Raw genomic sequence first — 72089 nt, 5'->3', positions numbered from 1 at the left:
CTCGCGAGCTTTTTTTTCCTCGCGGGTAGAACATATGATGCGCGGAGCGATGTTATCGACTTTATACGGAACATCCAGAGTGCGGAACCTATCAAGAATGTCCATATTATGCTATAGCAAATAAAAATAACAAAAACCGCGAAAGCGGCCTCGATTTTTTCCTAGAGAGCTCCATCGTCTCCGCTGTAAAGAGTTCATTCGTTGGGGGAATCAAATAATCCGGCGTCCTTTCCGTTGGTTTCGTTCTCACCTTCACTACCCTTCTTAGATGCGATATTTCCTCGGCACCTTTGTCAGCACTAAGTATCAGGATTTCGCGCTTGTCGGCTACACGCGTTTTCTGCGTTTGCGCAGTCGGAAACGGACAAGATAGAAATTATTTGGTCGCGCACAATACTCATGCGAGGCACGGAAGAACGGGTGGGGGACTGCATGGCCAAGAAGGGTAGGAGAATGTTCACAACTGATATCCCTCGTATATGAACTCATCGATTACGTCATTGATTACGTCACGTGAGTCACCATTCTGGCGTGACGAAGTGCACCAAAAGAAGAGAAACGTGAAGGGAGAAGAATACGCTCGTGTATTTGTTGTCGTTTTTTGTATTTTCAGAGGCTGTTTTGAGGCCCATTAAAAGGACAGGGCGCGCAATCACGGACACTGAAATTCAGTGCAGAGCGCATTTCAGTTGTGCGAACATATTCCGTGACTTCATCTAATGCCTGCCAGGTCATTTTGATCGCTTAAAGATTTTAAGTACTGCCGCACTTTTTGCAGCTCAGTTTTACCGTGGCCTCCGCGATCAGCTCCGCCAACGGCGCGCTAACGAAGCCAATCGCCGAGGTCACACTTTTAAGTTAACAACGGCGCTTCATCACGTCGAACAGTGGGCCGCCATCCTGGATGCACAAGTGCAGCAAAAGATTACTGCATGCGTCACAAGATGCTCAATAAGCATAAATGCCCATGCAAATCAGTAGCAGGATAATAAGTTCATCTCAGCACCTGATACGTCATCTCGCTCAGGGGTCTCGAACATGCGGGCCGCAGACCTTTCTCTAGCGGCCCATACATGACCCTCTTCGTCCCATATTGTTTTTTTTAATATCCTTAGTAAGTATGTTCATAAGCGAGACAGACGTGACTAGTCAAGCATTTTTTTCGAGAGGCACCCCATGCATAAAGGCACGATGTGCTAAAACATAAGCATCGAACTAACACTCTATATTCCAGAATGGGCGTCCAGATATCGATCATTCTGTAAATCTTCATAGATATCTCTATCGAATGCTGTACAAAATGTCCGATGTATGACATATGAAAAAGTCTTTATTCTTTCAAATGGGAACATTGGCTGGCAGTTTGTTCAGACTGCCCCCCCGGCGCAGCGATGTATATTATGTACAGATTCCCCGTTCGGGTTAAATGAAACGCCTAACGGCGGCGCGCTGTAATAATTGCGTGGCGGCGGCGGAGCGAGCGGCGTGAGCAAAAACAGGCGGCGGAGGCGGCGCACAGGTATAGTTTTACCGTTTGCTCTCCATTTCACAGACCACAAAGCAGTAATGATGAAGTGAAAACGGAATCCAGAATTCAAGACGATATACAAATTACAACAAGAGGATTAAAGTAGAAAAGCATGAAAGGAACGAAATAAATACACTTGTATATATATAGACTTTATGATACTCAATTTACATTCGCAGTGGCAACGCGCGGATAACGTTCGGTGACATTCCGGTACGATACTCAGTGCATCGCCACTCGTCATAATTGACATTGGTGGAGGTGCGGTGATTTGTGTTCCACGGTCATGTTTTAACACACGCTGACCGCATGGGATGCCTCACGAAAAAAAAATACTTGAGACCTCTCACGTCTGTGTATCTCACGAACATACTTATTAGGCGAAATATATGGACAATATGGGAAGAAGGCGGTCATGTGCGGGCCGTGCCCCAAACGGTAGGTACGCGGGCCGCGTGCTTGAGACCCTGGTCTTGTTGGTCGTGCATAACTGGCTGAGACATATTAATGCAAGAACGACGAACACGAGCAAGATGGCGAAGACAAGCGCTACTCACAACGAGTTGTCAGTAGCACACATTTTCGTCTTCTTTCTTTGTCGTTCGTTTTTTTTTTCGCTAATATGTCTCGGCGTGTATATATGCACATGCAAAATTGAAAATTTTCGAGGGGGGGGGGGGAGTAATTTCGACCCCGCAACCCCCTCCACACAGATTGAGCGTCATGTGTTGTCTTTTTTTTTTCCTGTCATTGCCATTTCAGCGTCATTTGTGATTGCTCCTGGAATACTCCAATATAAGGCTAATTGCGGTATAATAAAAGCACACACACACACATACAGCCATCCAGAGCTGCAATGAGTTACTCAACGGTAATTATCCCGCGACTAAAAGGCTTATCAGCATTGTATGTCTCCAGTGATTTTTTTTATTCTTTGGTGTTTTTGTTGGCCAAACAGTGTCAGTGATATGTGCTAAGTAGACCTCATATCAGCTAGAATGCTCTTGCCGCTTTCAGAGAGCCTTGGCACTCGTCTCTCTTTCTCTTACTCTCTCTCTCTTAGGTCATGTGCGTGTGTGTGACATGTGTTTGTGCGCCTTTGTGCAAACTTTTCAGCGCCTGTTGTATTCGGTGCTTCTTAATATGTGAAAAACTTTTGAAAAGTAATGGGAATGGTATATTGGCTCGCTGCCTTCGCAATTCTCTTTTCTTTAGCGGTAAAATTCTTATGATTAGATACTATACTACATAAATAATATAATATAATATAATAATAATAATAATAATAATATAATAATAATAATATAATAATAATAATAATATAATAATAATAATAATAATATAATAATAATAAAAAATATAATTATAATAATAATAATAATAATAATAATAATAATCATCAATCATTTATTTAACGTGCCCAGGAACAACCGTGAGGTCTTTGTGCAGGCACACGCAAAAATAAAATCAATAAAAGTAAACAATACAATACAGACAGTCTTCAGAAATAAAAAGAGCAAAAACACGTAGACAAAGAAAATGAACACTAAAGGGGAGGAGTAAAATAAGACAATATGAGAAATATTGAAGGGGAATAAAAAATTAGATTGCACATATACACCTATGCGGAAAGACGGAGAAGGGAAGACTTTGTACACTGTGCCATACTATGTCAAAACAGTGCAAAGCTCGGATAAAAACAGTGATTGTGGACTATGAAAAACGTCAAGATCAAGAAAATTTATATAAGACTTTGTATTCTGTGAACGGTAGAGTGTTGGAAGAAGCAGGCGGGTACATGAAAAGGTCTGTTCTCTGGTTAACTTACGCGGAATTCGAAAATTAACACAATTGAGAAGTACAGGGCAGGATATGAAACCGGGACTAGCTTGTAGAGAAATAAGAGATCAGAACGATTTCGTCGGCAGTGAAGTGAGGCAGTGATAATGACTCAGCAGTATTTGAACGAGATCCAGAGCATTTTTAGCAAAGCGATGATAATGCTGAGGAATTTTTCTGGACTCGTTCAATGGTGTTACCGCTGGTGAGCAATGCCTCCATATCACGGACGCATATCAAGTGCGAGACTATGCCGTGTACAATTTGTAGGGCCATGGGAGACTGAATTCTCGAGATTCTACAAAAACATCCGAGAACGAACGCCCGCCATAGCAGCCCGCTTAACGTGAGAAAAAGTTTAACGCGCTGTCAACAACACCAAGCACTGTTTCATAAACCTTGCATAACGGCACAGAATTGACAAAGTATTGAAATGACCGCGATGGTTTTGCGCGTGATAGACATGAATTTGTCTTGAGGCATTTAGAGAAAGGTTATTGCCGTTGCACCATTCGGAAAAAGAACACAAATCTGACTGCAACAAGCAGTCGTAACTGAATGAATTCCAAATATTGATGTCATCGGGCATACAAGAGGAAAGAAGAATTACGAATGGCAAAAGAAACATCAGTAACGTAAATTAAAAATAGGAGTGGGCCTAATACCGACCCTTGAGGGACCCCACTAGTCATTGTATACAAAGAAGAGGTTGGCCATGTACGGCAAATAACAAGATCTATTGAGCAGAGAGCTGTGCAAGAGATTCACAATCGAAAGTCAACGTCAAAGTCGCAAGTTTAACCATAATCAGTGTGGCGACTACGTCAAAGCCTTGCTCAGGTCACAGTAGATTACGTCAACTGTCCTCTCTGAGAAATAGGTGTGGGAGATCTGCGTCATGAAACTAGCAAGATTTGTGGTAGTTGAGCGGCCAGCAGAAAAACCATGTTGATTTGGAATCAGTGAGTTTTTCACATAAAAAGACAATATTTTGTGAAGAGCCAGTTCGAAGATCTTTGATGTGGACATAGTAGAGAAATCGGGCGATAATAGAAAATCTGTCTTAGAGCCCGAATTAAATACTGGAAAACACGAGCAGTTTTCACATGCTAGGAATGTGGAAGTGTTCCAGGCAGTTATAAATATCGTAGTACTGGGACAATATAGTACCATATGCTTTTAGTATGGCGGAGGGGATGCCATCTGGGCCACATGATAAGGATGGTTTTAAGCGCTTAATGCATTCGCTGATAAGATTTTCATCCAGCGACAAAGCACTGGATAAGCTAACTGCCTTGGCTGTTGTCTGATATCAGTGCGGAGTCTGAGGCCTTATAAACGGATGAGAAATGTGTCGCAAAACAGTCAGCGGGCATGCACACTTCTACCCCATTTGAGTCTAGTAGTCTGAAGGACTCTCCGCTTTGCGAGACGTTTACGTACATACTTCCAAAACTCAGCCGGCCTGTCAGAGGCGCTTTTTTAAGAATGAATGTAGGACTATGATCCCGTTATTATAGGCGTTTAGAATAAATAATAATAATAATAAGAATAAAAATAATAATAATAATAAATAATACTAATAATAATAATTATATTATATATTATTATATTATTATAATTATTTATTATTTATTTATTTTATTATTATTATTATTATATTATTATTATAAATACAATAATAATAACAATAAAGTTACCTATATCCGTCAGTGATGGAGGCGGCTATGGGTAAAAGTAGCTTGACGCACAAGCAAATTGACAGAGGCCTCTGCGACCCCTCTACAATGCAGGCAGCGATAGCGCACTATTTAGAAATACAAAATAAATCATACGCAACGCATGTTCAGAATACAAAATATTCAAGATTAACGTGCTGTCGTGTAAAACAATGACACAAGTAGCAGAAAATTTTAAAAGCAAGATAACACTCTTATTTAACATGTGAGCATGGATTGATTAAATGTTTGCGTAGTGCTTGTGCGGAAGTTATTCGCAACCCATGTCTAATTTATGAAATTGTTTTAAGAGGCTTCGCATTGCCTATGAAAGTGTGTTCATAGAATGATTTGCTGGCACAGTGACCACCTTCCACTGTGTCTGTAACGAGTGGCATATGAATGTGTGTTTTTATAAAAATTAACTCAAAAAATTTTAAATCGCATTTAACTCCCTTTTAAACGCCAGACTTTACTTACAAAGGTTAGACACCGGATTATATTTGCTTGCAAATATTAATCTGAAATATGAGAATTATCTGGTACATTAAAAAGTGCTCGTACAAATTTTACAAAAACGTACAAAAGGGCAGCAACGCTTTCGTTTGGGCTAGTTAGTGTATACTTGGAACATAATGCGTGGCTGCGCTAAAAAACACGGACAAGAAAGAAATGTACACAAGACGGGCGCAAGCTTGCAACTTTATTACGGAATGCCATAGCGAGCCTATATCTACGTAAATCACATCATCACGTGATCTCGTCACGCCCCCATCGTGGCCTGTTACAGGTTTTTTATTAATAAAATAAACCTCAACAACTTCCACTTGCACCTCGTTGTTCGATTTGGACAAGAAGACCGTGTCTTCAAAGCTCCTGCAGTGAAAGTCTAGGGGTGCACCTAGACTTTCACTGCAGGAGTTGCGGATGCAAGCCGAGGTTTAAAAATTACAAACCGGGATACTGAATGTGTTCACACAAAGCCGTCTAAAAAATGGACCTGTTTTGGAAGCAGAGTCAAAGAACGCATGCTTACACATTTGTCAGCTTTTCTAATAATAAAATAAATTTCAACAGCTTCCATTTGCACCTGTTGTTTCATTTGGACAAGAAGACTGTGTCTTCAAACCTCGGCGTGCATCCGCACCTCCTGCAGTGAAAGTCTAGGTGCACCTTTAGACTTTCAGTGCAGGAGTTTTGAAGACACGGTCTTCTTGTCCAAATCGAACAACAAGGTGAAAGTGGAAGTTGTTGAGGTTTATTTTATTAATAGAAAATCTCTAACAAATGCGTAAGCATGCCTTCTTGCGTTATGATCAAAGTACAAAAGTGCTCGTACACATCTACACTACATTTAATTCTCAATCAGGCGGCCCAATACAACCTTGACATCGATCACCAGAAGTACTTGAGTTCCCACATACTATTCCTGAAAAAGTCATAAATTAACTTAAAGAATGTTAGAGAATTGGGTACCGCGTCACAGTGTTCCAGTTATAATATTTTCCGCACACAATATTTGAGCACGAAAACCTGCCTCAAAACAGTTATTTGCCGCCTTACTTAAGCGGCACTTGCCTGAAAGGCAGCCATAATGCGAAAGCGCGATATCCGCCCACTCCAACGCTCATTTGACACCTGTCGTGTTAATATTACCGACAACAACGCTCTTTTTTTCAACCTCAATTGAACTGTTTGTTCATCCTTCAGTGCACTGTCTTTTCAGTACATTCCTCTGGGCGCATGTAGTCATCCTCATAAATTAATGAAAAATATGTCCTCCCAGTCCGTTTTACATTTTATAAGCAAATCTATTGCAACAACGCATCGCTGTAACAAACTGCGTATTGCGCCGACGTCGTTATAAATGTCCCTACACTGCACCATATGAATGGCGTCGTTGCTTAGTGGTTACGGGGCTCGGCTTAACCGAAAGACGTGGGTTCTATCCCGGCGGTATATGGCAGTTGCATTCAGATGGAGGCGAAGTGCTAGAGGCCCGCATTTCGCAATGACAGTGCGTGCTAGAGAACACCAGATGGTCGAAATTTCAGGAACCCTCTACCAGGGCGTGCATCGTAATCATAACGTGGTTTTCGCACATAAAACCTACAAGTTATTGTTATTATTATTCTTAATAAATCATTATAGCCCAAAGAATAACGGACAAAGTAGAGAGTAGGGTAGCAGGCGTCCCGTCTCATCTGTCGGCATTCCTTCGTGCTGCAATGACATCTGTAAGTATACTGCGTGTGTTCTACAATGTTGACGCACCGTCATTACCGAGCAAGGTCGGTCATCTCGGGGCTTAATGGCGTCACATGAGTGTCGCTCAAAAGTCTTTGTCATTGTTCTGCGAGCAGCGCATTATCGCGCGTGTCTTCATGACCTCCGCCCCATTGCCCTCATTTAAAGCTGCTGTAGCGAACAGCCTCCCGTAAATGCCTTGGCGCAGAAACGTTATCTGCTGCACATTTACATATACAAAGCCGGACCACGCTCGATGCTTTCGCCAATGTGTTTCTTTTACTGCCATAGAGTCCTCTTGCAGATTACTGCCAACAAGATACATTTACCCTGGCGAAGAAGTATGTGATATTGTTGCGAGAGAAACGTCTGAAAATATTTAAGTTTGTGAACGTAAATTTGCCTGCTTCGGACAGCTCTGCTCTCACGCATTCAATGGACCCCGCTAAGATGCGCTCTGCAAATAAGAAGCCGCTGGACACAATCTTCATCGATGCTCGTGAAGATGATTGGTTGATTGGTGCATTCTGTCGACGCGTGCAGCCATTCTCGAGGAGTAAAATAAGTTTCAAACGATAAAAGCGCTGTTAGCTTCCTGGTAATCATATTGTACGAGAGCAAGAGGCATAGTCAAATAAACCTTGCAGTCGCACGTTTTCTTGGCATAGAGTTTCCTAAAATTAACTAGAGGGGACTCTGGCGCTGCGATCGTTCAGCTACCATGGGAATGATGGGTAGTACACAAATTTGCCTAGTCTTCGTGCTTACAGCTTCAAACGTACTTGTGGCTTTGTTTATTGCTATGTTTTGGTTTTTTTCGGCTAAAATAATGGAACTTTGTGAACTTCGTGACCAGATTTGAATCGCTAAGCCTAAAGAAGCTAAAGTGGCGAAGTGAAACTGCTGACTTTTACTGAAATTCGTTTTGCGACAAAGCGGATGCAGCCGACGCAGAGCCAACGGAGCCGAAAGTACGAAGTTTAGACAAATTTGTGTACTACCCATCATCCCATGCTGGCTGAAACGTCATGCGTTGTAGCTCCCATAGACACTAGCGCCAGAGTTCCCTCTATTAAGTATTGTAAGAATCTCTATGGCTCTTGGTAAAAGGAACTTGTTAGCCGGTCCATTATACGACGCAAGTGGCATTTAGATGGAGGCGAACCCTCAAAAAAACACGACCAATATGCGCAAAGTCAAACCATCGCGCTCTTGGTACCCGCGTCATCAGTTAGAAGCGCAGTGGCTCAAATATTCTGCGTCCCATATGAAGCATGTTTAACTTGTCCGACGAAAATATTTCGAGGCGAGCTTATGTTTCACTTAGGTGTCTCGTGTGGCGCGAGCAAGAAATGCGGGCATGAGCCACACAAAGATTATTTACTTATGTATGGTTTATTCTTTCTTTTTGTTATTTATTAGTTACTTTATTCTTGCGCCGGTTGTTGTTATTTTTTCATTCTTTCCACATGTGGTTCACAATGGCACTCAGCTATGAGAGCTCGGTTTTTAACGCGATAGCTTTAAAGAGCTCGTTTCCAGACATCCGGTGTCGGCATCGGCGTAGGTGACGGCGTCTTGGTTCTGAGCAAAATATCATCATCTTACAAATCGAGAACCGTCCCGGAACGCAATAAACCGTCTGTACCAACAGTACATTTCACGGCTTCCTGCGTCGACCCATTGGCCACCGTACTTAAACTACCCGCCCTGGTTGCTAGAGCTACCAACTATTGAGACGTTAAAAGAAGGACTTCGCAGTAAACATGACGTACCAGCTGTTGCCGCCTGCAGTTGGCCTCACATCACCTGTTTGACAGGTACCAAGGCTACACTCACGTGTACACGATGGCTCCGTCAAAAAAGAGACTGCGACATCAGCATTCATCATTCCGGAGTTACATGAAGAATATGCATGTCGGCTGGGTCATCTTTTCTTCAACAACATCGGAGCTTGTAGCCATTTTGTAGCCGTCAGCTTTATTAAAATGTCAATGGCACCCAGAAGGTGATCGTATTCACTGCCCTGGCGGCTCTTGCGTGTGTGGAAAAATTCCACTTCAAGAAAAATAAATATACATAGTATACGTGATCTTAAAAGAGCTTCAGAAGCTACGAAATCGGGTTATCACGTGGCATTTCAGGGGTTTTCAGTCATGCGGAATAAAGGGAAATGAAATGGCAGGAGTTGGCGAAAGCCGCTCATCCTTACAAACAAAACCGCCTCATTCCTATATCCCAATGCGACATACACCAAATTTACGAAGAGCAAAAACGTGAATTATGCATATACATGGTTCTCAACAGCACAAAGGAATCAATCTTGTACGCCGTTGACCCCAACTTGAGTGCAATTAGACCCCCAGCTTTCAAGACGTGTCGACACAGTCATTTATCGCACTAAGACTCGGAACTGCTTCACAAAGCATTTTATTCCGGATTCAGCGTGCATCATCGTCAAGCTGTTCGATGAGGCCACGACGACGAAGATGTTGTTCTTCATGTTGTGAGTGTGTGCTTTTTGCGCTTGTAAGAACAGACATGCCGTTTTCCTCACCTGGACTAGGGGCTTTCCTGTGGTCCGCTTCTCTCCGCCGCAGGAGATACCAGTGGCCCTGTTCTTGCGTAATGGCATCTCTTCTGTTCCTGTGGCCCTCGTCCCAACCATGATGGTACAATACGGATGAAGAATCCGAAAGTAATACAACCGGAGCTCCGAGCCACCACAGCACACTTTCAGGCCATTTCAGAGGTCCGCCAGTTCGGCAGGGGAGGTATCCTCTGCTTTTCGTCTGACCAGCTATGTGTTCAGGACCTACTGAAGTGTTCTATGTTCGCTTCCAATCCGGTGAGCGCATTCATCCCACCTCACTTAGCATGGGTGAAAGGCTTGTGCGTGGGGTTGACGTCAACATGACTCCGTCGGAGGTAGTAGAGATGTTTGCAGAGGCTGGTGCAATTTCAGTGTTTAGGTGTGGCCGTGTTATTGATAAGGCTAAAGTCCCTACCGAGTCGTGATTGTAACTTTTGCTGGGTCGAATCGACCAACGGAAATTAAGGCGTGGCCTCTTATCTACCGCGTTGAAGCGCTTTCGCCTCGACCTCTGCAGTGTGTAAAATGCTGGCGCTATGGCCACACGCTGAAAGGGTGCAGATCTGCTCTGAGATGCCGTAGGTGCGGCGAGCCTCACAGCGCAAGTGATGCCAAAGCAAAGAAGAAAAATGTTGTCTCTGTGATGAATCGCACAGTGCGGACAATCCCAAGTGCTCTGCAAAGGCAAGAGAAATCCGCATTCTTGAAATTGTAGATCGTAGACGCTGCCCCGAAAAGAGGCCTTAGCTTAAATTCAGAAGAGAGTCAGGGCTATGCCGGCGTAGCAGCCCGTAATACAGCAATGGAAGCGGCTTTTTCCCAATCCATAGCGGACGCGGTTGAAAGAGCAATAAAAAAGGCTATGGAGCGCCTTGCTGCAAACATTTGTGAGTCTCTGTCACAAATTTTAGCCAACCAGATGTCTCGTACATTGGGAACGCCGGTGGATGATGGGATAACTTCGCAAACTGCAGAGCTTCCACGATCACTGAATGAACAGAACCTACAATCACGCCGTCGTATGCTGACCATGCGCGGCCCTCTCTAGTTGGCAACCAGTGCCAAAATAATGATAATAATGAGGAAACCCAGGAGCCTCACGACATGGACTTGGACCCTATATCGCTAAAACGTTCTAGATCCCCTCTATCGAAGAAAACAGACTCACCGAAACATTAAAAAAACAAAAAATACCTGAAGGACAAGGAAAGCATTTCTAAGGTAATTTCTTAAAAGAATCCATTTTAGACAAGGCGGTCTCGGAATCAATTCTTTCGAAAAATAGGGTCACTCAAAATTCTCCACTGGAACTGTCGATCTATTCACTCATCAATAACAGATCTAATATATTTGTCTTCTAAATTCACACAGATATAATTGCATTGCAGGAGACATGGCTATCCATACATAATTTTTTCATTTAAACAGTTACCGATCTTTTAGACTAGACCGTCCATCGAGAGGTGGAGGTTTAGCATTTTTTATCTCAAACAGAATTAGTATAAAGGCGAAAATCTCCTGCAAGTATATGTCTATGATTGTGAAATGTTCGCAATAGACATTACATTACCAGGTTGCCAACCTTCTCCTTAGTTAATGTGTACTTTCCTGGGGTGTCCAAGACAAAGACGGCTAGATATTGCAATCAGATCTTGGTGCAAGGAAAAAATTTTAGTCGGGGATTTTAATTCCCATCGTACGTGCTGGGGTTTTAAAACTGATCAGTGTGGCAAACGATTGTGGGAGTGGTCAACAGACAACTATCTTCGTGCCTAAATGCGAGAACTCCCACTTTTATTCGCAATCGGTGCCGATCGGCCTTCGATCTAAGTTTCGTAAGTTCGGCTATTTCTAGATCGTCCTGGACAGCGCTGGACTGTGCCACAAACAGTGATCATTTTCTATAACTTTCGAGATTTCTTGCCCGATAACCCCACCTTGTTCTCAAGTTCGAGTCTTTGTGAATTATAATAAGTTTAAAAATAACCTGAAATCAGCGTTATCTTCTCACTCTCAAGAGAGTAACGATTCCAAAGCGATGAAATTAAACGCGGTTAATAAAAGAGCCTATAAAAGAGCTGAATTTACTTTGAATCTGCCAAGAGAGCACCTTCTAATCCTTGGTGGAATGCAGAATGCACACGAGATCACCGTCGACGCAAGGCAGCTTGGAAGCAGCTCATTCATAACCAATCCCCTAAAAATTGGTCTGATTATAAATTCATAGCGGCTAGTTTCAAACGCACCGCTGCCCAAGCAAAAGAGGACTACGATCGCAGACACTACGAGTTCCTTCGAACCCTAAAAATAAAAAAGCACTGTTTAGATACATGAGAACAAGGAAAATACGTCTCCAGGTGATTCGGATTACGAACTCCTATCGTCAGCGGAAGTGACTATGCTCTTGAGTTAATTGCTAAAGGACTGAAGAGTAGATTCACATCGGCTATACCAAATAATTGGCAAAATTGTGCAATCACAACAGATTTTGATAAAGTTACCACGTCCGAACTATCCTACGTGATTAAGCAGTTACCCTTTTCAGCTCCCGGCCCCGATGGATTACAGTGCAAATGATCCAAATTTTATTCAAGTTATCTCCTAGTGAAATTCTTAATGTTAAAAATTTTTAAATTATGCCTGGATCCCTTATGATTGGAAACGAGCGAAGATAATTCCGATACCTAAGAAACAGGGATCAGGTTTAAACATAAAATATTAGACCAATATCATTGACTTCAAACATGGTCAAACTCATAGAGAGGGTCCTGCATGGCAGAAAACTATTTGATGGAAAATAAGTCAATATTAAAACCACAGCAAATTGGCTTTTATCCGATTGTTCAATCTGGTGTGCACATGCAGACTTAGAGAGCCGTATCACTTGCTAGAAAAAGAAGACAATACCCGCACTAGTGACACTCGACATTGCTAAAGCATACGACAGCGTTGAGCATTCCATTTCACTTAACAGACTACAGATCTTAAATTTCCATAATATGACGGCGTGGGTAGGAGAATTTTTAAAATCAAGGGAATTTTATTGTCAAGAATGGGTGTTCTTCATCTAAATGCAAATAGAGCGCGGAGTTCCCCAAGGAGCGGTTCTATCTCCACTTTTATTTAATATACTAATGAGTTCAATTCCAACCTGTCAGAATATCTATGTGTATGCAGACGATACAGCATTTTTTGCAGCCGACAGTGATATTATGTTCTCCAGCAAAAATTACAAATCTACATGAATATGTTGGAAATATGGCTTCGGTCGATATCAATGGCATTAAATGTAAACAAGAGTGCTCTCCTGGGTTTCCTATAGCAGGTTCGATTTCACTCTGTATTGCATATAAACAGGAACCTATTCCGCAAGTACACTCTCTAAAATATTTGGGTGTTTTATACAATGAAAAACTTAACTGGAGTCCACGTATCGAGTACATTGCAGCTAAGGCGCAACGGGCTTTGGGCCTTATTGCGCAGAATGAGCAATCGCAAATTTGGTGTACGTAGGGACACAATGATAATGGTATATAAGATGTATATGCGTCCAATATTAGAATTTGGATGTGTGTTGTTCTCGGGCGGACCAGCTTACAAAATTAAGCCGTTGATTATCTTGGAGCGGGAAGCTCTGCGCTTGTGTATGGGGCTCCCTAGGTTTGCAGCAGTTACTGTATGTATCAGGAAGCGCGTCGCCTTCATTGCTCTGTCGATTCCGTGTTTAACAGTACAGACATTTCTAAAATTTTATAGCTTGCCGGTAAGAAGAGCGGAATATGTTTTTATCAGTGACCCAGTTCCTTCTTTCTCGCTCATTGGCCACGATATCACACACCACAGATAATCTTCGTACAAAAGAAACTGGAAATTATAAATGTCAACATCAGAGAGATAATTGTAGCCAATAGCTCAAATCAGTTCTATGATAGATTACGAAGAGATTTTTCCTCCAAAATCTAAATTTCAATCCCACAAAATTCTTAGAGAACAGGTTAGAGGATTTTCTGATACATGCACAAACACGAAACATAATAGCCACTGATGCTTCCGTGAACGAAGAACGGGCAGGCGTAGGAATTGTCTCCCAGTCGCTGGGCTGGTCATTAGCTGTGAGGTTACCCGATTTTACTCCGGTTTTGAAGCTGAACTCATGGCCGTCATCATGGCACTGCGAAAACTCCCGACAGACGAGATCAGGGCGATCATAATAACTGATTCGCTCTCCGTATGCACAGCTCTTACAGCTTCACATAACTCTCGTGCCCTAAAGGCATTTCGATCTTAGTTCCGCTCAGCTGAAGCACCTAAAATAGTGTGGGTCCAGGTCACTGTGGCTTAAAATTAAGTGAAATGGCTGATGCTTTAGCGCGCGCATCGCTAGATCTCCCAATAATCCAGGTTCTTCCAGTGGTAGAATATTTCACCGCAATCAGATACAGAAAATTGGCAATTCATACTGATAGGATGGAAACAATAACAACGTGGACGGAATGCAAACATCTAAACTTCCCATGGAAGTCTCATTGGAGCCAATCTAGACAATCTGAAGTTACGATCACCAGATTTCGATGCCGTGTCCCCCATTAAATCTAACTTACACAGAGCTGGTCTGACGATATCGCCCCTATGTCAATTCTGCGGAGAATTAGAAAATATTGCACATTTCTTTTTGTCATGCCGCAGATATTCAATTATTAGATCACGACTGCTCATTACTCCGCTGTTAAAAATAGGCTTAAACTTAACTGAAGAAATGTACTAAGCTTCGGAGCCTCAGGGTTGGGATACTGCCATAGGGATGCCTTCAATGCCGTGTGTAATTTCATGCAAACCACTAAACGTGTACCATTTTAATCTTCCTTCAAAAACGCTCTTTATTAAAATGCGGTTCAATATATCTAATTTCACCAAATTGTTCTGATCAGGTTAATACGGCTGTCTGAAATACGAGCTCAATAGCATAATTTTTGAAGTCTTAAGTTGATGTCTTATTTATTATTACCATTTCTACTCTTAATTTTTTTTACCATTTCACATTCTTCGAATAAGATTTTAAACTTCAACTACATATTCTTGGCCCATCCCCAGAGTGGGTACGTGCCATAGAACAGAAGGCAAAACAACAAACATGTTGCTCATCATCTGTTGCTCGACTGTCCCAAGCATGACACACATAGACAGCGATTCGAATAGGAACTTGATACGCTGGACTCTGAGCGAACGTTTTCGCTGGCGAAAATACTAAGCCCATGGCCGTCTACAATAAACCGCAAAGCAATGAAAGTGCTCGAACGTTGTTATTGAAGACACCAATATTTGCGATAGTTATTGAGCGGACTATATTGAAGGACTGCACCGCGACGGTAGGTGTTGTGTGTTGAAACAACAGTTCTTGAACTTGTAGGACTGTTATGTACATGGATATATATATATATATATATATATATATATATATATATATATATATATAAGCTTTATTTCTTATTTTTTTATCCTACCACTAAGTAGAAAAGGGTAGCCGTCACCAAGCCATAGTGACAACTCCTTCATTTATTTTCTATTTCAATAAAAAATCATCTCCGTCACCAAAAAATCCAGAAAGATGCAAATAAAATAAATAATAAAATTTGTAGGGTCCGAGTGAGAATGTAACCTGTGCCGTCTGGCGTGTTCTACCACAGATCCACGTTATAATGTATAGTTGTGCTAGTTTTTGTTTCAACTTTCTGTTACCTTTGAACATGCTAACCTATTGTCCTTTCACCTTGTTTATCTTGATGTTAACCTTGTTCATATATTTTGTTGCTTCTCACTGTAAAACATGTAACATATGATCCTACAGATGTGTCTCCTGCGATAACGCCTTTGAGGCAACGAAGGTATCCTGTAAAAAAATAAATCAAATGCTACGCATTTGATTTATTTCACGTCGAGGGTTTCTATCTGCGTATCTATCTATCTATCTATCTATCTATCTATCTATCTATCTATCTATCTATCTATCTATCTATCTATCTATCTATCTATCTATCTATCTATCTATCTATCTATCTACGTCTGGGTGCTCTCGTGACCACGTCCGTCACTTGGTGTAGACCAAAATTGGTGTGGGAAGGTAAGAGGGTTTCGCGAATATGACTGTCTGATCATCACATAAATAACGTGATAATCCTGTCGCGTACGTCGTCAAACTCTTTCCTCCAGAACGTGTGGGACATACCCGTTTACCACGGGCAACGCGATGCGGGTGTGCGCCACAGTTGATTCACAGTTCGTATCTACCCAGGAAAGGTTAGATCTCACATCGGTAATTTAAATGTGTGGGCGTTAAGGAAAACCGGCATCGGCAGCCTGTACCCGACGAATGCAAACAATAAAAGTCAGGATCCCTCAAGGAATCGAACCCAAGCATTCTGCGTGGCAGTCAGGTATCTACCACAGAGACACCCCAGATCTATGAAGCTGCATTGGAAAGTGACCCTGTGCATGCGCAATGTCTGCACTGCAACCACGTCAATTGTGGTTGTAGTGCTGGTTTTATAATTTCACAACAAAGCAATAAACATTACATATGCACTCCAATGAAAGAGGCGTCATGTTTGGTTAACGTCAGTTGCGGCTCCAGTGTTGGCTCCGCTTTTATTGCAGTCTAATAACACTACATTGTATCCCTATGATTGATCAAACTATATTCAAGCATTCCCTGACCCCGGAGGAATAGGCTAACGAAAGTTACGTATGACATCCACATCATCGCATCGTAATGTGCACTTCGTTTCGATAATACTGGCGTCTGTGCTCTAACGTGAGTGCGGACGTTACGTCAGATTATAAGTTACCCTTAAGCCACCAGTGTAGTCCACATGCCTGGTAAGTCCACGATGTGCACACAACTACTGCACTTATAAAAACACGTCGACCCTCCTCGTAACGCTTGGCTCAAAGCCAACAAATGCAGCACATAAAACTACTCGCTGCCTGCTTCGCATGAAACCGATTCCCACAAGGCGTGGGATCTGCCGAATTTTTTCTTGATACTGCTTCTGAAAAAAAGAAAACATTATATGAATATCATGTAGTAGAAGTAGTCTCCTTAATGCATGTAATATTGCGTGGCAGAAGTGTGGAATCACGCCAGGCGTCTAAGCATATGAACTGCGCAACGAGTGGGTGATTCAAGACCCGCCCATTAAAGCGCTCAGCTATACTTAATCATCATCAGCAGCAAAAGCATGAAAAGTGAGGAGCTGCGTAGGTTCGCGTGTTGCCTTGCGGACGTGCGGTGGGCCCTTAGCCGATTCGCAAAAGGAATAATTATGGCGTAGTGGGCACTTGACGAGTGTACTTACAGTAGATATTCTAGGATACTTTAAAACGGCCAATGTTACGCGCACAGTCGTTCGTTTCTTTACGGCACGGTTGAGGCATGCACCGAGAACAGAAGCTAGGCTAGCAATTGAGAAGGCGAAGAGCACGGGGCCCTATTACGCTATCGCGTTGTACTCGTGAAGGTGAAGCTGAAGCGTCATCCAAGTTTCTTTTTTTTTGTTCATATGTAAATCCTGGACGCTTGACCTCATTGCACGAAAGGCTGCCCTTGCTATAGCCGACTGTGGGGGTATAGGTGTTACTTTGCTGTCTATATACTGGGATTCTGCAGAATGCGGCAGCCCTCAATGGTTATTTTTGTAATCATTCCTGACACTTAACTGACTGTAACTGAAACTATTTCCAACTAAACTTGTGCTCTTCTATCATATCTACACGAACCTTGGCAACAACTACCCTTTTCGTATGCTTGTGTCTTTTGCAGATTTTCTTTCTGAACCGGAAGTCGGCAGGTAAAGCTGGTGTGCAGCGCGAAATACGAGAGTGTTACTCGATACTCGCGCCACAAAAAACGAAATCTTAATACGATATTGAAATTGTTGTACGCATCAAGCATTCTAAAGATACTTTTTTCGCCACGGCGAACCAAAATAATGAGCTCTGAATAAAAAAAAGACAAAGTAAACCAGGTTTCATCAATTCGGCGGATCGAGAAATTCAAGCCTTTGAACAATCTAGGGTTTCCTTAATGATGAGTGCATAAATAAATGACACGAATGGAATAGTTTTTATTTTATTTTGCGCGTGTGGTAGAGTCTATTGTCCTATGCTGTCCATTGAGCTGGCCATGCATGGCAAGGACCCAGGATCCGTGTTCTCACGAACGAACAAAAGTAGTAATCTAGACATTAGGCACTTGCATATTTGATGACAAATCCATGTCCGCGTATGCTCCAGAAAACCTGGATTTCCTAAGCCTTCCTATTCCATTGTTTCTTACGCTCGCTTTAAGCAGCAATGCTATTTACATGTCATACACGACATATTATAACCACGGGCGTCGCAGTGGTAGTGATACCAAGTAATTCAGACACCCTGGGGCCATCTTACATACATCAAACGGACAATACCCGATCGTTCTTGACAATCACCTCCTAAGAAACCAACCGGCATGGCATATTTTTCAATCCCGCAACCTCGAGCTGAGGAGCACTAGTCCACAGCCTCTTAGCCATTACAGCAAGTTCTAACAGGGTGCTTGGATTCCACCGTGTACAAAGAAGTTACTTCCATGGCCACACAAAACACTTTCGCTCGCATTTTCAACACAAGATATCTTCTACCCATAAAAATTCTAGCAGACGCCACACATTGTGGGAATCGGTTCCGTGCGAAGCAATCAGCGAGTAATTGCTTGTGCTGCATTTTTTGGCTATGAGCCAAGAGTTGCGAGGTACATCGACGTGCTTGTGTAAATGGAATAGTGTGCATATGGCGGGCTTAACAAGCACGTCGGCAACACTGGCGCTTCAGGCCGTTCCTGGATTAACATACTGCCAATTACCTGTGGCCCTACCAGCATACTATGCGGGTATGTGCCACACGTGACTGGGTGGAAGGGTTTCCTGACAAACGCGACGGGCTTTTCATGTCATAAATGTCATGATCTCACATTCATGCTCCCCATGCACTAACGTCATTGTCGGCACTGAGGATGTGTTCCGCTATTATCTAAGTTAATATTATTGGCGAGGCGCCATCGACGTGGAACGCGAAATAGCGTATCATACCAACATGCACCGTGACAATTGCGTATGCACTACATTCATTGCATTGATGCAGAACGAATCTCTTTTTTCAAATAGGTTGTTTTTTTTTTCTTTTTTTAACAGCCCATGGTCCCCTGGTTTTTCTGGAAGATGTTTACCAATAGGCTTCCAAAGCAGTGTCGAGCGGCGCAACTGCTCTTATCGCAACTGGGGGCATCCACGGCCACAACACCGCGCACGCGCAGTGCTCCCGGATTTAATCTGTGGCGCTTCACAATGTAACTATTGCTGACTAGCAGTGCTCTCAACCGAACAAGAAGCGCATGCGCGCGCGTGTCCTTGCCGCCGCCTGGCAAATCCGGCGACAAACCGCCTACGCGGGCAGCTCTGCCCCCGTTAACGCATAGCTCAGCCGCGCGAGTGTCGCGCCCAAACTTGAGCTTGGGTTCCCTATAAGCACAGCTGGTCGCAACCAACCGTTGTGTGTGCCACTGCTCTACCTTGTCCGTCGTTCTTGACTGGTTGATGCTATAGCGCCATGTACCAATTGACCCAGACTTCGACTTTATTGCAACTCATATAACGGTGCCTGCATGCGGCAAGATAACTTTCTGGTTAACCTTTCTACCTTTTCTTTATTCCTTCTCTCTCTCTCTCGAAGGCATCTGAGTAAGCACTTTATAGCGCTCAGTCACGCATCTGCACTCAAAGTGAGTCACATGTTGTATCCCCAATAAAACGGCGAAATTACCTCTGTTTGCATAGGGGTTGGCATGCCAAGTTTACAGCGTTCTACGACGTTCTTTTTTAGATGCGAAGCAGCTTTTGCGCTGGGCTTTGTCCGTGGTTCCATTGGCGACCGTCCGCTTTCTCAAACCTACCAAAGCCATCTGTAACATATTGAGCGCGCGCTTGCGCCAAGGAGAAGTTTTCTTCGTCTTGTTCTTCGACCGCCTTCATGATGATACGTGCAGAGCACTTTAGGGGCCCGGGCTGCCGTATGCTGTCCTAGCTGGGCGTAACGCAGACAAAAGCACGGGTGCTGGCACGCGCTAGCGCTTTCGGGCCTGTGTAAGGGGCTGGGTAAGACGCTGTGGCTTCTCCTCCTTACACTCTCTCAGCAATCACGTGGTGGCGTCGGGGAACGAGATTCTGCAGACGCGCGATGAACCAGCGCGGCGTGCTCCAACAAGAGTTCGGGACGAGTAACAGCAACAGCACCTACAGTGAATTCATGGTTTGCTTCACATGCAAGGACGCGTTAACATCGGGCAAGGTGCCCGTGATGAACGCAACTTTAACCCATAAATGCCCAGTGTCCTACACATAGGACGCTTCTTTGATGCACTCTAACATTGCTATTTCTTTAGCTGATGACTAGCGCCACCTACAGCACATCAAGCAGGCCTCATTCTCAACGTGTGCAAGCCTAGACATTGCTTGCTGTTCATGCTGCCACGTGCCGACCACTTTCTCCGGGCAAACGCGTGTTTGCGTGAAAGACGTCATGAAGAAGACGAAGTGCAATGTCGGTGTGCACGTGAAATGTTTCAAGGCTTACCACACCCGCACATAGCACCCCTAATGCCCCGTGTCCTATATGTATAGGATGCCTTGAAAAACAGTGTTACGTTTACCAGGCAGTAAATAAAGAACTCGTGCTTTCTTTTGAGGGTAGAAGTACACTTTTTGTGCAAAAAAAATGTTTGTGTTGTCATTTTCTTTAGTTTGGGCATATATGGGTTAAGTCGTCCCATGCGCTCCTTCGCATCCCCACATGGTTCCCTTTAGTGGGAGATGGTAATTTTTTTCTTTTTGTTTAGGGGCATATCAGAGCAAGCGGCAACCTTCGGAGTTGTTAAATCCTTCATTAAGCTGTACTCTCTTAACACTGCCGAATACACCACGACATCCACTCGCGCCATAGTGTGCCCCCAGCTTAAGAGTTATTACAGCACACATTCAAGCAATATCTTAACTATGCGAATGATGACAAGGAAGGGTCGCTCTTGCTATAAAGGCAGCGTGTTTTTGCAACACATGCCCTTGACATCAAGCGTCCTCATTGCCCAGGCTTATCTGTGGAACAACGCGCACGTGCCAAGGTAGCCAGAGACAGACAACCCTCTCTTGAATTCCTCGAACGAAGAAAGAAGCAACTTGAAACAACTGCCACGAGCAATAACTGTCAACCAGCGGCTTCTGCCAAGTAGAGCAATCGCGGCATGGGAAACTCAGATGTAACTGTCACTCTGCAGTGGGTCACTGCTGTACGGACATATGTTGTGGTCGTGACGTCACAAGAGGCGCCAATATAAACCGTCAGACCAATGGTGCCGTGGACCGCTTATCAACGCTCAGTCTCATAAACTGCTCGTCGGCAGGCTGTGACGCAGCACATAAGACGTCTGGTCAGAACCGACTGAGGCACACTCGATTACCACGCACCTGTACGACCAGCGCTGAGTGAGTAGAGACAAACACACCCCCACCACCCTTTTCTTCTAAACTAAGTGTATCACTTTAAGGTGGTCAGGCTACTTTCCGCGTAAGAATATGTCTTCGTACCACTGCCACTCAGGCACATATCGCACCCTAAATCATAATTAGGTCGCGGTGCGGTGTGCAGCAAATTAATACAAATAAGCAACGTATCACTTTTTTTGATAATTTATAAATGGCTATTCCACTTTCATTCTAATAGCATACCTTTGTGGTCCTCTCGCATTTGACTCCACTGCATGCGTGATAGGTCACGTCAATTAGTAATCAAATGAAATGGACTCTATGCCAAAAAAATGGCCTTCAATACGACGCGTATTTTACGATGTAACTCTTGCGTGTCATAAATTTGGTATCGCTTAAATGCCACTGCTAAAAAACGGAGATCGACGCACGAAAAGAATGCCCCTCTATGTAAAGACTCTTTCCCGTGCTTTTTTTCGGAAGTGACTTACTTTATGTCATATTTGACGTAAGTGCTTGGATTAGTTGGTAGTTGGGATAGGTCTCCAACCAAGTTGGTAGTTGGGATAGGTTGGGATAGTTGGGATTAGTTGGTAGTTGGGATATGTAGTGATCCAAAAGAACTGTCGGCTGCGCCAAATATAATGTTCCAAAGAAAGCAGTTTGCTTTCAGCCATTTTATTTACATTCGTCCTGGCCTCTTCTTCCTCTTCCTCTAGCCTCTTCTTTTCCGTCTTTTCCAACCAGTTCCCTCTTCCCGTGCTTTTTTTCTGTTTCATGGTGTAAATCCCTTATTGTACATTTCCCAACGAGAGAAAGGCTGCTCGCTGTGTAAAGAAACCTAACAAGGCGTACACAATGAACATAGTTCATGTCACGCTGCCTATTTTTTCAGCAGGGTGGCCAGTGGGGCTACTCGTTTAGGGGTCATGTATTAGGAGATTAAGAGGTGATCAAACGCATCGGCATACGGTTAAAATGATTAGAAGAGCACACAGTACAGGTGCTCCTATATATTTTATACACTGCTGCTTTCTCAAGTTGAGCTCAAGTGCTCAGAATACTCGATTACCTCCTCCTTGCATAATTGCGATTCTACTGTGCATAGTTCATAACGTTACTTACATGGTTGATCTAACTTCGAAATCGAGACGCAGTATTTTCTTTAGCTCAGCGAATAACCATGTTTTATGGTCTAACGCTTCTTACAGGAGCTCTAACTCATTCCAAAGTATTGTTTTTAGGTGCACTTATCCTGAACGTCTATTTGTTCGCAACGCTGAGTACGGCATTCACAACCCGATGGTCTCTACTTTTCTGCAGGAAAACCCAAATTCCAGCCATGCAGACGAAAGTGATCGTCCCAGTTCTTGTGACATTGGTCGTCGCTGTGGCGGGTCTCTCGGCGGCCATTCTCGACGAACATGTGGTGTGTCCTGTCGTGGACCACAAGGGCGATGATGTCACGTACTTTCCTAACATCTACAACTGCTCCACATTCTACGTGTGCTCTCAGGTAAGAGTAGCTGCGAGCTTAACAAAAATGAGAGGACCTGTACTAAAATTAAACGCAGAAACTTCCCTTGAGCCTTCTTTCCCGCCTACAAACGACAGGCCTGATCAAGCCTGGCGAACCATCCGGCCTTGATCGTCAGACTCACGGTCCGTGCGAGGGCACGACTATACCTCACAACTGACTATACTTGCACAAACAAAGCAATGCGAGAGCTAGTGTTTCTAAACGGGGTCTTTCGAAACTCTACAAGGGAAGCGAACCTTTTGGCCTATGTGACGATTTTACGCCCTGTCTCAATGCGAGCGTGGCATTGTTCCCGTCTACCCATAATCATATTGCTACTACTGAGGCTGTCCAGCGCAAGCCGCGCGTTTTATATGTAACATATATAGGCGCATGGACTCGCCTACGCAGATGCTGTCACACGCTAACCAGTCATGCGATGCTGTCCCGACTCAAATTTTCGTATCTCATCCTGAATAACAATGTTACACCCGTGCCACACGGGCACAGAAAATGACATTCGGTAGTGAAGGCATTCAGTTCCCGAATGACATTTTTTTCGGCGGAGCTGCTACACGTCCAAACTGAATGACATTTGACTTGATGATGTCGATCGCAGGATCTTTTGTAGTGAGCAATAGTTGAGTAGTTATAAAAAGATAAACATGCGTTTACAAGCTTCATATACCTCCGAGAATAATTAAATGTAGAAATAAGCATATTACACTGCCTTTAGCTTGAGTTCGTTGCTTTGTTTCACGACGTTGCAGCTGACCGTAGCAACCGAAGCCAATACTAGTCCGATCCACAGCGTAAAAAAGAAATTGGCGCCTGTCGCATCCAAAATACAGCGTTTGAAGCGCTTGTGTAAGTGATTAGTGTAAATAAAAGACGTGAAAACTTTATTTTTAGCTGAATAGGATGTCGTTTTATATAACTTAGGTATATCGCACTTCGTCAGCTGTGCCGTCGAGAGTATGCATTTCTCAGTGGAATGAGTTCTGGCGATGGCATTAGGTGACGAATGGCATTTGGGCGAATGCCATTTCGTTCGTCCGTGTGGCACCGCGCGAATGGCATTAAATCTGAAGGCATTAGGACGCAAATGCCATTTTCTGTGCCCGTGTGGCACGGGTATTAAACTGGATTCAAACACCTATATTTCCTTCAACACTTCCAGCGAAACCCGTCGTAAGCATCACCTCACACTCCAAGAACACTTTCGCGCGAACAATACGTTTAGTTCTTATTCTTTTCGCGGTCTGTTCGGGAGGGTAACGCTTTAGCCGAGACGGTGGTCGCACAGCCCACTGTTAACAAATTTGTAAAACTTGCTGGTCAAACCGTGCTTTCAGCAACGCGTTAGCGACGCTATCACTACTGTGTTTACCATTGTCCCTCTGACCTGTATATTTGAAAGTTGTGATGTAACATGGTAAATGTTTCTTATCAATTTGATATTTCATGTGCTTGCCTTTTCCATTCTTTTTTCGTGTCATTATCTTTCTCAGTATTCATATGTTACAGAGACAAAGCTCTCTTGCGTTATCTCTCTTGCACTACATAATACCGTAGCTTAATTATGATTTCTTATCATTATTTTTTGTAACCTTATCTAAAAATTATTGCATATTTTTGCGCACTCTATTGTATTCTTGTGTATACTCTATATAAACACACTGCTGTAAAAATCCCAGACGGGATTGACAGCATTACTTAATAAAAGATAAAAAAATAAATACCTAGCCGCATTGCCGATGCTCTGCTCGCACCGCTGGTCGCTGCTGCCTTATTAGACGGTACATCTTACTTGGTCGCCATTCCAACTGGCAGCGGTGTTGTCGGAACCGCAACGCAAACAAAGCTCTTATCAATCGATAGTTTGTTACTGGAGACCACCGTAGCTTCCATTCTGGAGCTTCAAACTCACGCGCCTCCAGCCATCGTGATCGACAGAGCAGACCCACCGACGCCGTTGCCTCTGTTGGTCACCTGCACCGCTGTTGCTCGGCAACGTGACCCGAAGGTCTTCAGTTGTACAGAATGCACCAACGTTGAATACTCATTTTGACGCTATAGCGTTAAAGAGCTCGCTTCTCAGAAATTCTGCCGTCGGTGTCGGCGTCGTTGGTTGTGAGCGAAAAATCAGCGTTCCCCGTGAGCAAAAGATCGATAAAGGTACAACTAAAGTCAATAATAAAGAAGTTCGGTTCGAATGAGAACAGAACTCAGGTCTACTGCGTGGAAAGCAAATGTTTTACTACGGAGCTACATTATTCCTTAAACGTGCTTCGGAAAAAAAAACAATCTATGAATGTCATATAGTGGAGGGAGTGTCATTAACGCATGCAATATTGCGTGGCACAAGCGCAATGGTGCCAGGCGTCAAAACGTGTGAATTGCGCAATCAGTGGGTGTTTTACAGGCGCACCCATTGCAAAGCGTTAAGGCATATTTAACCATCAGCAGCAGCAAAAGCATCAACAAAGTGAGCAGCCGCGTAGGTTAGCATGTCGCCTTACGGACGCGTAGCGGACCCTTCGATAAATCGCAGAACGAAAAACTTATGACGTAGTGGGCAGAGCGCAACTTTACCTGCAGTTGGCGTTCTAAAATAGTTCGGAATGGCCAATGTTAGGCGCACGGACGTTCGTTTTCTTGCGGCATGCTTGAGGCATGCACCGAGAATGGAAGCGAGGCTAGCAATTGAGAAGGCGATGCGCACGGAGCCCGATCACGCCATCGCGTTCTACCCTTGAAGGCAAAGCTCAAGCGTCTTCTAAGTTTTTCCTCTTATGAAAAGTTCAGCGATCACAACAACTGAGCTGAACCCTTCACGTTGGCCAGCGTCATATTCTATACTACTGATGCTACCCAACTGTACTACGATGAAAGCAACAGAACTTCCGAAACTGGTCGAATGTTAAAGATGTCGTTTTTTGAAGTGTTCGGTCAACCGGTCAACCATTGTCTGCAAGCTGCGTGCTAAACAGCCCAAGCACAAAACAATGTCGAAACCTTCAAGAGTAACACAGAAGATGTAATTGGAATTTATCAGAAACAGTAGAAAGGCACTGATAATCATGCTGCCTTCAGGTGTATCACGCTGGTAGCCTGTCGCAACTTCTAGCGGCCTTGTTCGAACCGCACCACCGATAAATATATATCAGCTTTTTCAATAATTAATGTATTTATTTATTTTTTATTTATTTATTTATTTATTTACTGATACTGTCAGCCCTTAGACAGGGCTATTATAAAATTACTATTATTCATTTATAGGCTTCTTCAAGGTATTAAACTAGTTTATTGTATATTCTGCTCGACGTGTTGTAAGCGTGAACTTTTGCACGCTTTTGTGTTTTTGCTAAAGGTAAGCATTTGAATTTTGAGGAATTAACAAGATACATGCTTTTAAAGCACGCGAATTATTTTCTCTTCCGCGTACATATTGGTCGCAGTCTTCTTCTGTCAGGATGACAAGATCTCCTTCAACTCGTACTCAACATGAGTCGATCTGACCGTTCAGTTCGGCAACCACAGAAGGTTTTCATGCAACATTTCGTTACCTCCACCATTTCCATTCACAGGGACGATATTGTTGTCAACGCAGACGTCACAAATTGGCCTATTGTAAGATATACGATAGTCAACGTGAGAGATTCTGCAAGAAGCACATACTTCAGAAGGAGGCACAAGGCGTTTATTTAAATATCTATGGTAGACATACTCGTTGAGAAGTGTCGCACTGACTCACTTTTGACTCCTTTTTGACTCACTTTTTCTCTCCATGTGTCTGCCAGCATATTGCATATTTATCAACACTTCTGTTTGTTTACAAACAAATCATGCACCCAGAACCCGCTTTGCACATTGACTTTCGAAATTTTAATTGCTGGATATTTATTTTTACGCTGAATTGATATTCCTTGTCTATGTTGATTGGCACTTGCTTCATTTACCTATACTAAGCATGCCAGCTAATGGTTGTGCTTATCCATCCCTCATGAGAAGCTCGTGTACTATTAATATATCGCATAACAAAGGCAATCAGATTTCAGCCACAACTTTCACTTCCTAGAGAGAGGCTCAACAACGTTGCCAGTGCAATAATTTTAGAAGGGGTATCCGAAAGAACGACTGCAGTGGCAAGCTTTGAGGCCCTGTGTCCTTCGGTCTTGATCTAGGTGAAAAAGCTTTATTTCTGAGCCTACCTTTACCCAAATGTAAGAAACTATCTCTCAAGAGGAAGGTATATAACAGCTGCATCTTACCGGTACTTAGCTACGGAGCAGAAACCTGGAGCTTACAAAGAGGGTTCAACTTAAATTGAGGACAACGCAGCGAGCGATGGAAAGGAAAATGCTACGTGTAACCTTAAGAGACAGGAAGAGAGCAGAATGGGTCAGGGAACAAACGGGGGTTAAGGATATCATAGTTGAAATCAAGAAGAAGAAATGGATATGGGCCGGGCACGTAGCACGTCGGCAGAATAACCGGTGGTCATTAAGGGTAACTGACTGGATTCCAAGAGATGGCAAACGCGTGAGGGGGAGACAAAAAATTAGGTGGGTAGATGAGACTAAGAAGTTTGTAGGTATATAACGTGGCAGCAGAAAGCACAGGACCGGGTTGATAGGCGGAACATGGGAGAGGCCTTTGCTCTGCAGTGGGCGTAGACAGGCTGATGATGATGATGATGATGATGATGATGAAACATTTCCCGAGAAAGCTCAACAGGCATTGCCTTTTAACGCAGGGCGTTCCAAAACTCATGGCATGCCCTGATGGACTGCACTTCAACCGCACGGTGAACGTGTGCGATCACTCGTATCGGACTGAATGCGACGAGGTTCGTCTCCCAAAGCCTCTCTTGCCAACTACGAGGCCCCTCCTGCGACCGAAAGGATTATCATCACCCAAGTCGTCAAAGAAATCATCAAGAATGCTGATGACCAAGCACCATCGTCGTAGGCAATAAAATTCATGAGAAAAAAGAAACAAGATGATCTCATGCTGACCTAGAACATCGCTTTTCAACCAGGTGTTAACACCGCCGTTAACCGGTCGTTTAAGAAACCAATTCAGCAGTACATATACCAATTGGTGTACATTTCTGAGAAACTGCGACACAATTTCCTAAGCTGCCATGATGATTTCAAAACAAGTACACTGTTATAACGTGGGCCATTATATTCACCCGTTACCTACCTACATCACCTGTAGCGCTTAGATACACAAAAAGACAAAGACCTTCCTAAACATTTGTATGTTAATTCACAGCTTCGAAAACTCTTGTAATAACACAGCTCATGATCCGTCGTACACGTGAAACTAAATGTGTTCACGGTAATTTTGTGGCGCCGAGACTCCACGGGCCCGCGTGGTGCGAACGTTGTGTTCGCACCACGCGGGCCCGTGGAGTCTCGGCGCCACAAAATTACCTTCGCAAGATACATGGTCAACGAGCCTCATGGAAACGTAGCAGGTAAGTTTCTTTACGGTACGATCCGGCGACGATAAACTGTACCCGACTGGACGCATGCTCAACGTGCGATCGGGCGGTCCGGTACGACGAAACGTCGCCGTTCCGTCTACCGCACCGCCGCGTCAGACATGGGATGGCACGCGAAATAGAACCGTGTGCTTTGCCCTTAACAGTATCTCGTAAACGGAACTGTATTTGCTGAATTTCCCTTCGAGTTTTGAATTGTTGATTTATAATTTTTTTGGAAAGGACACTAGCTGATATGATTCTATGGGAAAAATATTATGTTCCCGACTCGGGCATCGCCTACGGTAGCTGCAGTTAGGGTGTCCCTTGTGGATACACCGGCGGCTTAAACTCCCCAGGACCTTTCAATAATGTTCTTGACTGACTGACTAGCATTTTACCGCTCTCCTGTTTCTGTTCCCTCTCCTTTCCTGTCCTAGTTTTTTTCGCGCGGGTTCAAGTGATGCACAAGGGTAACCAACTCGGCCAAATCAGCAAACTATTACTAGCGGATACGTCATATGTATCAAGCATTCTCAGCCACGCTGCGATGCAAGAACTAAGTGTATGTAATCAATGTGATGAGGAGTGTCGTGAGCTCTCCAAGACCTTCACTACGCATAACCAAGAGCGGCAGAAGAGCATTCGCGGTGACAACACCACTTCTGCGCCCCGCACCTCCACCAAATTATAAAGAGGTTTATTAGCGGCGAAGATACTCGACGATACAGCGACAGTCAAGGCGGGGCCGACTCTCAGCGCAAGCTGCGTTCTCTTCGAGCCGAAGAGGGCGACCTACTAGAAGGTGCTCGAGAGGACGACCCATTACCAAGTTCGAACGCTTCGCTACAAATGTTTCATTGTTTGGTAGTCTTTGGTGGCGTTTCCAAACATGCAACAAACACTAATATCTTTTCTTGAGGAGAACTTCTTGGCTTAGTTGGTATTGCCGGCTGTATGACATACTGCCGCTAGTAAAAAGTACACACACAGAAGAAAGACGAACAGGACGACAAAATGGCGGCCTTTTGTCGTCCCGTTCGTCTCTCTTCTGTGTGTGTACTTTTTACTAGCGGCAGTATGTCATACAGCAAGCACACTGATATCTTTTCTGAGCCTCGAGAGATGCATTTCTGCTAACAGCTGCTGCCCGCTATTGTAGACAGCCGCGAACACTCCTCGACAAGCTTCCATGTCACCCGTCCCTGAGGCCATCGAAACGTTTTCGTTTCTTCTGTGTTCCTTCCGCTGCCTTGTGGGTGGCCATAGGCCCATTGCTGCCATTTAATTATATTGTCGGGTGCTCCGACGAAGCATCGTATTGCCGGTGTAAGCTTATCTCCCATGTCAAATGACCTCACATGAACAAATGGAGGATTGTAATTGTGAGGCCTTGTTTCTTTCACACAACGTTAATGAAAACCAGCAGATATTGAAAGCAAGGAAGCATCTGGGACGTTAACTGTACTGTTTAAAGTGTATTGTAGTAACTGTGATATAGATGTGAAGAATGTGAAGTGGACGCAAAGACAACTTGCCGCCGGTAGGGGCCAAACCTGCTACTTTCAGATTACGCGCCTGATGCTCTTACCAAATGAGCGACGACGGCGATCGTCGCCTCGTCCACTTTGTGCAGCATTTATGTGTATGCAAATCCTGGGAATGTTAGTCGACGCCACTCGCAGGACAGGACGGTGAATATGGAACACTCATTTTTTGCCAGCTGGCGTCACTTAGCACGTGATCTTTTAACGAGCGGACAGCCGGCCAATAAGTTGTCGCATACTACCTGAAGGCATCAAGTCTGCCAGAACGAGAACCTCGCTATGAATAAATGAAGGAATAGAACTTTGACGGCTCGTTTCTTCGCTTGACACAACGTTAATGAAATCCAACAGATGATGAGGCCATGGAATGTATAGGCGACGTTAATTGTACTGTTTTAAGTGCATTGTAGTGAATGTGATACAGATATGAAGAAAGTAAAGTCGACAAAAAGACGACGTGACCCCAGCAGGGATGGAACCTGCAACAAATTACACTCAAAGCGTAAATCCACAGTCCTGTGGAGAAACACGAAAGAACCTAACACACCTTGGCGAAGTACTAGACCGTGATTTCAACTAGAAAATTCATGTTCACTCTCTGTGCAAAGAACTCCACCAACTAGACCATTAACAAGCCTTGCTCTGCCTGCTTTACGTTTTTTATGTGCCGCCAGCACTTCGATGTAATGGCATTGAAAACAATTTATTTTGCATTATTTCATATTCAATTGTAACATTGCATCGAAGCTTGGTGACATACATACGATTTTATATAAGGCCACTAATATTACGGGAAAGACGCACCATTGATTATATGTCAACTAAACCACTATTTCGTGAATACCAAATCATGCCCCTATAGCAACTTATAAATTGCAAAACAACAATAATGCTCCCAATCACTGCTCCTTCTTTATGCTTTCACAATTGAAAACAAGAGACCCTCACTGTGGTAACTTCCTAAAACCAGTGGTTAAACTTGTATACGGGGAAGAGGGGACTTTCTAGTGTTGGCACGTCGTTGCGGAAGAACCTACTAGTTCGAGTAAATCAACAGAATGCTTTCATTTTGATGCTTAAATGTCATGTATAAGTTAAGTGTTTTCATTACGTTCTGTAAACTAAGATAAGAAACATGTTGTTAAGTTACTGTATATCTCTGTGTCCTGCCTGTGCGTGCTTGTATTTTATAGTTGCATGGATCCATACTAGCATTCTGCTAAGGGTCCAGATGCTTGCAATGTGTTTTTTATCATATTTCGTTTAATAACATTCAATTCCGTTCAAATTATTGACGCGTGCATTAAAGAGAAAGCACGTGTTCTCGGTTGACACATCGTTAAGAGCCGCCTTTGTGCAACGACGCTTTGTGCGTCAGAACTAGGAAACGTTAACAAGGGTCCTGGAGGCCTGACGAAGCAAGCATGCTGCTATCTATGCTTTCATTTGCCTGAAACCAGCGCCGACCGGGCTGAGTAGAAGTTGCCCTCTAACAACACAAGTTGGTGGTATTTACGCGTTCCCTGCCAACCGAGTTAAGATAACGAAGCGTTTTGAGCAGAGCGTGCATTTCTGGCTGCGAACACCGCCCGTATCTTTGCGCGTTCAAGCTGCACTTTTATGTTTGCTCACCTCTACCTGTGGCAACAAAAACAAAGGTAAGAAAGGCGTAAGTTCAGCGCTACTAAACAACGTAAACGAACGTAATTAAGGCATGCTTAGGCTGAAAAGCAGTTATCATGAACAGCGTATTTACCATTCAGCACTTGATATAAGACGTATACACACGACACTGTGGCAAATTTACTTTCGCAGCTTGTGTTCCGCGTTTATATTCCAGTTTTCGCAAACAGGAAACCTTCGCAATAACTCTGCATCGGCTGTCTCAAAAAAGGGCGCTGCACAACCCTCCCGCATTACAAGGTGAAGTACAGCAGAACTTTCTCCCAGGCGGCTTTTCCAAAGTACACCGCGAATGTAGCCCGGTCAGGCTGTTTCAGCCAGTACCTTGAAGTCACGCTGCCCGTGTACGCCTTGAGGCTTTTACGAAATAATTTATTGGTATTTGTATAAGCATACCAAGTGCACTCGCGCACGAAAGCCTCAGTTTTCCAAGAACTTTGAAAATAAAAGCTGCCGATGAGGCTGAAAGCCGGGTTCTCTCCCTCATAAGTTCTAAGGACAAATTTTAATACCGCACAATACGTCAAAGAGAAGCTGGGTGTACAAAACACAAGAGTTTGACCTCTGACTTTCGCTTCCTAAATCAACGCAAGTCGACGAAATCACCAAACTGATAACACGTAACTATGGCAACCACACAAATAACCAGCGTAGAATGTGAAAGCACAAGGTTGTGATACGTGTTCATGTGCGTAAAGTCATGTACAGAACCAAATTTTTTGGCGCTAAAATAACACAGACACAAATTGCACCAGTTTCCACAGGAAGAAGCACCATTATGTGCGACCGAAATCTCAGAACACAAAAGAAATTTTGCAAGAACAAGCTTAATTTGAAGTGGCCTTTAACATCGTTACGCAACGTCGTGATGATTTGAATTTAGTACATTGGAAATTGTACTCATGAGCCACTGATCTGTGTAATTACCATTTGGTAGCATATTCCAGTGCTGACAACGTCATTCGGTTTATGTGTGTTCCTTATTGTAAGTTAGCCGAGGCGGCTACGTAAGAGAGAAGTGAGAAAAAAACTTTATTAGAAAATCAGTCAATGCACGCCAGGAGAAACTCTACCTCCCCAGTCAAACACGACCACCGACATACTTATGAAGTTAGAGGCATAAAACACTCTCGATGAGCTTATTGAGGCTGCCGTTACCGCGCACCATCAAAGGCTACCCGGACCAAAAACGGGGAGAGCAATATTAAAGAGATTGGGCTACGAGCCTAAGCATTAGCAAGTGCGCTCAAAAAACATACTGGGACAGATCATGGACAAGATAAAGATACATCTGCTACCCAAAAACAAGAAGCCTACCTTTCAAGAAGGCATACGTAAACACAGGGTGGAGGCATTGCAAGCTAAGTACACCAGTCGACAGGACGTCCTATATACGGACGCTACGTAATATGAGAGCAAAGCTGCACACACGGCAGCGGCAGTTTGGGAAAAAGGAATCCTGATGGCTTGTTGCACAGTCAGTGGGTCGGGCCGGTAGGAGCCGAAGAAGTCGCAATAATCTTGGCCATCAGTAAAAAGAGGGTATTAGCGGTGGCCACAAGCGTATATGGTGGTCATCAGCGACAGCTGTGAGGAATCGGGAAGGGTGGCGGAGACTGCCGTACGTATATTAAACAGGGTAGGAGGACCCAGAGAGATGATTCTGCTCCTCTAGCACCAGCTCACCAGTGACTTAGAGGAAACGAAGAGGCTCATTTGGCCGCCCGGGGTCTCACACACCAGTCGACCCTTGGAACCTGTCAAGTTGCCGAAATCAGAAACAGAAGAGAGGATATGCGTGCATACCAAGAAATCACAGCACGCTACAGACTAAATCGGCAAATATACCCGGGAGTGGACAGATCGCTCAGTAAGAAAGGGAAGCTATGTGGCGAAAATTACAGACGCTGGTGTTTCCAAACCCCATACCCTGCAGCAAGTGCCACCCAGAAGTATTCACGTCACAGTGCAAATTTTGTGATGAGGCAGCAAATTTGATCCACATGGTGTGGACATGTCATACTCGTTACAATAAAACACTCCTTTGGGTTAGTTGGTACAAGTTGAACATAGGTTGCTGAGTTTCGCGCTGCATGGTCGGTAACAGTAGACACTTTCAAGGCACAGAAAAAAAACAGAACCAGAAAACGAGGGCACAAGCTATCAACTGTTAATCTTTCATGAGGCATCACGTGAGACTGCCGCAAAAAAGAAGGAAAAGAAGGAGGGAGGAGGTGAAAGTGTAAAGATGAAAACTGATAAATCAAACCAGAGTAGTGGAGTGCGGCCCAATGTTCCGTATTCGATGCAAAGGCACAAGCTGCCTGATCGATGCACTGTTTCAACTAATACCAGCAGATCTACAGGGTTTTGTTCCCCATTAAACAGATCTTAATTTTCTCCATATTCACGACCACTCCAGACGCATCGCAAATCTGCTTAGTCTTCTTGAATACTACTTTTGTCCGAATAAAAATACGCTATGTTGTCATTTATCATTAACACACTTAAGCTTAAACAATATTAAACATCATCATTCGTTCAAACATGCTGAACATGCAAACTAGGTAGCGGGAGAACTGCCTCTATAGAAATTAGTAGGGTGGTTGTACTGCACGAGATAGGTACCAAGCTACAATTCCTCGACCTTGGTAACGTGTTTTGCGTACTTTTGCAGTTCCTAATTCATCTGATGACATCAGCTTTATGGGGCGTTCATTCTTAAATCGATAAAACAATCGAGATGCGTTTCCTACGTTGAGGATCTACAGGAATGGAATTGAACTGCCCGGCCATTCCAGGAGTGGGAATGGGCTAAGTTTTTTCATTCCGAGGAATTGAAAGGAATGGAATTACGGCAAGTTTTAATTCCCCGGAATGGAATTGGAATGGAATGGAGGCGGCCATAATTCTTCATCACCACCAGCCACAGCACAAAGTGCACATAGTGCCTTACAGATGTGAATTGTGTACCACGATTATCCGAAGAATGACGAAAAATGGAATAGTGGGAACTTCGTTACTTCAGAAAAATTGCGATGATTTATGGCGTAGTGGGTACCTTGCATGTGTACTTGTATTAGTTGCCCCAAGAGACTCTGCAACGGGATCTACAATTCCGCTCTTCCAGCTTTCGCTGTTACTGTGCTGCGTGTTCCGAGCAGGTCTGGCGACCTTTTTTCAGAACAGCGGTCTCGCACATCAGAGAGTACACTCAATGACGCGCTGTTTCTGAGATCGTACCCACTCCCTTGACTCAAAGCATTGAGCCCACTCGAAGGATTCGTATTTGTCTTTCGAGTAAATAAATACGATAACTTTCAAATTAATACTGGTGTGTACTAGTTAATAGAAATTCATGGTACAGTTACTTCCGCTCCTTTGAACAACCTGTTTACTTTGTCCCACTTTCTTAAAAGGAGGGCAAGTAACTACATCGCAAATAAAATGTTTTTTGGGCCGTCCGGCAAGCCGAAAATGCCGCCGGGGTCCAAGGTCTTCAAGCCGTCACCTGACGTCATGTGGGGACGGGTCAGGGGTTATTCCCCTCTTCCCCCCCCTCGCCCCGACTTTAAATGAGGTTTATTAATTCATTCATTCATAACCCTGACTTCAAATTTTTGCATACAAAAAAAGAATCCTTACGAATCATTACGGAACATTTTTTTTTTCCTTTCCGGAAAAGAAACGTAACGGCACTCTTTCCGGTGGAACGAAACTAAAAGCAAAACGAAAGACATTTCGTTCCAACGCCCTGCATGCAAGTGTTGCTGTTTCTGCGCATAAGAAGTACTCCGTTAACACCGTTAACATTGACAAGTATGGATGGAAATTTTTTTTTTTGGTTACGAATGATAAAGGACAGCGAATTTGATATATGTATCTGAAGGCGCTAAATGTTCAGCTGAAGGAAAACGCGTCGAGATCCTATACAATCTAGTTACAATTCATAAAACTGAGATATCTAATTAACGCATAAGTAATTCGTTTGGTATTTGTTTACAAAAATATCTCGGCGATGTTTCCAAAAGTCATAATAGGTAAACCTAATAGCGAAGTAATGTTTAAATTCGAGATACCAGACCAAAGAATACCCCATTTTCGTAGCTTCCTGGCGCCTGCGGCGCTCCTTTAGCTTTATCCTCAAACTGCACGCGTAATAAACTTGCCCGAAATAAATATCTAATTCCGCGTGCATTCGTACATTGCTGAAGTGCTCTATAAAAACCAACGAGCTGTATTTGCACGTGACAGCAATTTCATGCAAAGCATCTCACGCATCCTACAACTCTTTGACATACAGCACCGGATAAGCATCCTGAGATTACCTCCACCGGCTGCAGCCACAAAAGACGACCAGGCCACAGAAGCATTCAGCGATTGGGTAACTATACTGCAACCCCTGCTCTCAAATTGGTCTGCCTCATCAGCGGGCGACGATCTAAAGCTCACACATCAGAACTGAGCCAGTTGTAAAACACGCACAGCGATGACGCCAAGCAGCGCTTATCAAATACGACGCCTTGTAAAGTGAATTTCAGCTGATTGCGCGCTGTATATAAGACCACTGTCTGAAGATGACCGTCAGGCACTCGAGCGACGACGCGGCACTGTGTGAAGAGTTGCAGGTGAGTACGAATGATTTCCATAACATGTTCGACAAAATTAGCTTGGGTAACGTGTCCTCGCGTAACACGCTGACGAGAATAAATGCGCTTCATTTTCTAGCATTATGTTATCTGAACGTCTTGACGAAAGCTGCTTCCAGTTGAGCTACAGCACCGCCTGCTTTCCCATCCACTTTATTAAGTATTTCATGTTGCGTATACCCTGGGAGTGTGGGCAGCTCAACTCGTAGAGCAGCGGACGCGTTATCAGAAAGTGTAGGCTCGGTTTCTACCCGCGAAAGGTTTTTTTCCAGCTACTTGATTTCTTTTCCATTTATGTCACAATTACAATACTATAGCCAAACATACAAGTAATCTACCCTATATCTTCCTTAGCTTCATTGTATTTTGGATTTCATTAGGCTGTGTCTAACAAAAAAACGAGCTCTTGCTCAATTCTAATTCTGCCCTCTGCCGTTAAGAAACGACGGATACTGCAGGAGAAATAGCCATCATGTACTACATACTGCACGTACACAAGAAAGCAGAGTTCATAAGGACGCGTCATTAATTTATTGTTGTAGTATAGGTTTTTTCCTGTAGTATAGGCTGTTAGGAAGTTGTCGCGTCCTGGTCTTTTAGCGCGACGAATGAGCTGTGTGCTGGATTTTTGAGGCGCCAAAATTTTCTAACATTGTGGTTCAGCATAGATGGCAGGATTGCGGACATTTTAGCATTTAGCAGATTTGAGTGCTGTGCCTAAGCCTCAAAGGCTGGCTGATAGACAAGCCTCCTTAATTTAGCCCGCCCTAGTTTAGCTAAACGATAGAATCGCTTCTTCCTGACCAACAAACACCTAAGATTACGACAAACCAAGGGGCACGTGGGCTTCCTTCGTTCCGGGATGCATTATTTGATTGGTTGGTGCACTTCCCAGTTACACCACATCCCAGTTACCTTCAACAGACCGGTTCACGAAACCTTCTGAGCAGCCTATTAGTGCAGGCTAGTTGAATGCTTTGAAAGCTAGCTCTGTTCTAGAGGTCTGGTATAGTTTCACCTTTCTTCCGAGTTTTAGAATTCGGCATGTTATGTGAAATACAACTACAAATACCCTTATCACTGCTTCCTAGCAAATGGGCAATGTCAAATACGAAGCCTCGATTTGCTGAGCATACTGAATGAAGGACATTATAACGTTAGTGGATACTCTGATTCCATCCCTTATTAGCTCAGCCACCGAAATTAAAAAAAGAAAGAATTGACCGCGTATCTGCGTGCTTCGCTGCAAATGTCGTCGAAAGACGATAGTCTTCTGCCGGCCGTACTACATGAGTCCTCCTCCTTAATGTTGAATCTAGCATCGCATTTGCAGCGCAACCCAAAAAACACTAGCGTTTCCAGCGCAGCCTAACGAACACTACGGTCTTTTGAATTACGTACCTACGTATTTTCTAGTAAAGCAACACACCATCCAATACTTATGTATTGATGTTGCGCCTCAGATATGCGTAACATTTGCTTTTTGATCCACAATGTTCACAAGTATGAACGGCGCTACAGTTCAAGATGGCTGGGCGTTCAGCAAGTGGTTAAACTTTGGCCGGGTGGATGAATCAGGTGACAGACAGACAAACAGCAAGACAGGCAGACAGACCACAATTTCTGCTTTTACGTTCCCCAAGAAAGCTATCGTCTTTAAAAACCGCGGAGAAATATCTGCGCCAGGACCGAGGACGGCGAATGGCAGTAGCAGAGAGCACCACATAAGATTTCGAAAATGGGGGTATGCCATCAAGACGAGGCAGTGATATAGGAAAAATGTGCGAGCGAGATTAGTGGCAGTCATTTAACTGGCATTGGTATTGCACATATTTCCACGTGCGTGCTATATGAGAAAGACAAAGACGACAGCGCAAAGGCTCATACGCGTTATACAGGAGCCAGAAAGAAGAAAGAAGAACTCGCTGGCGCGCGGTATTTAAAAGACCGACCTGCTGTTCTTCTCTCGATCTTGTTGTTATGACCTCTCTCTTGACGTCGCGACAATATATTACAACCAGCTTTTAAAGACGATAGTCTTTCTTGGCGAACTCAAACGCAGAAATTTTGGTCTGTCTGTCTTTCTGTTTGTCTGTCTGTCATCGGATTCAGCCACCCAGCCAAGGTTTAACTAATCTGTGAACGCCCAGGCATCTTGAACTGGTACGGCCGTTTACACTTGTGAACATTGTCGATCAAAAAGCACATATTAAGCATATATGCCAACATCAATACGTAAGTATTAGGTGGTGTGTTCCTTTACTAGAAAATACATAGATAAGTCATTCTAAAGACCCTAGTGTTTCTTAGGCTGCGCAGAAAATACGACACTGAGCCAGATGCCGCGGCTCAACATAGAGGAGGAGGACTCGTGTAGTACAGCCGGCACAAGACAATCGTCTTTCGACAACATTTGCAGCGAAGCACGCAGATTCGCGGCCAATTTTTTCATCTCCGTTATTCCCGTTCGCTTTGCTTAGCAATAGTCACAACAGTAGGGTGTGCATTTGGCTTTTGGTTCATGATTACAAGTGGAAAAACAGTCGAAGTACGTAACACGTTTCCTTTATCATAGTGATGCGAAACTTCCAAATGTATGCTTAGTATACTTTTCGCACGCCTACGTGGCGCATGCGCATCGCCGCTCAACGGTCACTTTGTATATGTGGACGTGCGAGGGGAATGAATGTGCGCTGAGATAACCTTGAGCATCGTCTCTCCGGCCGGCTTCCTTTCCGATTGAGCGAGTTTTCAATATCGTCCGTTTCCACTTCATGTGTCAGTCGCATAGGCATGATACTCTTCAACAACTTGGTGCACACGTCTTCGTCATACTGACTATATCGCGTGTTCCTTTTTTTTTCTTTTGTTCCAGGAAGTAGGCAGTTCCAGTCATGCAAGCAAAAGTGATGGCTCCCGTTTTTGTAGCATTCGTCGTGGCTGTGGCAGCCATCTCGGCGGTCGCTCCTCAAGAACGCCTGGACTGCCCTGCCGTGGACGACAAGGGAGACAACGCCACCTACCTACCAAACCTGTACAACTGCTCCCAATTCTACGTTTGTGCTCAGGTATGCACATTAGTAAGCAGTACTGAAAGGAGAGAACTAATAGATAGATAGATATATAGATAGATAGATAGATAGATAGATAGATAGATAGATAGATAGATAGATAGATATAGATAGATAGATAGATAGATAGATAGATAGAGATAGATAGATAGATAGATAGATAGATAGATAGATAGAGAATAGATAGATAGATAGTTAAGTATTCTAATGATGCATGTAACATTGAAGGAAACCTTTTCAGCACTCTTACACTCAGACGAGACAGGTGCGAAGTAGAGGGAGACAGTCAAGCGCTTTTTCGCACTTCTCTCGTCGAAGTATGGAACAATCGTTATGGAATGCCAACCAGCCCATTCTGCTAGCCTTCCTACATTCTCATTCAGTAGGCCTCAGGCCCAACGCAGGCATTCTCTGGAGCCACCTTACAATTCAGTATAGAGCTCTCAGCAGATTTCACATTTCTCAGTATTTAATGTGCAAAAGCAAAAGGTACCGGACTTTTCACGCTGCCTGGCTCCAGCTAACGACGCAGAAAGGAAAGTGTCAGAGAATTCTACACCGAGAGTACGATGCCGACGACATACAACCCTCCTTCGATGCCGCGCCCCTATGCAACTTGTCAATAAAAGCTGTGAATGGCAGGAGCATTGTCTTGAGCCCACTAGATCGAAAGTTTTGTGATATTATCCCATGTGTACAAACAACCGCGACTACAGTGGTCTCGAAATTTTCCTGTGAAGAGGTGCACACGTAATTTTGCTATGCTTAGATTATCACGCTTACACTGTATATAGTAGGGCATTACACAAGACCTCAATAAAAAGCTAAGTTCGATGTAGCTAGAGCATTTGATAATAAATGACGCCGCGGCGGAAATTCTATCGAGCAGCGTTTAACTGCTCCTTTCGACAAGCAGGGCACCAACTTTGTAGAAGAAAATCCGTCGACATCTCAAATGTCAGCTTAGGATCTAAACCAGCTTGTTCGAGCCGCGGTAGTCCGGCGTTTACTTCAGTCAACGCTCAGAATTCAGCGACCGCCTGGGATACGCTGCAATGTGTGCGTGTTGTGAAATGTGGGCACCCGTGGCTTTCTCTTTCTCGCTCACTTTTTACCCCCTTATTCCCCTCCGCATCTGCAGGCAGCAAACTAGACATAATTTTGCAGAGTGGTGCTTGGTTGAAGGAAAGAAGAGTAGTCCTATCATATCTTCTCTTGCTTTCTTGGTTGTCTCAGATGCGCACAAATATCTTATTATACATATAATCTACTCGGCCTCTCTTCCTTTTTGTATTCTTTCTTTCTCTCTCTCCCTCAGTCATTGCTCACATAGTTGGCCACACAGGGTGTTTTAAACAATTTAGAAAAAAAATGCCTCAATTGTCCACCCGGTCGTGAAACTAGACGTTCACTTCGGAAAGTTTTAACTTCGAAGATTTTCTTTACATTTCGTACGAACATCACTTCTAATATTCTGGGAATATATTGCTCTATTTCATCGACAACGGAGCAAGTGTTTCTTTTTGTTACGCTTTTTCTCTCTGAACATCGCAAGTGGTTGCCTGCCCGGAATGCTTAAAAATCAAACGAAATATTTGGTTTAGTTCAGATAAGATAATATAATATAAAAATGCAACACGCTAATCAACCAACTTGTGCGAAGCAACAGTCGGGCCTCTTGATCGGCCATCTTCTGCTTGCGCCTTTTGTTTGAAGAGAGATGGCAGGTCTTTGACTTGACAACCGTCGCAACTGTGAGGTGACGTTCCTAGTAGTAAGTCGCTCCAGAAGTAGCAACCAGTGCATCGGTTTTCTTCTATCCGAGTTATCTATTGATACACAATACGAAGCCACCCTGTCTGCGAGATAAAACTATCTGCGAAAACTGACAGGTCTCCTACCGCTACGTTCGTGGACCCGCAAACATTTTTCACCAAACACGTGACCCACCATGTATCCTGCGCAGTATTTTGACAAAGCATTGCAAGTGGTCAACCTTTATCTCTGAAAGCACTACCACTGTTACTGCTGTCGCAGGGTGTCCCATGCTGATGGAATGCAAAGGTGGCCTTGCACTTCACACCGCAAGTTGAACGTGTGCGACCGCCCGTGGAATGCTCTCTGCGTCGCGCTCTCTCTACCGGTCTGAACTGCCGACTACAGTAGTTCCTGTGCCAACCGAGAAGGTCGTCATCACAAAGACAGTCAAGGAGGTCTACAGACCCGTCGACGATGAGGCACCTCAATTGTAAACAATAAAGCTCTTGCTGTGGCACGAGAAACGCACCGGTGCAGCATAAAAAAGTCCAGCACACGTATTTCACAGAAGTGACCACGTCACCGTGCATTTAAGACGCTGGCATTATTGGACTTGCTAATTACGTTGGACAGACCATAGACGTCTTGCAATTTCTAACCAGCACGTGATAATGCGCCGAACTACACTTCGGCAATGTGTTATGCGTCTACTATCATTGACCCGAAATACTCTTGCGTTAGCAGGAATTGCGTACACTTACATTTCAAATATTGTCGCGTGGTCATGACAGTGAAAAAAGCAAATACTCAAGCCGGTAAGGATGAAACTGTTTGTTGGGCGAACTTGTGCCCAGAAATAGAATGGCAGTCGCATTACAAGATATCAGCACACAATTGTTGGGCGCAGCAGTATTTACGACACCTTAAAGTTAAGTATAGGTGTACGCTTATTAAATTTATTTGGCGCTAATCTGATGACAGAACATTTGTAATACATTTGTCTCAAAACTCGTTACAGTACGATATGAAGAGACCGATGTTTCGGACTAGCTAAGCTTTTACGACGTTGACATCAAGGCATCAACTACGCCTTACTAAACTTAAAAAACACGGCCTAAATGTCCACTACACGTCACAAATTGGCAGGAATACCCTCCGACTTTCAATGTTAAGACGACGTTACGGAGTAGACGCATTCGTAGTAAGTATATTTCTTAATTCTAAGCATCGGAGGGGTACTTCAGGTACCATTTTCATTAGGAAAATTACCCCACTTTCTCTTACAAGGCAAATATTATTTAAAAAATGTCAACAACTTATTTTGAAATCTTGACGAATATGCCAAAAGTCGCCGTATTGCGAAGTGACTCGCTCGGTTGCCGAACACCGCTGCGACGTCCTTATGCGAAAAGTGTCCTCTCGCTTTGGCGACCACTAATGGAGCTTACATGAATCATTCGCTGGGAAATTGAAGCGGTGACCCTTGGTCTTCCAAACAGTGGCGTCGAGATTTTCGCATGGCTTCGTTTTCACGTGCGTTCGGTTTTCACGTACGTTTGGTCTTCGCTGTCTGAACCTTTGCTAATTCTCGGGCAACGGTATTTCGCCAAGACCGTCACACCGTCCAAGTACCGCTCCAGGAACAATTTGATGGCCGCTCTCCTAACTCAGGTGATTTGCGCAGGCTTTCGATCGGCCGATTTTCTTCAGATGCCGCCGTTTAGATGACGTCGCGCACCATTTTTACAACCATTCGTCTTCGCACTAAGAACACGTATGGCACTGCTACAACCACCGCCGTTTCCAACATTTCGAGCCAGTCCTGTCAATTCCCTTCGTTCTTGCCATCTTCTGCCACATATGTTACATTTCGTGATGAGTGTATTTTTGGTCGTCGCCTCAAGGAAGTACTTACTTTGCCACTTCTGTGTTAATCGTGCAGCAGACGGAAGTCCTGCAACCTATATGAATGTACGCAAATAGCTCCCATTATCATGGCTGGTCCCAAAATATCTGACTTGTTCGCCGTTCTTCACCGTACCTCAAGACACACCAACGACGACAACCTTAGCTCAGATTTCTTGTCGACTCAGGCCACCCTCATCGACTGGACAACCGGCGTCCTTTAACTGAACGCTTTCGACTTGCTGATATTCCAGCCTCGCAGTAACCCTTCCTACGTTCTGTCGACTGCGTTTGATTACAAACAGAACGCCACATGTTTCACATCGACGACACTGCCAGCTGTTTCCGGCGGCACTGCAGAGTTTCTTCGCTAGTTGACGCACTGTTGGCTCAAAATATTGCCGTCTCGCATAATCTCGCGAGTTTTTATCGATGACCATGAGCATCTTACACTCTTAAACCTCAGTCGCTCTACCCAAGCTCTCCGCAAGGCATTTAGTGGCCATAGCCTGAGCACTCGATGAATGCGTCATTGCTAAATTAAACGCTGGAACTTGTTCACCTTCAGTTATTTCAGTGGAGCTAGACCATCCCCCGACGAAATTACGAAAATGATTGTCTTTTAACTTCTGCCGTGTCATCCTGCCCAACTCCGTCATCTTCTAACAGCATATAAGGTCATCGATTTCGGTGACCAGCCCTCAGGTCTGACGTCACTTGCCCGCAATCAAACATACCGGCGATGCTAGTCCTACCAGACAGCGACCGTCTCATGTATCCCATTCCGAATGACATGTTATACCACGAAAAGTTGATAAGGTGCCCTCCAAAAGCATCATTGAGGCTTCTTTCATTGAGGCTTTCTTCGCTAGATAACAGGTGCGTCGCCGGGTGTGTTAGTTGAGCAGGAGGACCGCGGCTGAAAATTTTCCACATACGTAGATCCGCTGCCACAAACGGATCACACCAATAAATGTTTCGGGAAGCTAGATTCTTCTCGTTCATAAACCTGCGCTCTGGTTATTGGAAAATTTCTATTGACGACTTGTTCGGACCGAGAAAAGACTGCTCTCTCATATCTGATGGCCTCAGTCAATTCAAACTTATGCCTTTGGGACCGTGCAATGCCCCGCCGACGTTCAAACACATGATGGACTCAACTTCGTAGCCAGACATGACAGTAATGAAATCACGGTAAATAATTTTTTTCTCCCTGCAGTCGGCAATGTAATGACCCCCTTTTGTGGGCTGTTAATTTAGTAATCTTGTGAAGTACTTCAAGCGAGTAATTTCACGAAAGTAACTTATCACCTTATCTGTAATTTATCACTAAAGTGCAGCACGTTCCTTTTCCTTATGTCATAAAGAATTGGCAAAATATGAACGACGAGGAACTAGACAACGAGCAAAATTTCACAGCAAAATTGGCACCTAGTCCGGGCCCTCTCTCGCCGTCATGGCTACTGGCGGCGCTGACTGACGCTCCCACGTTTAAATGTACATATATACCCTATAAGTGGACGGGGGGATGGCCGCCGCGGTAGCTCAGTTGGTAGAGCATCGGACGCGTTATTCGAAGGTCGCAGGTTCGGTCTCTGCCCGCGGCAAGCTGTCTTTTCGTCCACTTTTCTTTCTTCACATTTACCTTACATTTACTAGTAAAAAAAAACATCCCCTATACTTTCATTGGCATTATTGCCTGTTACTTCTCATTAATATTGTCTATAAAAAAGAAAACGAGCCCTGAAATTAACACTTCTTTCCTTTATATTGTTAAGCGGTTTATTGGACGGGACTCGGCGACAATTCGCTATGGCGACAGTCAAGGCCAAAGCACGGGCTCCGAGAGCGAGCGGCGTTTATAAGAGGACGACCCACTAGGAGCAGCTGGAGAACGCAACCGTTAAACAGTACCAATTGCTTCGCCACAATATATATATATATATATAATGCAAAATTTTTATAAAAATTCTATGACAGTCGGGTTGTTTTCGCGCGTTATCTGTATATCGTGGCGGAAATACTTTCCCGGCGGCTAAAATGACTGACGCGACTAATGCACAACTCCTTATTTCACTTTTTAATTGCAGAATAGACAGCAGTTTTAATATTAGAAGTTGTAGTGCAGGCAAATTTATGGCTACCCACTTTTTATAAATCACGAAAGTTGCATGTAATTAGAGATATTCACAAATAAGGGCGATATCAAAGCTGAAGGCGCCCGGTGGTCAGGAAGCGTAGCTTCTCTGTTACGTCAGACCGGAACTACCCGTGACAGGGAAGTGACGAAATCTGAATTAAACGAGTGGTGAAAGAAAATTTGAGAACCTCTCATTTTTGCTGTTAATCAGTGGCTGCTGACTCGTTAACCCATATGCCCAAACTCAGAAAAATGGAGATAAACAATATAGTTTTTTTCACAAAAAAATGTACTTTCTACCCTCAAAAGAAAGCAGAAGTTCTGTATTTACTGCCAGGTAAACGCAACACTGTTGTTCAAGCCGTCCTATACATATAGGACACTGGGCATTATGGGTGCTATGTGGGGATGTCGTAAGCCTTGAAACATTTCACGTGCAGACTGACATTGCACTTCTTCTTCATGATGTGTTTCATAGAAAGCACGCATATGCCTGGAGAAAGCGGACGGCATTTCAAGTGCACTTCTTCCTCTCCATGGCGTCTTTCACTCAAAGCATGCGTTTGCCCGAAGAAAGCGGTCGGCACGTGGCAGAATGAAAAGCAAGCAATGTCTAGGCTTGCATACGTTGAGAGTGAGGCCTGCTTGATGTGCTGTAGGTGGCCTAGTCATCAGCTAAAGAAATAGCGATGTTAGAGTGCATCAAAGAAGCGTCCTATCTGTAGGACACTGGGCATATATGGTTTAATAGCGGTAACGAAACTCATTTGCCGCAGCGCGAGACGAATGTTTAATTATATGCTCGTATGTCACGACCGGAGGCAGTTTCGATTTCGAAGAGCACTCGGTGGCCCCGTGACGTGGTCGGCCTACTCTTAAGAAATAGTATCAGGTGACCGCGAGAGCCAGTGACGTCACTGGCCAGCTTCTGCCATGTTGTCAGCGCTCCTGTTTCGTCTGCTGAGTTAAGTGTTGCGAGTGCTGGTTTCCTCAATCGTGAAGCAATGGGGCTTATCTAGTGCAACGATGAACGAAAGAACTGGGAGGAGTATAAAAATCACTCAGAAAAGCTCGATTCACTTCGCGAATCTCGAAGGTGGCTGCGATTTGTTCTCGTCGCCGTCGTCCAAACTGAGGCCGACGTTTTCCGTGGTGTTTGGAGTAGCCGCAGCATTAGGTGCTGAAACATTCACGCTTGGATCATATCTAAAGTAGCAGGTTCAGACATGACGAAGGAAGCAGTGAAATCACAACATTGGCGCTCTGTAACAGTGTTTATGTGTACATGCAAGTGACGCGATAAACGCTTTGCTGACTCGTATTTAGATTGGACAACGCTGCATTCTCAAGGCATACCAATCCCTCGTAAGCACGTCGGAACGCCGAAGCAATCATCTATCCACTACGCAATACGATCCCCAGTAGAGAGCTTTAGTTTGTCTGTAGACTTTATAACGTTTGCGAATACCTGGTTACCGGAGCTGCTGACGCCTGCAGCAGTAGCAGCATTCGCAGGGTCGGCAGCGACATGTTGTGGCGTTTTGTCCAACTACAATATTTTTATTTTCTGTTTTCTCAGTCGCGTTGCTGTTCTTGTCGCAAAAAAGCTATGAGGATACTGTGAGTTGCTAATTATCTCACTGCTAATGCTTTGGGCTGTAATGTTATTTTGTAGATCTCTGGTTAGGCTATGCATCATCAGGTGTCGCCACCAGCGTTGTCGGTCTCGTACACACCTCGGGTAACCCGGCCAGAACTCGTGACTTATACGTTGTTTACAAAACGGCCCCACTCGATGACATCGCTTTTTGCTAATTTTTCCGATTCGGCACTTTCACAAACTTCGAAACCCCATTAAAATACCTTTCAGGCTGTCTTTGTGGCTGATATTGTACATATGGCACCTATATGCACCTTTTAGTGTGATTCAACAGTCAAATTGTGCCCGAATGTTTGTGTCACCACTCCTTTAAGGCGCGCCGAAGCACAATCTCCATATAAAAATAGACAAGCATGCAGAAATACACAAGTAAACAGCTTATTGTTTGCAGCGATGTGTAGTGCTTGTCTGTTTCTTTTCTAAACTATAAATAGGCGCGAAAAACTATTTCGCCTGTCTGAACAAAAAAGCAAGCGCCGCAGTGGCTGCCCTTGAGTTTTATGCTTCCCAGACAAAGAACAGGTGATTTTGCGGTTTTCCGGCGCATAGATCAAAAGAAACAGATAATGCACCAAACACTACAAGCAAAAGTATAGGCGATTGCGCTTGCACAAGTGAGATGTCTTGCCGCATTTCACAAAAGAATACGACCTCGGCGTGCCTTCATTCACAATTCGTCACTTCCTTGTCACGGGCCATTCCGGTCTGACGCAGCACAGAGGCCAAGTTTCTGCGCGCCGGGCACGATGGGGTTTATTTCGCCCTTAATGTTTCATTATAAATACTACCGAATTACGTGCAACTTTCGTGATTTCTAAAAAATGGCTATGTCATCAATTGGCACGAACTACAACATTCTAATAGAAACAACTACCCTCTTCTCAATATTTAAAATATTAATTAATGAGTCTTTGTTAATTATTCCCAACAGTGTCATTTCAGCTGCGGCAAAGCGTTGCCCCTCGACGTGGAGTTCGTATGTAAAAAGCACAGGAGCCTTACTGTCATAGCCTTTTGAAAAAATCTCTATTTTATAAAAAAAAATACCCTGTATATATATGTCCAGTGCTTGCAAGACTTCAGTAGGCAGCATGACACTACTTTTTACAGTGGAATGTATCTGTCACCGCTGTCCGCAGCACGTATGCGCTCAGCGATCACTGAGGCACGCGGACGTTTCCACAACAATGTCTGCATGAAGAAGTCGTACAGACCTGACGCAACTTCGTTAAGCACCGACCACATCTCCGGCGCAACTCGACGGGACGCCGGGACGTCGACCATGACGTCCCGATGTCCCGTCCGCAACGAAGCGTAAAACGAAGGTGCAGAAAGAGACGAAGCAGTCAAAGCACGGCGCACAGATCAGGCGAGCGAGCGGTGCGAGCCAACGCTGGTGTGACCCGGCACACGGAAGAGGCCGAAGCGGCGGCTCCGAGCGGGCAGTTCGAGAGGAAAGGTCCTCCTCCTCTCGCTCCCATCGTAAGCGGCGCAGAAGTGATGCATAACTATCGATGGCACTATCGATACTATCTATAGCTGAGTCACTATCGAACTATCGATGTTAAAAAATACTATCCAATGCGCTATCGATAGTAAATTCGATGGCACGCTGTCGATAGTATAAGATCAACAGCGCGAACTCATGGCATAATAAACTTGGTTCCCCGCACGCGTGGCAGATAGTGGAGCCGGAGGAGCAGGCCGAAGTGCAGCCGGAGGAGCAGCCTGGTGCTCACGTAAGCTATGCCAATAAACTTGACGTAATCTTAAAAGAATGATCTCAAACAATCGTGAAGCTTCATTTCGGCGCGGTCTGCGCCAACGTTGAACAGTCCTCGTGGGTGAAACCCGAACACATCAAAACAAAGCAATAAACACGCGCGGCCGTAATATCGCTAATAATAGTAACGATTATACTACCAATTGCACTATCCATAGTTAGTCGACAGTAGTACTATAGATAGTCTGTGTACATTATCGATAGTTTCAGAAAAACTATCAATACTATCGATAGTCAATTTACCGATAGTTCTGCATCACTACGGCGCCGTCGAGCCATTTTCTGTGAGCGTGGAAGGGGTGTGATGCGGGTCGCGGCGCACGCCATTGGCGCGCTGTAGCTGGATTCGTAATAAGAGGAGGATCGTAATAAGCGGTTTATTTTACCATACAAAACGTACAATAGTGGACGGTGCCATCGTTGTTCATCATGATATCCGATAGATTGTTATAAACAGCATTGTTATAAGTGGACTCGACAGTACATATATATATATATATATATATATATATATATATATATATATATATATATATATATATATTATATATATATATATATATACACAGGGTGTCCCAGCTATCTTTAGCCAAGTGTTAAAAATACAATATTAGAGGCAGGCGAGTGAAATGACTTGAAAATTGCTGACAGCCACCTTGCGCACTACAGACAATTTTTTGTTTTGTAATTAACTAATTTGTTAATTAGGAAGATTTAACTAAATTGCTAAATATTGACTTTAGGCAAGAAATGCTGCTTGCAAAGTTCGAGAGCGTCTTCAGAAACCCCAATCGCATCATTTGCGATAAAGAAAGTCTCACGTATACCATTTTTTCCAAGCTGCAAAGAGAGCCCGCGAAATACAAAAGAACCACGTGACTAGCGCGCTCGCGCGCCGTGAGGATGCTGCCCTCAGCCGTGGTTTGAGCGAACGAAATCAGCTGCGGCCGCGACTCGGCGTCTCCGTTGCAGCGGTAGGCCGATAAGTTAAAGGTGGTTTCTTGGCCCGCGCTCGCTACAACTTGCACCGTCACGCGCGCAGCTGGCTGGCAACGGGCCAAGAAACCACCGCCCACTTATAGCCTACCGCTGCAACGGAGCCGGCGAGTCCCGGCCGCAGGTGATTTCGTTCGTTCAAACCTCGGCCGAGGGCAGCATTCTCGCGGCGCGCGTGCGCGCTAGTCACGTGGTTCTTTTTGTATTTCGCGGGCTTTCTTTACAGCTTGGAAAAAATGGTATACGTGAGACTTTCTTTATCGCAAATAATGCAGTTGGGGTTTTTGAGGACGCTCTCGAACTTTGCAAGCAGGATTTCTTGCCTAAAGTCAATATTTAGCAAATTAGTTAAATCGTCCTAATTAACAAATTAGTTTATTACAAGACAAAAAATTGTCTGTAGCGCGCAAGGTGGCTGTCAGCAATTTGCAACTGATTTCACTCGCCTGCCTCTAATATTGTATTTTCTAACCCTTGGCTAAAGATAGCTGGGACACCCAGTATATATATATGCGGCCAATAAGGTGTACATGATTTAGTGCAGGAATGATGAACTTTTGTAAAAGTGAATTCAAAGTAATTTTGCTGCTTTGGAAAAGTAAGAGTGATGCAATGTCATAACTATCGGTCAGCTGTAATTTGTAATGTAATTTTTTTAATCTTATAAGTTTTTATGTTATACATAATTTTTAATAAAATGTAATTACATCTAAAAAACCGATTTCACGAAATTTAAGAAATTTGCATTGCCATAGGGCTCCGTGCTGTGATCAACCTTAATTAAAGAACTAACTTTCCCAGCAAACCCAAGGTTTTATAAATAAATGAATAACAAAGCGGTGACTTCTTTCTAGTTTCGACACAGACGAGTTTTCATTCAAGCGACCGCTATAATGTATCGCGTTAACACAGGGGCGTAGCGACAGTTTTTTCGGGGGGGGGGGGTTCAACCATACTTTATGTACGTTCGTGCGTGCGTTTGTATGTGTGTGTTCGTGTGTATATACGCAAGCAAAATTGAAATTTTCGTGGGGGGCGATTTCAACCCCCCCCCCCCCCACTTGGCTACGCCCCTGGCGTTAAATGCATATAAGCGTCCTATATAGTCACGGCCTTATCTTGACGAGGCTGCAATCCGCACCCATGCACGGAAAAGACTGGGCAGTCGCTATCACTCTTAGCTTCCAGATGGCGCTAGGGGCGCCGGTGATTGTTTTCGTTATTTCGGGGTTTATACGGCACTGATTGTCTCCTCGCAACTCTCTCGCCCGGTCCGCTCGTATAGTCCCTACCCATGTGCGCCGTGTTTTACAGCGAAAGCTGTTATAAGATCATTTTAACGGCCATTTTGGCGCCGTAGTTGTGCGCCGCCGCCGCCAGTGTCCGTAACCGCTATCGCGCGAAATAAGAAAAAAAACGAAATAACTGTTGTGTTCCAAGCACTCCCTGTGTCACGAGCGAGCCCCGCGAAAGACCGGATGCTGAAACTACTTCCAGATGTTGACTCCCCTTCCCCCGCTCGGCTCAAACGAGCCACCGATCGTTTCTCCCGGCAGTTCGGCTGCCGCCTCCATCCGAGTAGGAATAAACTTGTTTTTAACCGTTCGAGGCTGTCTACGCTTTTTGAGACTACCGCGACCCCGCGTACGTCTATGGGCCGACGACAACACCGGACATAACAGTGGCGACGAGGAAGTGGATTTGGACCTACGCTACGCAACGATATTGACAAGCTACAAGCTATGGCTACGCACGGGCTCCCAAATCGGCTACCCGAATTCAACGGTTCATCATGGTCATCATGGTTTGGACGCCTGCAATTTTACTTCGAGGCTAACATCACTGATGCAGCAATGAAGAGAGCCAACCTGCTAACGCTGTGTGGGGAGCAGACATACGACACAGTCTGTGCCCTGATTCAGCCACGCACTCCACAGCCGTTGACTACGACGACATCGTAGCAGCGCTACAAGAACACTATGACCCAAGGCCATCGGAGGTCTACTGTCGAGCCCGCTTCCAACGGCGAGACCAACTGGAAGGCGAAAAAGTGGCCGAATACGTAGCGCTCTCAAAAAGCTCGCTGCTGACTGCAATTTCGGGACGTTGACCGCGACAACTTCAGCTACTGCGCAGGAGGGAGGATCGACTGCCACACCTGCTAACACCACTATGCTCCCCTTGGACGTTATGTTGCGTGACCGTTTTGTGTGCGGACTGCGTGACGAAGGCCTACAACAACGCCTGTTCGCGGAGACGGGTCTCACCTCTCCAAAGCCTACAACATCGCCCAACGAGCGGAGAGCGCCGGTCACCAGCAGAGGGATATTCGACGGAACGTCGAGCCGGTGCATCACACCAGTCAGCAGTCAGGTCATTCCACGTCTAAGGCGAAATCAAGCAGAAAGACACAGCGCTGTTGGCGATGCGACGACATGCACGATCCCCAGGTATGTCGATACAAGACAGCGACCTGCAATTTTTGCCAAAACTGGACACATTGAAAAGGCATGCATCACGAAGCGCAAACAGCTCCGACCGAAGACTTCAGTGCAACGGAACAACAATGTCGACGCACAGGAGGGCCAGACGCAAGAACAAGCCGAACAGCACTAACGTCATCGGCACTATATGACTTAAACGCCGTTGTGAACCTCGGCACGAGACCGAAGATTACGACTGAAATCATGGTACACCAGCGCCCTATCAGGTTTGAGGTTTGAGGTCCTCGCTCATCAGCGAGGACACTTTTCGCGCCACTTGGCGAGAACGCGCCAGCTCTCCAGCAAGACGACACGCAGCTGAGAACGTGGTCCGGACATTCTCTTCCACTACTGGGCTGTGCCAACGTAGACGTGTACTACAACGGTCAGAATCAGCTCCCCTTGCTAGTCGTTCACGGTTCTGGATCAAGCCTTTTAGGACGAAATTGGTTCACCCCTCTTGAGTGGTCATTGGCGGAGTTCACCACACACCCAGCTATCCGTCAGTGGAGGAGCTTCAACATAAGTACAAAGCGGTTTTCTCCGAAAAATACCTGGAAACAACGGACCTCCAGTCACACTGGAGCTTCGGGAGGATGCGACGCCGAAATTTTTGAAAGCTAGGTCGGTGCCTTTCGCCCTACGAACGTCAGTCGAGAATGAGCTTGACCGACTGCAGGAACAAGGGATCATCGAACCGACGCAACATTCGGAATGGGCTACACCACTCGTTGTCGTCCGAAAGAAGAACGGTACCCTACGCCTCTGCGGAGACTACCGGAGCACTGTCAACCTGGCGACAAAAGCATCTTCCTACCCACTGCCGACACCGGAAGAGGTTTTTAGCACGCTTCGTGGTGGAAAAATCTTCAGCACCTGGACTTGACACAAGCCTACCAGCAGCTGAAGGTGAGCGAATCAACGTCTGAACTGCTCACGATAAACACCATAAGGTCTCTACAAAGTTAAAAGGCTACCATTCGGAATATCTGCTGCGCCAGCAATCTTCCAGAAATTTATGGAGTCTACACTTAGCGCGGACCTGGCGTTTGCGTCTACTTGGACGATGTTATTGTCGGTGGCGCCTCCAATGAAGAGCACACAGAACGCTTGGAGCTCATTTTGGAAAAGCTTCAAATGCTAACTTGCGCATCGCAAAGAAAAATGTGTTTTTGCGGTGCCTGAAGTGAAGTTTCTTGGACATCAAATTGACGCGCAGGGTATCCATCCCACTGAAGACAAAGTGCGAGCAATTACAGAAGCACGAGCGCCTACTAACAAGCAAGAACTGCAGTCGTTCTTAGGGCTATTAACGTTCTACGACCGGTTCTTAGAACATCGAGCTACAGTGGCCAACGATCTATACCAGCTCCTGCAGAAGTCCCATGGACTTGGTCGCCACGCCACCAAGAGTCATTTGTTGCCCTTAAGCAACTACTTCGTAAGTCTACAGTTCTGCGACACTACGACGAAAGGAGACCCCTACTGCTAGCCTGTGACGCATCACCATACGGAGTAGGAGCAGTCCTCTCCCAAGCTGACGACCAGGGACGGGAAGCCCCGATCGCTTTCGCATCGCGCACCCTATCGCAGGCAGAGAGGAATTATTCCCAGCTAGATAAAGAGGGACTTGCTATCGTCTACGCAGCAGATACTTTCGGCAGTACATCACGGGCAGAAAAGTGACATTCATACAGATCACCGGCCCTTTGGGTATTATGGGTCCCCAGAAGCCAATGCCACAGACTTTGTCGCCGCGAATGACACGATGGTGCATCAAGATGTCGTCGTACGATTACGAACTCGTACATCGCACTGGAAGAAACACCAGAACGCCGACGCACTAAGCCGCCTGCCGCTAGACACCACAATAGATGAACCACCCCCGCCGGGTGATATACTCATGTTCGAGGAGCTGCCGAACCCTCCGCTAACAGCTGACACGGTAGCAGCATCAACGAAGGAGTGCACTGTCTTGAAGGAAGTCTACGCAGCTATACAAGAAGGCAACGTGCAGAAGCTAAAGGGTGGAACACTTCAACGCTTACCGCAAGCGAGCTGCGGAGTTGAGCACTCATCGCGGTTGCGTCACCTTGGGATCAAGAGTTGTAATTCCGGCGGCACTTCGCGAACAGGCCATGTCGCTTGTCCACGCAGGTCATCGAGGCATTGTTGCCATGAAAAAGTGTGCCAGAATTATATGTGGTGGCCTAGTATCGACAGTGATATAGAATCGACAGTTAAAGATTGCCAGCCTTGCAACCACAGAAGTCCGCCAAGAGCCCCTATTCCTGAATGGGAAAGACCAGACGCGCCTTGGCACACCCTGCACATTGATTTTGCTGGACCTATCGAAGGTGCTCATTCCTGGTGGTTGTAGACGCATACACCAAGTGGCTTGAGGTAAAACAAATGGCTACAACGACATCGGCAGCAGTTATCGAACTCTGCGGTCGTTGTTTGCAACGTTCGGTCTACCGCGCAAGGTGGTCTCGGACAACGGCACTCCGTTTGTGTCCACGGAGATTCTCAAGTTTTACAGCGACAACGGCGTCTCGTCTGTTACATCAGCTCCTTACCACCCGGCTACGAACGGACAAGCCGAGCGCTACGTGGCTGAGCTAAAACGCGCCCTTACTAAAGATCAGACTGGGACAATGCAACGCCGCATCGCGCGCTTTCTCTTCAGACAGCACAACACTGTTCAAAGCACCACTGATCAAACGCCAGCGAAATTGATGTTCGGACGAGAAATGAGAACCCAGCTGACAGCAATTGTCCCGGAGCCCTCAGCGAAAACACGTCGGAGGGAAGAAAAGCTCCCGCGTAGCAGGAGAATTGAAAGTGGACAGCGCATATACCCGCCAGTTCCACAGAAAGCCCGGCTGGGTTGAAGCGACGGCACTCAAACGCATAGGTTTGCGGTCATGGCTCGTCGACATCGGCGGAAAGGCCACACGCCACCACCTTAATCAGCTACGTCGTTCAGGTAATTTGCCAAGGGAACCTCCCATTCAAGCAGCCACCTCGACGGAAGCTTCGTCCCACTTAGCTTGGCATCTGCACCAGATGAATCGCGCCGCCGCCCGCCGGCCCTGAACACAAGAGAAAACACCCAGCGAGCGGAGGCTTCTCTTCCTAGTGCGTCCAGAGCGTCCACGCGCCCACGGCGGCCCCCAGATCGCTTCCAAGCGACAGTCTAAGGAGGGAGGAGATGTTGTGTTCCAAGCACTCCCTGTGTCACGAGCGAGCCCCGCGATTCGCTCGCTGGATTTCAAGCAAGACGGACGTGCCGGCCGCGATGTCCTGGATTACTCCTCATACCTCTCGCTGGCGCCCCGTGACGGACTCCTCGCCCGCTATGCCGTGCGCCGCTCATCGTCGGGACCTTCTCCGTTTCGTCGATGTTGTGCACTGTGCCTCTAGCTGTGTTTCGCGGACCCGTCCCTGAACTCCCGTGACCGTTTCCCAATCTTTCCTGTCCTCTTTTCTCTTCGTTGTATGGATGTGCTCCTCTCACTTTTCTCTCTATTTTCCTACTATTCTTTTATTCCTCCTTACCCCCACCCCTACAAGGCACTGCGCCGTGTCGCCTATAGGCAGGCAGAAATTAGGTGCCTTTTTCCTTTCCTGAATAACCACTGAAGAAGATGAAGCCCCGCAAAGGACTGGATGCTGAAACTACTTCCAGATGTTGACTCCTCCCCTTCCCCCGCTCGGCTCAAACGAGCCACCGATCGTTTCTCTCGGCAGTTCGGCTGCCGCCTCCATCCGAGTAGGAATAAACTTGTTTTTAACCGTTCGAGGCTGTCTACGCTTTTTGAGACTACCGAGACCGACGCGTACGTCTATGGGCCGACGACAACACCGGACATAACAATAACAAAAACATAATAAGCTAACTTGGAACGGGTTCGGAAACCGTTGCACTTAGAGTGATATTAGAAATTAATAATCAGGCATATTTAAACAAATAAAGCACAAAAAACCAGTCTAGAACGTCACTAGAGTGTTCATATATTCCGCGTATTTAAATCACTGGTTCCTGAACTATGTTTTCTGTTGATCGCGGAGGATCAGCATTTCTGTCAATCAGTCTTGCTCTCCAGACGCTATACACACCAATGAGAAATATTAGGCCATAGGGTATTGTCCTGTCCTTTATCACATCAAGGTACCTAATGTTTATAGAGTTAAATTCAAAGGCTTTTATTCAGTGTTCGCTGCAGAACATCCCAAAAGAAGACTGCATCACAACAATCAATAAAACAATGATCAATAGTCTCCGGCCAGTGCTTGAAACTCGTTTGCGAAAAGGCTCTATACATGCTTCACGTCAGGAAGGAACCACATTTACATATGTAATGTAGAGTGGTAGAAGAGTAAAATAACAACCAAGCGTCACACAACACGAATTCTGTAACCAGGCGTCACACAATGCGAATTACGCAACGAGTGGGTGTTGAATGCTTCCAACCCATTACAAAAGGCTCTGCCATACGTCATCAGGCACAGCATCAACAAAGCGCACCTAATGCCTTAGATGTGTTTAGCGGGTGCCACAGTTCTTCGCAGAATGACGAAAAATGTCATAGTGGCTGCTTCCCTACTTCACAAAAATTGTTATTTTATAGAGCGTAGTGGGTGCCTGGCAAATGCACTTGTAGTGGTTGCCGACATGGAGGATGTGGCCAAGGAAGCCCATAAGCCTATGATCCATTTCCTCGGGGTATCAATAAAGCTTTTTCCCTCTCACTCCCTCTTTCTCACGTTACCGTATGTTATATAGCGTGGTGGGAGAGTGAAAGAACGACCTGGCGTCATAGAATGTGAATTACGTAACTAGTCGGTCGTTTAAAGCTTCCAACCCATTACAAATGCCTCAGCCATAATTCTTCATCTTCATCAGCTGTTGCATCAACAAAGTGCCCATAATGTCTTACAGATGTGTTGCTGGTACCTCATTTCTCCGTAAAATGACGAATAATGGCGCAGTAGGTGCTTTTCAACTTCACAAAAATTATGCTTTATGGCGTAGTGGGTACCTTGCTAGTGTGTTTGTATTAGTAGCCCCAAGAGAGTTCACAACGGTGTCGTATAAGGGTCACTGCCGACTACGGCGCCAGCAGGTGGCACGTGCTCGGCGGCCGCCTCAGCGAAGACGACAAAGAAGAAATAAAGAATGAGGAACGAATGATGTGTCTTAATTGATATGCACGACACAACATATTTTGGCGACGAAGATTTACAAGCCCATGTGCTACCGGTCTGACCTTCATCTTCGTGAGTGTTGTACGTTCGCCTGTCGTCCTCTACGATGAGTGTTTCTGGACTACAACCGCCACCCCCGTTCCTGCCGTCACCTGGACACCCGGTCATCCCTTGGGAGCAATGGACACAAGCCTTCAAGAATTACATGGTTGCTTCGGGCGGAAGGCGATTCTGCTCAACTGCTTGGGCTTGGAAGGAGAGCGCATCTTCCAGACTCTGACGGCAACGGACGACCCGGGCCTTGTGGCTTCGAGCCGCACGGAAGGGACGTTGGCGTCTCCTAGCCCGGATGACTTCGACCGTGCCATCGCGACGCTGGAAGGTGAACATTTCAGGAGCAAGGTGAACGTCACTACTGAGCGTCACCGGTTTCGTCGACGTACACAAGCCCCAGGTGAGACTGCGCCGGATTACATCACCGCTCTGAGAAGTTTGGTAGGAGCGTGCGATTTCGGTGACTTGGCGGACGACATGATACGCGACCAGCTGATAGAGAAAACGACCAGCGAGTATTTACGTGAACGCCTTCTGCTGGAAGAGTCCCTAACGCTTTCAAGGGCCCTTACTATTACAAAACAGCATGATCAGGCGACAAGTGAAGCCAGAGAACTGTCCCGAAAGGAATCGCAAGTTCATCGTGTTAAAGATAATTCAAAGGAGAGAGAGAAGCATTGTAGCACTGCACATGCTGTAAGACGCAAAGTCAAAGTCAACGATCCCTCAAAGAGCAGGAATGCTATCGTTGTGGTTCGTCGGAGCACCTTGCAAATAGCCCTCAGTGCAAGGCCAAGACACATAAGTGTCGAAAAAGTGAGAAAATTGGCCATTTAAAAAAGGTGTGCAAGTCGCTACGAAAGTTCGCGAAAAATGTTCAGCATGTCGCGGAAGATAGCGATACAGCTGACACACACGATCACTTAGGTGCGTGTCAAATCTGGAGCCGTAAGAAAGGAATTTACGCAGTATTAGAAATTGAGGGAATTTCTGTGTCATTCTTGATATACACTGGATCATTGGTTTCCATTCTGGCTGAGGACCTTTACAAACGTCACTTTTCTAAAGTGTATCCTCTGACATCTACGTTCGTTCAGCTTCTCGATTATTCCAAGTCCGCCATTCCAATTCAAGGATGTTTCATTGCTGCGGCCTCATTCCATGGTCGATGCACTTCTATCTTATTGTACATTGTGCCTGGAGGAACAACTATTCTTGGATTAGATGGCATCGCGGCTCTGGACATGAAGATTCAGGGGTCACCGCTTAAGTGTCTTCTGATGACGCAAGAAACTCCTGTGTTGCCTGAAGAGTTACGTTTCGAATTCGAGCACCTATTTTCAAAAGAGCTCGGAACTGTTAAAGGCTTCTGTCGCAAGGTAAAAGTTCGCGCGTCTGTTCAACCAGTAGCCAGCAAGCTGAGACGGCTGCCACTTGTCATTCGCGAGCATGTCTCGGCAGAAATACAAAAATTAGAAGCCCAGGGCATCATTGAGCGCGTCGACTCGTCAGAGTGGGTGTCACCCATTGTGGTAGCTAGGAAAAAGGATGGCTCGATTCGCATGTGCGTTGACCTACGGGAGCCAAACAAAGCTGTGGTAGTGGACAGTTTTCCTTTGCCACAAACTGAAGAACTACTGAACAGCTTGGCTGGGGCGCAGCGATTCTCAAAGCTCGACTTAGCTTCTGCGTACCACCAGTTACCACTCAGTCCAGAGTGACCTTACTACCTTCATAACTCATGACGGACTCTTTCGCTTCAAAAGGGTTTGCTTCGGACTAGCATCGGTGCCCTCAGCATTTCAAACGATTATGCATTTTATCCTAAAAGGGTGCAAATGCGTCTTATTTTACATTGACGATGTCATCGTGTATGGGCGCTCCCGCGAGGATCATCTGGGCAATTTGCGCGCTGTTTTGAAACGGCTCTCTGATGCGGGCCTCAGGTTGAACCACAAGTCTGTTTTTGACGTCGCAGAGCTGACTTTTCTTGGCCATGTTGTCAGCGCTAGAGGGTTATTCCCACTTATGTCATCCATTGAGGCGATACCCAAGGCACCGTCACCTAAAAACATCAACGAATTTCGTTCGATGCTGGGACTTCCAGGTTTCTACTCCAAGTTCATCCCCCATTTTTCTGACGTTGTGGAGCCAATGCGTGCCTTGCTTCGAGGAAATGCACCTTTCGTTTGGACTTCGTCAGCACAAGGAAGTTTGGAGCGACTGAAAGCTCTTCTAACATCTTGCGAGGTTCTTCATCTTTTCGATCCTTACTTACCGGTGTAGGTCACGACTGATGCCTCAGGATATGGATTAGGTGCGGTACTTCAGCAAGATAACGGAACCTCACTGCAAACTGTCGCGTTCGCCTCGCGTTCCCTGCAGCCACATGAACGGCAGTACTCAGTTGGCGACATAAGGCTCTTGCCTGCGTCTGGGCTTGCGAACATTGGCACGTTTACCTGTGGGGGAGACCTTTCATCTTACGGACTGACCATGCGGCATTGGTTACGCTCCTTTCAACGAAAGGTACCGGTCACCGTGCATTAAGGATTGCGCGCTGGTCCTCACGGTTGCTGTGCTACAACTACACCGTGCAATACAGAAAGGTAGCGAAAACGTCGTGGCTGACGCTCTTTCCCGGCTGCCCGTACAGAGTTTACTCCGCGATGCACCTGAAGAAGAATTGATATGTTTCCTGCCTTCAGTCGTTACCATGCAAGAGCTTCAAGAAGCCAGTGCCAACGACCCCGCTCTCTCTCAAGCCAAGCACTTTACGATTACTTCTTGGCCTAACAAAAATCTTTGTCGAAAGGGCTGCTGGCTTACTTTCATGTGCGAGCTGAACTCTCAGTTGTAAATTATATCTTGTGCCGGGGTGAAAGGATTGTCGTGCCAGCGTCTATGACACGCCGTTTTATAGATCTGGCCCACGAGTCACATCCAGGCATTAGTCGCACCAAAGCTCGCCTGAGAGAGTCCTATTGGTGGCCGTGCATGGACAGTCATATTGAAGTGCTTGTGCGCACATGTGTGATTTGCCAGTCCTGTGACAAGTCTGCACGTACCTCTGCAGCGCCAATGCAACCCGTTCCTCTTCTTGACAAAGCTTGGGAAAAAGTTGCAATCGACATCGTAGGACCTTTCACGCAAGCTTCAGCCGACTGCCGTTTCGCCATTACAATCATTGACTATTACAGCAAGTGGCCTGAAGTGGCTTTCGTAAGAGACGCGACCACACCTACAGTGAAAAATTCTTACTTGAACTTTTTGCACGTGAAGGATAACCACGTGGTCTCGTATCCGATCATGGGACACAGTTTTCATCAGCAAATTTTGAAGAATTTCTCGCAGAGCGTGGAATCAAGCATTATAACTCTTCTGTGTACTACCCGCAAGCTAACGGCTTGGTGGAACGATTAAACAGGGTATTGAAGTCATAATACAACTGGCTCTGTTTGAATGCCGTGATATAAAAAATGCCAGGACTGCGCTGAAACCGCAGCACAGTCACAGCGAAAGCTGGAAGAGCGGCGTTTCTAGAGCCCGTTAAGCTCTCTTGGGCTACAATACAAGTAAACTAGAAACGTACCCACTACGCCATAAATCACAATTTTTGTGAAGTTGGGAAGCACCTACTAAGCCATTATTCGTCATTCTGCGGAGAAGCGAGGCACCAGCTACACGTCTGTAAGATATTATGTGCACTTCGTTGACGCGACGACTGATGACGATGAAGAATTATGGCTCAGCCCTTTGTAATGGGTTGGAATCTTTAAACGGCCCACCAGTTATGTAATTTGCATTGGGTGACGCCCGGTCGCTATTTCCCTCTCCCGTCATGCTGTATAATATACATTGACGTGGGAGAGAGACGGGGGGACGAAGAACTTTACTGAGACCCCGAGGAAATGGATCATGTGCTTATGGGCTTCCTTGGCAACCAATACAAGTGCACTGGCGAGGAACCCACTACGCTATAAATCATTGTAATTTTTGAGAATTAGGGCAGCAGGCACTGTGCCATTTTTCGTCATTCTGCGGAGAGCGTTGGTACCTGCTAAACGCATGTAAGGCATTATGCGCACTTTGTTGATGCTGTGCCTGATGACGATGAAGAATTATGGCAGAGCCCTTTGTAATGGGTTGGAAGCATTCAACAACCTACTCGTTGCGCAATTCGCATTGTGTGACGCCTGGTTACAGAATTCGCGTTGTGCGACGCTTGGTGCTTATTTTACTATTCTACCACGGTATATTGCATATGCTAATGTATTCCTTCCCGACATGAAACCTGTAGAGGACCTTTTTGCAAAGCTGTTTCAAGCACCGGCATGGCTCAGAGGTTGAATACTGGGCTCCCACGCAGAGGGCCCAGGTTCGAACCTCGTTTCATCCTGGAATTTTTTTCTTATTTCGTTTTTTTTATTTCGAGCGATACTGGTTACGGACACCGGCGGCGGCGGCGGCGGCGGACAACTACGGCGCCAAAAACGGCCGGTGAAATTATCTCATAACAGCTTTCGCTGCAAAATAGTCATGCTTGATTACCTGCAAATATATCGATGTACGCCTCACGCGACAACTGGTGCTGCGCCCGCTGTACTTCTTCATGGACGCCAACCTCGAACAAGGCTCGACATAGTGGGCATGCCCGACAAATGCTTCAGCACGGACCGTCAAGGACGAGTGAGCAGTTCCGAGAGCGCGTGAAAAACAAGCAAACCAGGTCGAAGAGCTATACAGATGAAAAACGCGGAGCCAAGGAACCAAACTTCGCCGTTGGGATTACGTGCGGGTTAAATTATCTGCCATTCCTGGGAAGCTATCTTCACAGATCTCCGCGCCCAAGAAGATCGTTGAAAAGCGTGGACCAGCCTCGTACTTGTTGGAAGATGGACGAGTGTGGAACGCGTCCAAGTTAGCTGCTGTTCACCCTGCAGCTGTCAGCAAAATGAGATCAGGTACATCTCCTGTTATGACCTGGTCACCAGCATCCACTCAATCGTCTGGTACAGTTATGGGTGATCTATCGCATCCTGGCACATCAAGAGTTGATAATCATGAAAATGCGGACTCTCCTGAACCACTCGCAGCAGACAGTGCGCAAGCTTCACCCAGTATGTCGGGGTCTCAAGCGCGTATTAGAAGGAGCACTCGTAAGAAGAAGACACCGCAGAAGTTCAAGGACTATATTAGGTAGCAACTATTTTTTCGCAAAAGGGGATATGTCGTATAAGGGTCACTGCCGACTACGACGCCAGCAGGTGGCACGTGCTCGGCGGCCGCCTCAGCAAAGACGACGAAGAAGAAATAAAGAATGAGGAACGAATGTTTCCTTTGATGTGTCTTAATTGATATGCACGACACAACAAACGGGCTCTAGAAATGCCGCTCTTCCAGCTTTCGCTGTGACTGTGCTGCACTTTCCGCGCAGGCTTGACGTTTTTTGCATATCTCTAGCCTGCCGTAGCTTCACGTGACCGTCTTCCTGGCCGCATCGGTCGAACTTGAATCCCCCTTTAGGCGACATGGGACGCTTCAAGTCCGGGCTACCCTCGGGCTGACTTCACGGGTTTTGTACAGGCGGCGGCGTGAGTTGGCGGCAAAAAGAAGGTCGTGGGACCTTTTGGGTGTTCTTGCGTTAAAATTTTGCATTTAAGACTGAAAGATCTCTTTCTCGATTTTACGATTTCTGGATTCAACGAAATAATTTGAGCGTGGTCATCACTTCGTGACATTTAGTTTCACCTTTACTTGTTCACTCGTTATACGTGATTTGCGAAATACCGGCAACGAGCAGCGTCTGGATGACATTCTGAAGCTCACCACTGAGAAACTCTATTCCGCACATCGCCAACCTTCTCTCTGCCAGTTTATCTTACACGATGACGTTCTACGCGTCGCAACGTCAAGCCCGGTGGCCTGGACATTTCCCTGCTTATGCCAGACATCTACATACCATGATTTGCTCCGCGTGTACATGATGCTCCGGCTGCGGCACACGCCTAGGCGTTTTCATGCACATACGACCGCGTGCGACAGCGATTCTTTTGGCCTAGCCTTTATCGTTCGGTGCGCTGATATGTGGCCGCTGCGGGGGCTCTCAGCGCAGTAAACGCCATGGTAATCCACCCGCTCGCCAACTTAAAAGATCTCTGGCAGATAATTTTTCTCTGTGACATTTTAACACGAAAGTGTTTTATGCCGGGGTCCACCAAAACTTTAGTGACATATTTCCGTCACGGATATGACGTTAATCAAATAGACGCAAACGAATGAGAAAGAAAATCAAAGAAAATCCCCCCCCCCGGGAATCGAACCTACGACCTCTTGCTCCACGATGATAAGCGCCCGATTCTACACCGACTAAGTTAACGAGGCAGATGCACCAAACTCTCAAACGAACCTTATATCTCTCACACATTCGTCTTGGCACGGTGCTCTTTGTTGGCGGGGCTAGACGGGGCGGGGCGGTGCCGCCGTCTGTCAGCGGTGCAGTGAAGTAATGCGCCGTGACACTTACTAGCGCCGATAGAGAACGATTCGGCAACGACGCAGTTAAAGCATGACCTCCGAGATTATGTGCCGGCGCGCCATCTCGAGGGTCATGGTTAAAGTGTCTCGATACCAAAGAAAAACACTGGCCACGCCGGCATCGGAGAGTCGCCCTAGACCATGGTGTGTGAGTATATATCTTACACCGTGCCCTAGACGCAGTTACGTTCTTTGCCTTTCGCTTCGTGTTAGCGTGACGGCTCATTGTCGGAGTAGTGCAGCTTACAAATGCACCAATGGTGTTTCTCCGTCACCGACTGCTTCGAGTACGATAGCATCGACTAATAAACTGCTGCAGAAAGGCAACGATGTGAACGGCCGAGTGTCATGCCTTTTTGGAACGAGACAGCCAACAGCTGGACCAGCTCAGACTACAAAACATCATGTGCCTGAAGCGCGATGTGGTAGTCTTGTTATGACTCGGGTCCGTCGGGTCACGTCACGGTAGCTGGTGCCCGCCGACGTACACGTTAGCCCATCTTTTGCAGAGAGGAAGGCGCGTTCGTACGTGAGAGAAGAGAGGTTTATTTAAATAGATGCATGATGAGAGATATCAAGAGAGCCCTATTTAAAAAATGTCTTCGGTTTATAAAGCCCCGAGACTGCCAACACTGAGAGCCTCGAAACCGGTTAACCGCAGCTCCCGGCGCTCCGGTGACTTGCCGTCCCGGCGTCTGGCCTCTAGAAAGGAGGAAATAGACACACAGTACACTCGCAGGTCGAGAAGTCCAATTGGGGAACACCAGTTCACCACACCAAACTCACGTGCCACTCCTCGACAACTCAAATCCTGAACGTCAGCGAGGAGGAAGCCGGAAAGGGTGAGGACAGGTGTCGTTGAGCTCGGGGAAGATGGAGACAGCTTACTTGAAACACCTGGAAACCTGCAGGTCTCTGCTCGGGTAAAAGAATGCAGTGGTTTGGTGAGAACCCCTCGCGAGATGCTATCCCATGCCGACAACACTGCGCCAGAAAGGGGTGTTTCGAGATTCCTTCGATGTTTTGCTGGAACCCGGCTATGGCGGTATTCCACGCTCGCTCGACAAAGCGGGCATAAGCATTCTTCAGAAAAAATACGACGCTCTGTGCTTCCGTCCAAGCGCTGACTTATCGGGAGACCCTCTGACAGACAGGCCTGATTCAAAGGATCACGCACTATGGCGCCTGCCACGAGAATTCTGGAGCCAGTCGTAACAGTGTACGCCTGAGCACAGGCGTAGGTACGCTATTACTCGGCAGCGCACACCGTGCTGTTTCTCTCCTTAGTTGACGACGCTTTGAGAAGGGGACACCGAGCGCCAGTGTTTATTATGTGCTTGTTGATGTCATTGCGTGGGATCCACGATAGGCTGTGTGCAGGTATATGTTAAGAGGTAAGCTCCCACACGGTTAAATCGTGATCATCGGCGTTAGTCGTCGCGCTCGAGATGTGCCACTAGGCATCAACGGGTTCATCCAGGTCAAATGCTGCTATAGCTTGGCAAACACCAATAAACATTGTAGCTCTACACACTACATCAATACACAATAAACACTACTTCGGTGAAGACACGTTTCCCTTTCGTGTCATACCGATTCCTATGACGGAGGGGATCAGCCATTATTTTAATGTAATTTGTAGCCTTGTGTCTTCGCAATTCCGAAACTGAATCGTAATGATATAGGTAGCGTATATTTGATGCTAGCTCGTTGGACTGTAACCATTTTGCGTACTACGAAACGCTAGCCCAAAATCGTAAGAACTGGCGCCGCAGAGAGCTGGGAGTGTCCTGCAGACCATGTGCGTCCAAGCTTTGATGACGCTGACAGCACAGTGGTTTTCAAAATCGGGGATCGCTTGCGGTAAAGCAGGAACGATGTAGGTGCTTCGGTATGATTTAATCCTGTTAGAGCGTTGTCCACCACCTTGAAAGCAGCCCGACAACAAAGCGATAGGGGGCGAGCAGCAGTAGCCCTCGTCGGGTGCCCGACGTGGTTTTGTGTTCATGCCGCCCTGCTAACGTTTCTACGACGTCAGCAATAGTCGCGTTTTCTTCCTGGAATGTCACACGGGGTCTCAATCTACGTCATAGTAGTGACGAGGTCACAAGGTGCTGTCAACCTCAAATGAGCGCTCACTCTTACTTTTAAAAAAACATTAAAATACCTTAGAGACATTTCAATTTGGTTGCCCAGTGCCATGAATAATGGTCTCAAACTGCACTCGAAAGTGAAATTTTGGGCTTAAATAGTGTTCATATCGGCGCCGATTTTTAAAAAATAGGCATTCATAGGCAATATAAAATTACTACCAAATACTTTCTTAACATCAAATTCATGCTCATATATCAAAGTGGGCAGTAGGAACGCAATGAGCAAAATCGGCATTTCCATAAAATTCGGTCTCAGTGATTTTACAGCTTGTGTTCTCGTCGACTGGACAGAATCAAAGATGCGCAACTTCAAGCAAATTTCACTACTTGGAACTGGACTGCCAATATGACAATTGTACTAGTTAATTTGGGGTTTCCGGCTTCAGGGAAATATATCGCTAAGCGTTGACAGCTGGGCTAGTTGGTTCTGGTGAATGCCAGTGGGAGTGTGGCGTTTTGTGTCTCTTCCTATCCTGTCCATGTATATTTTCGCCATTACAATGTTTCGCAGGCTTCAAGCAAAAACTGTTTCAGTGTTTAATGTTCCTAACGGTTGGCTACGATTTTCCGAAGCTACCGTGTCTCTTGCGAAAACTCTGTGTATTCTACATAAACTACATGCACGCGCGTGAACTTATATAGCCAATGTGATATGGTCGCTGTGTCCAGCTGGTGCATAATATGGTTGATGCAACTCAATCTCAGGAAAATTCAAGTTTCCGTGTCGTCCGAAAAAATAACAGTCCGCATATTCATCTCTTGAAAAGCATTCCTCTAGAATTCTTCACTTGTTATACATGGTCAAGTGTTCATGTGTCATGTTATGTAAACTTGAAATTACACATTCAAAACCTTATGAACTATTCCAACCGTATTCTTGGATACTTGCGGCGCAATTATTCCACCGCTCCTTGCTGAGTTAAACTAAAACTTTACAAAACCAGAATACGACCAAACATTGAATAGGCTGCTTCAGTGTGTGATCATATCCACGTAAAACTAATCACTGCCTTGGAACATGCTCAGAATTATATTCTTCTACCTAACATCGCACTGGTTGCATAACAGCCATTAAGCCAGCCTTTCACTTCCGTCTAACGGCATGTTGGAACTTTTGCTGCTTTGGCTCATTTCGGGAAATATACTACCATAGCGTTCTGCAGCACACATTCACTTTATCGCCGCAATATATATGTCTCAATGTAGTGTACATTGCCGTAAGGCATGTATTTCTTTTTGCAAAACCAACACAATGTAGTGTACATTGCCGTAAGGCATGTATTTCCTTTTGCAAAACCAAAGATTTTTCGAATCTTTTTATACCGCGGACAATTATTTAGTCCAACCATTTTACACCCCACGCTGACGATAGCATCAGTTGGTGGCAGCGAAAGCTTTTGGGAGATAGTGACCACCAATGTGCAATTGCCCGCCTGTTGAAAATTTGTTATTTTCTTACTCACTGAACATCGTATAAGTACCACCCACTGGAAGTTTGTTCACTGTTTTTTTTTACTCACTGTGTTTATTATCTTTTCGTGATTTTACCCATTCCACTCTGTAATCTCCTTGGCAATGAGGGTAAATAAATCTATAAGATACTTATTTGCAACTCACCTGGGGTTCTAAGACCAAGCAAGAGTGAACAAATTGTGGTCATATTTCTATACTATCGCTTACTCAGAATGATATTACTTATTGCTGAAAATAAAAACTCTAGTCGTAACGCCGCTTCTGTTCTACTTGGCTATAAACTTGGCGATCGTATAAATGCTACGGGTACTTTTGGCTACGTTTACATTGAGTTCTGGCTTATTTTCAAGAATAACCAACGGCTACCCTGCCCCATCCGCGTATGCTTGGCACGTCGTTTCTCGAGCTCGAATAACTCGCCAGGTTCATCCACTAAGCCCCGTGCGTCACAAGCTTCCGGAAGAGAATGTCATTACGACCGGTTCGCGAAGTGGACTATCCTCCTGAATCTTTAGTCTTACTCCAGAGGCCTTCTCGGCCCAAAGGCTTGAGTGCAAAACTACTCTCGCTGCACAAGCATAATGACGTTAACTACGTCATCAGACCGACCGCCCCATTCTAGCGCGTCTTTTCTGGCTACGTGCTCTAGCGTTGGGATCCATGTGTCGCTGTGAACGCTACTACACTACTAGTGCAGAATGGCATAAATTGCATTACTAAAAAGTTGCCGCTGCCTTCATATGAGAACGGCGAGCATCATTCGGCGCGCACGCACGTTTCTTCTCTGGCTTGGCATTGCTAGGTGCTTCTGCTCTAAGGGCGCGCTCATGTGGAGTGCCTCGTAACATAAACCATGGGGAACGATCTTCGTCATGGCGCCTCCATAATGTTAACCATGGTATACATTAATCATGTTTATGTGTATAAATATCATTTATTAGCGCATCTTTATTGATGCAATGTTTATTTAATGTGTATAAATTTGATTTAATAACGCATGTTTACCATAGATATACGCGCATTCCAGAGTATGCACGTTAATAAACGGCCACAGTGGCTTCACGAAGTGTGCGTCATGTGAATTCTGTCCTTCATGAAGCCATCTACATGACATTCATGTCATGCGATTTATATTATAACATGTGCCATTCATGTTTTTCATGCATATACGTCATATGATGCACAATCTGGATTATAGCAAGGTAATGAAAGGACCACCGTAGGATCACGATGTAATCTTCTCGTTGATGCCATTACGTCCATATTTGAAATCCGCAATAAACTTTTTATGCTCCAAGCTTTCATTCATTTTCGTCATACGCCCATATGTTGCCATGCAAATTTTAGAATATGCCAAGTTCCCGAATATCTTCCAAGAGTAGCAGGATGTCGATAGATATACAAAATGTAGTTCGCTAAAACTTGTTGCTGGCCGAGATGGCCCATGACATTTAAGGATAAAAATGCACAACTAGTAATACAAAAGACGAATCGACAGCACAAACAAGCGCAAAATAGTAGAACAAGCGCAAAAGTATAGAATAGATAGATAGAAAACGCCAGGCCTGCGCGGAAAGCGCAGCACAGTCACAGCGAAAGCTCTAAGAGCGGCATTTCTAGAGCCTGTTATAAACTCATGTGGCTACTAATACAACTAAACTAGCAACGTACCCACTACGCCACAAATCATAATTTTTTGTGAAGTTGGGAAGCATCCACCACGACATTACTCGTAATTCTGTGGAGAAGCGAGGTACCATCTGTAAGGCGTTATCAGCAGTTTCTTGATGCGACGGCTGCTGACGATGAAGAATTATGACTGAGCCTTTGTAATGGGTTGGAAGCTTCAAAGGAACCGCTGGTTACTTAATTCGCATTGTGTGACGCCCGGTCGTTATGTCACTCTCCCACCACGCTTTATAACATAAGCTAACGTGAGAAAGAGATAGAAAGAGGGAATTAACTTTATGAGACCCTGAGGAAATGGATTATAGGAGCCCTATGGGCTTCCTTGGCAACCAATAGAAGTGCACTTGCGAGGAACCCACTACGCTATAAATCATAATTTTTGTGAAGTAGGGAAGCAGCCACTATGCAATTTTTCGTCAATCTGCGGAGAACCCTGGTACCTGCTAAACACATGTAAGGCACTATGTGCACTTTTTGATGCTGTGGCTCATGACGATGAAGAATTATGGCACAGCCCTTTCCAATGGGTTGGAAGCATTCAACAACCCACTCATTGCGCAATGCGCATTGTGTAACGCCTGGTTACAGAATTCGCGTTGTGCGACGCTTGGTGCTTATTTTACTCTTCTACCACGCTACATTACATATGTTAATGTGGTTCCTTCCCGACATGAAGCCTGTATAGGGCCTTTTTGCAAAGCAGTTTCAAGCACCGGCATGGCTCAGAGGTAGAATACTGGGCTCCCAGGCAGAGGGCCCAGGCTCGAACCTCCTTCGATCCTCGAATATTTTTCTTCTTTCGAGCGACAGTGGTTACGAACACCGGCGGCAGCAGCGGCGGCGCACAACTACGGCGCCAAAAACGGCCTTGCTGTGATCTCATAACAACTTTCGCTGTAATAGATAGATAGATAGATAGATAGATAGATAGATAGATAGATAGATAGATAGATAGATAGATAGATAGATAGATAGATAGATAGATAGATAGATAGATAGATATATAGATAGATAGATAGATAGATAGATAGAAGATAGATAGATAGATAGATAGATAGATAGATAGATAGATAGATAGATAGATAGATATAGATAGATAGATAGATAGATGGGTCATTCCACGCCAACTGTCCCAGTCGGGGCGCTCGACAAAAAATCAGTTTCTCTGAAAAAATCTGAGAAAATTACGCACATATAGACATTAGTTCTAGAGTATTTTCCCAAAATATTTTGAGCGGCAAAAATTTTCGGGCACGTGAGCGCCATTGGAACTTCTCGATGTGGTGGTAAACCAGGTACGAAAGAAAAATTCGCTATAAATGGACCGTTTCACGCATTCAATCGAAACTTGCTTTTTGTGTTTTTAGAGCATCGCGCATTTATTTTAGGACAGTTGCTTGGAGTAGCTTTATATTTTTCACTCGTTAGCGCGTAGGTAAATTTGAGTAATTGTAGCGGTTTCAGGAATTTTTTCACAAAAGACCATTACAGACCAAATACATCAATTATTTTTATATAACTCTCCATAAAACATAATATCTCCTAAAGTTTTTGTCTTGCCTATGTGCGGCGCACAGACTCTAAAATAAAATCCTGAACTTGGAAAAAACGCTACCTTGGCCTGTGTACAGACGTCTGTAGCACCCTAAGGTGGTCCAAGAAAAAATAAGCAGAAAAGCGCATACGATTGAGAATCACAACAACTTCGTCCAGAGAAAGTTTAATCGAAGTAGTTTTTGTTTTAGTCAAGAAAAAATGTTTTGGAAGTATAGTCCCACCGTTGCATTATTTTGCTATGGGGGCAATACAAACCGAGCGAATTTACTGCATAAAAAAAGAGGTAGTGTATTCGTAGCACATGGTTTTCAGTTCCTTTTGTTAGTATTTTATAATGTATATTACATATCAAGGAGATGATTAACAGAGGTAAAAATATAGCAGTACCATTGGCTTTGATGCCGCAATTCCCCAATAATGAATCACGTTAGTTATTGCATGCGGCTCTGAGAATCAATTCGCGTCAAAATAAGTGAAGTCTCAAAGTTCATGTCAACCGACGAAAAGAGGCGTGAGCGTGGTCATTTATATATATATAGCGGACCCAAACGGAGTTCATCTAAGTATTCCGCAACGAACGGCGCACGATGTGAAGACGCGCCGCGTATTCACGCTTTCCGTCCGTCGTCCACGACACTACGGACGGGATATGCCAAGCTATTTTTCACATCCTTATTTGGATGGTTGCAGGCAGCAGATATTAGGTAAAGTAGAATTTCTCTGTCTGGTAACATGCACTGCTTTACAGCTGTTATGAGATCACAGCAGCCTATTTTTGTGGCGTAGTTGTCTAGTGCCGCCGCCGCCGCCTCCGGTGTGCGTAAACAATGCCATAAGTAAGGCGATTCATTATTGGGGAATTGCGGCATCTAAGCCAATGGTATTGTTATATTTTTACCTCTGTTTATCATCTCCTTGATATGTAATATACATTATAAAGTACTAACAAAAGGAACTGAAATCATGTGCTCCGAATACACTACCTCTTTTTTTATGCAGTTAATTCAGTCGGTTTGTATTGCCCCCATAGCAAAATAATGCAATGGTGAGACTAAACTTCAAAAAAAATTTTCTTGACTAAAACAAAAGCTACTTCGATTAAACTTTCTGTAGTCGAAGTTTTTGTGATTCTCAATGGTATGTGCTTTTCTGCTTATTTTTTCTTGGACCACCTTAGGTTGCTACAGACGTCTGAACATAGGCCAAGGTAGCGTTTTTTTCCAAATTCAGGATTT

The 72089-nt window shown here is 45.2% G+C and overlaps 1 long non-coding RNA gene and 1 pseudogene across 1 annotated transcript; both read left to right on the top strand.

Annotated features, from left to right (window-relative positions):
* Positions 1–21422: 21422 nt before the first annotated feature.
* On the top strand, positions 21423–28015 carry LOC119376927 (uncharacterized; annotated as a pseudogene).
* Positions 28016–36327: 8312 nt separating this feature from the next.
* LOC125756607 (uncharacterized) lies at positions 36328–49281 on the top strand. The gene is made up of 3 exons (XR_007414631.1): positions 36328–36363; positions 39260–39452; positions 49271–49281. It is a non-coding gene; the product is annotated as an uncharacterized LOC125756607 (long non-coding RNA).
* The last annotated feature ends 22808 nt before the right edge of the window (positions 49282–72089 follow it).

The sequence above is a fragment of the Rhipicephalus sanguineus genome, unplaced genomic scaffold, assembly GCF_013339695.2.
Source record: "Rhipicephalus sanguineus isolate Rsan-2018 unplaced genomic scaffold, BIME_Rsan_1.4 Seq280, whole genome shotgun sequence".
Lineage (NCBI taxonomy): Eukaryota > Metazoa > Arthropoda > Arachnida > Ixodida > Ixodidae > Rhipicephalus > Rhipicephalus sanguineus.
The sequence above is the reverse complement of the archived record's forward strand: the minus strand, read 5'-3'. Positions and strand labels throughout refer to the sequence as shown.